This window comes from Accipiter gentilis, chromosome 11 (genome assembly GCF_929443795.1).
Source record: "Accipiter gentilis chromosome 11, bAccGen1.1, whole genome shotgun sequence".
Lineage (NCBI taxonomy): Eukaryota > Metazoa > Chordata > Aves > Accipitriformes > Accipitridae > Astur > Astur gentilis.
In genome coordinates, this window is record NC_064890.1 from 187,746 (window position 1) to 248,693 (window position 60,948).

Sequence of the window (60,948 nt, forward strand, 5' to 3'; positions counted from 1 at the left end):
GTGCCCAGGTGGCCAGGAAGGCCAGTGGCATCCTGGCCTGTATCAGAAATAGTGTGGCCGGCGGGAGCAGGGAGGTAATTGTTCCCCTGTATTTGGCACTGGTGAGGCCACACCTCGAGTACTGCATTGAGTTTTGGGCCCCTTGCTACGGGAAAGACGTTGAGTTGCTGGGACGCATCCGGAGAAGGGCAACCGAGTTGGTGAGGGGCCTGGAGCGTAAGTCTGATGAGGAACGGCTGAGGGAACTGGGGTGGTTTAGTGTAGAGAAAAGGAGGCTGAGGGGAGACCTTATCGCTCTCTACACCTACCTGAAAGGAGAGTGTAGCAAGGTGGGTACTGGTCTCTTCTATCGAGTAACTAGAAATAGGACGAGAGAAAATGGCCTGAGGTTGCGCTAGAGAAGGTTTAGATTGGATATCAGAAAAAAAATCATTTACTGAGAGGGTTATCAGGCATTGGAACAGGCTGCCCAGGGTAGTGATGGAGTCACCATCCCTGGAGGTGTTCAGAACACACGTGGATGTGGCACTCTGGGACATGATTTAGCGGTCACGGTGCTGTTGGGTTGATGGTTGGACTTAATGATCTTAGAGGTCCTTTCCAAATTTCACCATTTGATTCAATGTGATTTGGTTCCATTCTAGGGAGCAGAACAGAGATGTAGCAAGAAAGGAAAAACAGGAAGGGAGGGAGAACAAAGGGAGAGAGACACAAAGACTGGAAGAAGGACAAAGGGATGGCAGAGAAAAAAATAGTGATAGGCTACAGGAGAGAGATGGAGGCGTTCAAAAAAGATACAGGGAGCATGACAGAATGAGATTGAGAAAAAAGGGACAGAGCAGGACAGCACTGGAGGAAAAAACAACTGTGATTGATAGGCTGATGAAGAGACATGGAGGAAGAGAGAAAAGAGAAGGGACAGCTAGCTCAAGAGGGGAATACAGTTAGAAAGGATGGAAGAGGGAAGGGAACAGAGAGAAATACAGAAAAGATGGCAAGAGGAAGCAGGGCAGAGGGACAGCAATAGAAGAAAAAAGGGACAGGGATCTGGAAAGATGGAGAAAAAAGCAGGAGGAACAGATACAACATGATACGATGGGACAGGAAGTAACACAGAGCGACAGATGAGAATAATGACAAGAGAGAGAGAGACGATGAAAAGCACAGGAGGTTGAAGAGAGAGAAAAGACATGAATAAAAAGACTACGGAGCACCACAAAGGGTCAGGGAAAGAGAAGAACAGGAAGGACAACAGGGACAGTGAAATACAGAATAACACACACACACACACCCATAATATCCACTTATCAAGCCCATTTCAGAGTTACACAGTACCTCCGCCCCTTTAAGAAAATTAACACATGCGCCCGAGCCCATTTCGGCGCCGCACCGCGCCCGAGCCCATTTCGGCGCCGCACCGCGCCCGAGCCCATTTCGGCGCCGCACCGCGCCCGAGCCCATTTCGGCGCCGCACCGCGCCCGAGCCCATTTCGGCGCCGCACCGCGCCCGAGCCCATTTCGGCGCCGCACCGCGCCCGAGCCCATTTCGGCGCCGCACCGCGCCCGAGCCCATTTCGGCGCCGCACCGCGCCCGAGCCCATTTCGGCGCCGCACCGCGCCCGAGCCCATTTCGGCGCCGCACCGCGCCCGAGCCCATTTCGGCGCCGCACCGCGCCCGAGCCCATTTCGGCGCCGCACCGCGCCCGAGCCCATTTCGGCGCCGCACCGCGCCCGAGCCCATTTCGGCGCCGCACCGCGCCCGAGCCCATTTCGGCGCCGCACCGCGCCCGAGCCCATTTCGGCGCCGCACCGCGCCCGAGCCCATTTCGGCGCCGCACCGCGCCCGAGCCCATTTCGGCGCCGCACCGCGCCCGAGCCCATTTCGGCGCCGCACCGCGCCCGAGCCCATTTCGGCGCCGCACCGCGCCCGAGCCCATTTCGGCGCCGCACCGCGCCCGAGCCCATTTCGGCGCCGCACCGCGCCCGAGCCCATTTCGGCGCCGCACCGCGCCCGAGCCCATTTCGGCGCCGCACCGCGCCCGAGCCCATTTCGGCGCCGCACCGCGCCCGAGCCCATTTCGGCGCCGCACCGCGCCCGAGCCCATTTCGGCGCCGCACCGCGCCCGAGCCCATTTCGGCGCCGCACCGCGCCCGAGCCCATTTCACGGTTCTCTAGCTACAGCTCCAATTTCAAAATTGTGCAATTACTAGAGCCAAGAAGGCACCCCCTTTCCATTAACCCAGCAGCAGCTACATTTACCTCAAGGTATCTACAACTCGCCCTTGGATGCCTAATTCCAACAGACACTTTCACTTACTTCAACAGCCAAGTTAACCTATGGGCACTAAACGCCCATGCTTCCCTCTATGCTTCCCTTTGTGATTGCCATTAGTACTGCGATTCCCACAAGGACACCTGTCTTTTTGTCTTTTTTTATTTAGTGCTTCAATTGGTCCATTACACATTCCACATTGATTCAGCTACGTCAGTGTTTCAATCCAATTCTACAATGTACTTTTTCTACAATACATAGAAAAGACTTATGACCTCACTCGTTAAATGTTTGACACTCTTAGTTCTAGTCCTCTTTTAATCATTATTTTTACAAATACATGTAAGCTCCAAAAATCTAGCATTACCTAAAGAAGAAATGCCACTATTTAGTACTTGCAATGCTCTACAGAGTGGTCTTTTCCACATTCCTCGCTCCCATTACCTCCATCGCTGCACAGCCAGAAGTTTTACTCCCTCAGGTGACATTACCTGCACAATCCCTGCTCCCAGGAACCAAACGAGGGAGCTCCACTCATCTTGACAGACCATCCACTTCCACACCTCGACACAAAACCAGAAATTGAAAAATATCATTACATCACAAGCTACAAAGAGCACCCAATTATTTTACAAACCCACCACAGACAAATAGAGTTACACTCACGCACTTCACAACCCTGGCCTACTCCATGCTGGCCATCTAGTCCAACTCCCCCCACAAAATCCTCAACTGTCTTCCAAAGACCATCCACCGGACAACATATTTCCCTGCGCTGACTGGCAATTACCAGGTTCCAGGGGAGCGCTCCACAGGAACACCGTTCCCAGGAGCCTTGAAAAAAAAAAAAAAAAAAAAAAAAAAATCATCGCCCGGCCTTTGAAAACCCGGGCCCGAGGCAGACCCCAGTCCAAACATTGGCAATAAACATTGCCTCATGGAGCAGCTGGGACCAGGGAAAAGAAAAAAAATGGGGCAGGGGAGGACACACCAAAAACCAACCCAGATCCCAGCTAGGGTTTTTTATTCTAAGTTTTTGGGGTTTTTTCCTAATTCCCTGAAAAAATTCTTAACTCTACATCCAACCTGAAAGGAAAAAAACCCACAAAAAGTCTAAACCACATAACCCTACAAGGTTAGACACATTCACAACACACCACTCGTTCAGATCACATGCACGCCAGCCCCCACTCTCAACTCATCCATCCTACCACCCACAGGCCTCGAGAGGCCGTCACCCCATGCCTGCAGCAGCAGGGGCCTCAAAAAAATCACCCTACCTGCAAAAACTCAGGCCCCAGCCCAACCTCCTTCCAACCAACCTCCCCACAAACTGCCCTTCCGTTTCACCGACATTTCAACACGCACCATCATCTCCACCATCCATGCATTTTCAACCTGATACTTAGCTTTCACAGTGCCACGTGTCACAGTCCAACCTCCGTAGCAGCCATGTCACCTAAAGGCAAGGTTCCTTCAAGCACCTCTCGTGCCCTATCATCACCTGCAAACACTACACACAAAGCTTGTCAACAGACACTTCATCCTTGAGAGAGAAGTCAAGTCCTCCACCGCTCCCCTACCCTGCTTCCCACCTATTCCAAAAATAACACATCCTCACAGCCAGTGTCCTCCATGGCACTTGAAAAAAAACAGAGCATCACAAACACAGAGCTCTCCCAAAGTTACCGATCGCTCCAAGACCCATCATGCTGCTACTCAGACCTCAAGGCCTTGACCATTTCTAGACACTTGCCACAAAGCATCCACATAAACAAGATGAACACCATTGCCCAGTTCCTGCCTTACTCAATGCTAGTTCACAGTCCAATTGCTATCCCCTCAACTCTTTGCATGCAAAGAGCCCAAAGTCATTAAACCTTCTACGCTGCCTCTACAATGCCATACAAGACACACACGAACGTAGAGCCATGTAATTCACATGCAAATGTAATGCCATACAAGGCAGTACTCTTACCTCGGTCAAGGCAAAACAACTCAGAGCACTGCCATACCAGACAAAATGGAACAGGGCCAATGCAAGAGACTCTCACGTGACAGTCAATACAAGTACAGACCAAAACAATACAAAACCAATACAGAACCGTAGAAGGCAAGGCAGTCTCAGGTGGCAATCCATACAAGTACAGAGCACTGCAATACAAAACACAATGCAGGGCCAGGCAACGCGAGACAGTCTCACATGACAGTCGATACAAATACACAACAAAACAGCACAAGGCAAAGGCAAATACAGACCAATACAATGCAAGAAAACTGCAAAACACAGCAAAGCAAAGCAGTCTCATAGAGCCACCGGACGCATCTTCCTTCAGAGTCCACTCATGGGCCCACCTCCTTACAGCGCTCTGCTGCCTTCCCCCATCGCTCTGTGGGACACATCCTGTCCCTCCACATCTGAAAAAAAAAAACCCAAACATATTGAATGAGTCACCTGGATGCAGAGCAAGAGCTTCACAACTCCAGAGGTCTTGATTCCATCTACAAAGTCCATCTGGAGTCCAGCTACAACCTGTCATTTAAAAAAAAAAAACAAACAAACAAACAAAAAACCCAACAAAAAACCCAACACCCCACCCCCCACCCCCCCACCCCCCACTGTAGGGTTCAATTATATGGAACTTAGTTACTGGGCCTGAAAGTAGCTCATGGTCACAAGAGTGACCAGACACCTTTGAAGGTCCTGAACAGAACAAACAAGACAACAGAAGAAAGATCCCAATTAGAAAAACACAGGTGCACATTCCACAATAAAGGGAACTTGGCACAACCGACCTCAATTCAGGGGCTTATCTCAACCGATTGGACTAAGACAAGTTTTGCATGCTCTAACATCGCCAATTATATCCTGTGTGTATGCGCATGTACAGAGCGAGTATAACTAACTGTATCTTATGTTTATACGCGTGGACAGTATCGATGTAACCAATCACCGCTTACGCTTGTGCGCATGGACACCGAATGCTTGCGTGCAGCAGCCAATCAAAGCTTCTAAACAACTTAGAGAATTGTATAGGAATGATCAGCTAAGCTCAATAAAGGGGCAACTTTAATCATCATACTGGTGTTCTATCGTCCGGGCCCCGCAAGGAGTAACCCTAAACCCTACACCCCACCAACCAAAAAAACCAGGGCCAAACTTGGAGCCCATCACATGCAAGTCTTAACACCTTAGAGAGTCAAATCCGCTTCACTGCCCCTCAACAACCCCTGCCACACAGCTCCAATCGTCTCCGTGAAACACTATGGGCACAGCTGTCCGCGCAGCCTGCTGATGGCTACTCGAGCCGAGATGACTGTACAACCCTCACCTAAACGGTCTAGGCACATCAACGTTTCACCAGTAGACTCTTATCGCTGTTCCACCTACCCCTGACTCTACATCCCCAGGCAGAGCAGCTCCAAGCCAAGCACACCGTGTGCAGAACGTCACCACGTGGAACGCTAACAACGAGGTGATTCAAAGAGAGAGAAAACTCTCAGCAAGAAGAATGACCCCCGGGCGGGAGGCACCGTCGGGCAAGATGACCTACGGGGCCGCAACCGCGAGGCCAGGAGGCTCCACGGCAGACCCAGAGGAGTCAAACGGAACAGCCCGTTACAAGACAGCACTGTCAAAACCCAGACGACAGATGCGCCAGAAGCCTGGCGTCGAGACTTAAGGATGTCAGGATGCGGGGAAGAAGTCCCAGTCCAAGAAAACGGACGGCCAGAGAGCAGAGCTGCCGATGCAGCCCATAAAAACACTGCCAAAGAGCACCAACCGGAACCCGCCGAGACCGATCCATGCTTTAGAGCTCCAAGCACAAGAAAAGAAGCACCCGATTGGCACCAGGCCGATAAGTAAGAACATTCAAAACCCTAGAGATGGCACCCGAAGCGCATGCCTCGCTCTTCCGGCGCAAAGCGCGACAAGGACATCGAGACCCGAGGAAGGTCTAAGCGCACAAGACAGACTACACAAACTACACGCCATGCGGACACAGGCTGGAAATGCCCTGCCCGGCACACACGGGTCTCGGGCTGAAAAGCAACCCGCTCCCTTTGCCTGCGCAAAGGCAACTTCCTTGGGACAGCCCTCTCTCCTGCGCTAACTTTTAAACTCCTCCCTGCAATTCCCAGCTTTGTCCCTTCCTCCCAGCCTGGTCCCTCAACTTAGCTTTCAGAAGGCCGAGGGTCCAAATCCACCCTCCACAAAACTACACGGGCTAACTGGGATGTTCCTCAAGGGGACACATTGCTCTTCAACATCTGCAATGAAAAAACAAACACAAACAAATCAGAAAAGGGAGTAAGCATCCTGCTGGCCAACTACTTCCCCAACCCCCACCCTCCTCACGAGTCCCACCGTGTTCACTTCCCCACTCATTCCAGACTCAGACCCTGCAGCCATTGTCACTCATGCTACATAAGGTACCAAGAGACACCAAGTTAGCATGGCACTCATGAGAAGCCATTGGCCCCACGTGCCTCCTCACTAATCCACAGCTCACCTCAAACGCTCATCCAATTCAAAGATAACCCACACAGCACCTCCACAACAGAAGGTAAACGCTGAACCGAGCAGCCCCATAATACTTCGCTATTCAACACCGACCCGGCCGACAACCGCCTCACCTGCTCAGACTGCTCACTGGCATGCAGCTTTGCAGGAGACCCTATAGCAGACTTTACGGTACATAAAAGGTGCCTATAAGAAACCTGCAGAGGGACTTTTTACAAGGGTGTACAGCCATAGGACAAGGCGGTAACGACTTTAGTCCTAAGGAGGGTACATTTCATTTAGGCGTTCAGAAGACATTTCTCACTAGGGGTGGCAAGGCACTAGAACGCGTTGCCCAGAGAACCTGCGGATGCTCCCTCCCTGAAAGCATTCAAGGCCAGGTCAGATGGGGCCGTGAGCAACCTGATCTCACAGAAGGTGTCCCTGGGGGCTTGGAACTAGAGGATCTTTATGGTGCCTTCCAACCCAAACCATTCTATGATTCTACGACATCCAAATCCAACCGCAAAACTCATCTGAGAAAGGCTGGTGAACCCTCCTCCCTTTCCCCAGCAGTCCCAAAGGTTAAGAAACCCCTTTTCTTCTCCTCAGCTGTGAGGAAAGGAACCCCACTGCTTCCTGACACCTCCTGCCCTCAATTTGCACTCCTGAACCCCCTTCAGTGGCTACTCCTCAGGAGCCACTCTTCGGAGACACATCCCAAATTCTGGGGGCACCTCCTAACCTACAGCTCCCCAGAGACTCTGAGCTCTGCTACATGCCCACATAATAAAGTCAAGTACCAAGGCATGTAATCTACAAGGGGCCTGCCACAAGCTGCAAAGATTCTTGGGACAACGTGGCATTCTGTGGGCAAGGAGGAAAGGCACCCCAAACCCTGAAGGGCGCTGTGCCTCACAGACCTTCTGCTTTCTTCAGAAATACTAAAACTCCATATACAAATACATACAAGACGCTAACCCTAACCCCTGCTAAACAATGTCACCATCAGTCCTGTTAAGAGAGATATCATCAACTTATACAGCAGAACTGGTGAAAAAAAACAAGGTTCCATTTTCAATAAAGTTGGGAAATCCAGGAAAACACAATGCATGAAGAATTAAAAAAAACCCAAACAAACAATGCATACTATTAAACCATCTTTCTACCCCTGAACACTCAAAACAAAACTACTGACCTGAAAAAAAAAGAAAGGAAAAAAAAAAGCTGCATACAAGTGTTACTTTCTACCACACATGCTGCTGAACCTTGACTGGTCCTGAAGCTCTTACCTCAGGCAGACACCTCTTCCCAAAGGGCTGAGCCAGCTCAAAAGCTGCAAAGCACTCAAGGAAGAGCTGAGCACCAACACCAGAGAAACCCAGGAGCACAATGAGCTCCCTCAGCAGAGCCTGTGGCTCAAATAGCCCGAGCCCCCGCCCACCACCCTTAGCGCAATCACCTGGGAAAGGGGAAGGGCAAACCACCAGCAGTTATAAAGTCAGCTGGAGGGGCAGCAGCACTATTCTCACCTGCCTTAAATTTACAGCAAATGAGACCCTGAACAGAAAAAGCCTTACTGATAATGACGATACCTGCTCCTGTACTACAGCTACACCTATTGCATCAGCAATGGGACCAGGTAGGGAATTCAACTTCATTTGTCTGGGATGTAGATAGAAAACAATAGATGCCCTTCCAAACTAGGTAGGAAACTAGCTCATTAAATGCAATGACAATGTTGTTATCAAAATTGACGTGCTTTAGTTTCCTATAAAAAACCCAAAACACTCTGGGGTTATGCTTCATTTCTAGCAAGACTGTGCATACCATCTTACTTCTACCAGAATTACCTTCTGGATCGGAATGAATCAAAAAGCAGAATTAGATCCCTTAAGAATTCCATCTCCAAAATATCTCTGGTTGCAAAACAAATTCTTTACTGTGAATAGCCAATGATGCAGAGTCCCCCTGAGCATGTCTCCAGCTGACTCCCTTAACAGAGGTACAAGAGCCCCAAAGCACAAAAGACACCACAAAAAAACCATGGAAATACATGGGGGGGACCAGGCAGCAGCCATGCCCCACAAGGACAGGCCAGGGCAGGGCAGGGGTGCAACAACACCCCCTGCAGTCATGCAGGAAAGGGTCAGCAGAAGCCACACCCCCGCGGTTTGGGAGGGAGGGGGCTGCAGCCACAAATGACACCAAGAAAACATGGAACTTCAGGGATACACAGCAGGTGGGGGGAAGGGGGTGATGCCCCCACTGTTGGAGCGGCGGAGGAATGCACATAAGTCGACTCAATATGAGTGATAGAAGTGATTCAACTTTATTTGCACGGATAGCTCATATTTATACAGTTTGCGATAATTATGCCTAGTAGTCCTAATATGAGTGGTACATTGCTAATGTTTATTCATTACTAAAACACACCCACTTGTGATTTGCAGCTATGCGTGTTCCATAACTTTCTCATGGGAACTTCTTCAAAAGTTACTTATGAAGTTATGCCAAGGTCACACCGTCCCTGTCTTTCTCCTGATAACAGCGAGACCAGCTGTTATTTTTCTCCCAATATCAGTAAAGCCAGCTATTTTCAGCCAAGGCCTAGTCTTGCTGCTCAAACTGACATTCTTTCACACAGAACTCTGCTCGCACAACTTTTCCATAGACCCATGTCCTTTTTCATCAAGCCAATTCCCAACAATTCCCCCTTTTTCTTTTTGTGCGAGTAGAGCTTGGTGTGTCAGCTTTGAGACTCCTTTTATCATGTACCCATACGCAATTCTAACTATTACACAGATTAATATCAATAAACCCAGCCATCGTAAGGCTTCCTTAATCAATGACATTAGCCATGGTGTTATCCCGCCGAATATTGACTGTAACACCCCATCAAACCAATTAGTTTCTTGCTGGATCTTTGTGTATGTTTCTTCAGCCAATTTATCTGTTTGTGTATAGACTGAGGTAAAATTTTAACACCTGCTGTATTGCCCTTTGCAAAGATCTGTGAACACAATTAATTAGGCACAGTAAAAACAACATTATACCTAATAAAATACATAAGCACAGAAAAAGAGGTTTGATTAATAGGTTTAGCTAGTGACACCCAAACATTCTTACTGTCCCATGGCGTTAACCGATGTGGATCCATCACCGGTGTCACTGTCATGCTGCTTACTACAGTCAGTGTGTTCCATATCAATCTCAGCATAAGGTTTCAAATTTATGGGTAAATCAGGAACGTATCTGCCAGACATGGATGATGTGATTTTTTTGTCCAATTGCTGTCAAGGCTTGCCATCCCGGTGCACTTATTTGTCTTGTAGAAGTTAAGCTATCGCTGCCCCGCAATAAATCCAGCAGCGGCTGTAAGTCTGTATTTGTAATACCACAACAAGGTCGAATCCACTGTAGGTCTCCGTTTAAATCTTTCTCCCTCTTTTTGTTTTTGAGCAATCCAGGCTTGCTTAATCCAATGTCTTTGCCTTTCTTCTGCAGCAGCTATTACAAGCGACTCCACATCTATCACGGGCGCGGTTGGTTTCCCCGTCTCTTTTCCGCATTTCCTTTAACAATTCTAACGTTGTCTCTTTTTGTTCTATTATTAGAGTAACCAAATCCTTGTTTGCATTATTTGAATCAGGGTATATGCTAGGTATAATTTGTTCATGTTGAACGGTGGTATCTGGGGGCTGTTTTTTCGTAGGCAGATTTTTACTCACTCCCTGATTCTGTACGGTTTCCTTTAATCGTACGGATAGGGAGGCTTGGGAACTGTCAGATGGCTGATTAATATCGGCAGTCCCAGGGAGTGGAGCAGAACTCAAGGGCACAAGAGCAGGCGAACAAGCTCCAAAAAGTCTCTCTCGCTGCATTATGTTTTTCTCCCCGCTTTTCCCTTTCGCCTGCGGTTGGAGAGAGAGAGCAGCAAAAGCAGACGCAGACGCTTTACGATCTGCTTTCATTTCTTACAGAGTTGTCTTAATCAATTTCCATAAACTTGCAAGACCTTTAACTTCTTTAGACCCGTCACTAATTTCATCCCATAGGGAGGTTCCGATAGCATTCCAGGTACTAAGCTCAAAAGCTGTACCCACACTAATTGAAAGGTTTCTGTCCTTGCTTCATTAGGTTTTTAGCTGATTTATCATCGTCAATTACCATATCCCATAATACGTCTCCTAATCTACGCCATTCACTCTCCTTAAATAATAAATCCGGATTCTTAAAGCATCCCTTAACACGACCTAAAGCAACTAATCCCAAAACTTGCTTAACGCAATTTACCCCCCGCTTTTCTAAAAAGCACTGTAATAATTTTAGGGCTACCTCTTGATCCATTGCCGGCCGGCTTCTCGATACTCCTTGGTGCTACCTTGATTAAGGCACCTCGTTTAAAAAGTCTTTGCAGCCTTTTTCCAGTAGCCCTCACTGACGGCAAACCCCTTTTGGACGGTCCAGGCACGAGAGTTAACACACCAACCAAGACGATCAGCGTTCGGTTAATCTTTTGCCCCCTGGTCGCTGCTACAGGTGCTTCTCAGTGTCCGTCGCTCCAATTCCCCTTTCTTCGGTCCCCATTCGGGCACCATTTGTTGGAGCGGCGGAGGAATGCACATAAGTCGACTCAATATGAGTGATAGAAGTGATTCAACTTTATTTGCACGGATAGCTCATATTTATACAGTTTGCGATAATTATGCCTAGTAGTCCTAATATGAGTGGTACATTGCTAATGTTTATTCATTACTAAAACACACCCACTTGTGATTTGCAGCTATGCGTGTTCCATAACTTTCTCATGGGAACTTCTTCAAAAGTTACTTATGAAGTTATGCCAAGGTCACACCGTCCCTGTCTTCCTCCTGATAACAGCGAGACCAGCTGTTATTTTTCTCCCAATATCAGTAAAGCCAGCTATTTTCAGCCAAGGCCTAGTCTTGCTGCTCAAACTGACATTCTTTCACACAGAACTCTGCTCGCACAACTTTTCCATAGACCCATGTCCTTTTTCATCAAGCCAATTCCCAACACCCCCACCAATCGGCATGAGAAAAAACTCACAGGGAAGGTGGGTTAGATGGATAGTTTGCGGTGGTAAGATATGTGTGCAAGAACATGCACAGGCTGGGGGGGGTCATGCATGAGGTTTACCTTCACCAGGGGCTCCAACTAGGTAATCCACAGCAGGTAACCTCATCTGGGATAATCTGCAACAGCAATTCCACTCTGGGTTCTTGATCCAACACCACATAATCCACACTGCCTGCCCCATGGAGGCCATGCTTCCCACAGGATGGGGCATCTGCTGAGCATCACCACACCCTTAAGACAACACATCTGAAAAATTAAAGTCACAAACTGTATTTCAGCATATTAAAAAAAATAACACCAAATGAGTAGAGGAATTCCAGCAAAGGGAGAGGCTAGCAGGTGCCCTAATTAGGACTCAAGCTAAACAGGTCAGCTCACAATACAACACATCCTTTAGAATGTAGACCGATGAAAACTGGTTTGCTGTTAGATAACTGTATAAGTGAGATTTGATAAATGATCATATATTAACATTATGGTTGAAACAGTAGACAAAGGGTACCTGGGGACATAATTACAAAAGTGTAGTCAAGTGATTAACTAGTAATTATTCATAAGTTTTGCAGTTCTTTGCTCTTATGACTAGATGTTCCTGTACGCTAAATGGGAACAATGCTGAAACTGACCATATGTGATTAGCTTCAAGATCAAAGAACAAGGACAAGAATAAAGACTTCGAGGACAGCCAGCAAGAACTTCAAATGGGTCGGTGGTCGCAAAAGCACCCCTTCGTCTCAGATGGATCCTTCATTGCGCGTGATCGGATGTAGGCAGTACTATGATAATCGGTTGCCTTCATTTTTATGTATATGTATACTAATCTGATTAATAAGCAATTAGTTATTCTGTATAACCTGTTTGTGCTAAAGCTGTGGCATGCACGCTAGGTGGAACTATCCCCCATGCATCCAGTGCTGCAATGAAGAATACCTGCTTTCTAAAACTCCAAAATGAGTCTTAGGGAGTTTCTTCGACCGGCTTTTCAGTATCAGAGGCACAAGGGAGGAAAGAAAAAAAAAAAAAAGGCAGGGGTGTGGGAAAGAGAGGGGACCAGGGGAGGGAGGGGCAGGGAGGGACCAGAAGGCCCAAGAGGAGAGACAGGGCTCCGAGGGCCCGGGGCTCACCACAGCTCTTGTTCTTGGTGCTGCCAGGAGAATTTGCCAGTTCAGACGCTTCTTTCTGCTCCTCTCCCCCTCCCCACCTCTTCCGTAACTCCAGCGGCACGGCCGTCCTCCCCCTAGGAGAACACATGTCTCGTAGGTCTTGCAAGACGAGGCTTCCTAGGCACGGAGCCTCGCTCGCTCGCTCGCACGCTATGTGGCCGTGCTGCATACGGACCCTGAGGTGCACCTCAGCAAGATCCAGGGTCTGCTGTAGCTGTCTGCATGTGGCAGCAGGGTTGCCGGAGTGATAGCAGCCAGTCAACAGATGCTGGCGAGAGATTTACAACAAAAAATAATGCCTGGTTCAGCTGACAGCCTGAAGGCAGGCCACAAGAGACCCAAAGCTGCTTCGGGCCAGAGGGGCAGCTCTGTTCGGCAGGAAAGGCCGCGGCCCAGCGCACCAGATGCGAGCGGCCCACCTGCAAGCGAGCGATACCTTGGCGACCCTGGGGCTCAGTTGGGGTGGGCACCTCTGTGCTATCAGAACTCTCCTAATCCTGCACGCACGCAAGGCTTCTTGCACGGGGCTTGTCTCTTATCGAAAAGATGCTGCACTGTGTTATTTAACCGCCCTGCCCTCCGGCATGCAAAGTAATTAGATGTTGAGGCAGGGAAAGCAAAGAGGCATGTCGGGATATTAGATGTCCTCAGCAGAGGACCACAGAGCCCTCGAGGTTCCATCTTTGCTCCCTACAGGAGCATGGCTCTGCACTCCTTGCCGCTCCTGCCAGCAAGTGTCACAATTGCCCTTTGCCGCCTGCAACACGCAGTACCTGCACGGCCCCAGTACTGCCGCTTACAGAGCGAGAGGCGCTCGCTATAAAGCGGCGATGAAGAACAAGCACGGCCCGTCGAGATGGCAGGAGGAACATAGAGAGCCTCCAGCATTAGCCAGGCAGGGCTTGCAACTCACCTCGTGTTGTGGTTTAATGCCAGCCGGCAACGAAGGCCCACGCGACCGCTCACTCGCTCCCCCGCCCCCAGCAGGACGGGGAGACAATCGGAAGGGCAAAAGTGAGAAAACTCGTGGCTTGAAACGAAAACAGTTTAATCATTAAAAAGGAACAACAACAACAACTTGTAAGGAAAGGAAGGAAAAAAAATGACAGAGAACAGGGTGCAGGCAGCACACCAGGGGTCTGGAGCCTGATGGATGATGGGGGGTGGTGGTGTGGAATATGGAGGAGGGAAAGGAGGGAGGCAGGGCAGGAGATAGGAGAGCAGGGGGCGCAGGGCGAAACAACTCGCGTGGGTTAAAAACTCATGTGGGTGAAGGGGGTGGGCTGGAGCAGGAGATGGGGGTGGCATATAGAGGACACACGGACACAGGGGGTAGGGTATGTGTGGGTACAAAGGTGCACAGGGTGTACTAAAACAAGTTGTGCTGCTTCACAAAAACATGGTCCCACCAGAATTCAGTACGGTTTCTTCTGCTCTTAAACATTAATCAGGCACTTAAAGCCTTCAGTAGACTTGTAAGTCCAAACCTCCGACAATTTACGTAGTCTTATCATTTCTGATATCCATGATATGTGAGAATAAATCTTTCAGTTTAATAGTTGTCACTGAGAAAGATACATGTTAATCTAAACCACACAACGGGAATAATATCATGTTCGCCATGTAGACTTTACTAAGAGCTTGAAATTAACTTCTCAGGATCTTTTAAGCTTCTAAGCATAAAATAGTTAGTGTAGCTTACAGATGTGGAAGAGAAATATTTTGGTATCATAACCAAAGTAGTCTTTTCTTCTGTGAACTGCAATACAATATGTAATATTGCATCAACACTTCAAAACCCACTCTGTCTCTTCTCTTTTCCCATCCAATGTTTTGTTTATTTCAAGAAATTCTTTCATTATCTATCCCGTAAAATGAGAAATAGATTATTATGGAAGAGCTCCTAAGATAAAAGGTTAATGCACTAGACAAGCTGTGATATAAAAATTATTTGAGATATATTTATCTGTGATGTTCTGATAAATTATCTAGTTTACAATTGCTAGGACTTCTCTCAGTAGTAAATCACTGGCAATGTGCATGAACAAAAGAAACTATTCGTGGGGCACATATTTCTTGCATAGCATTCATTTTTATTTTAATTTTAAAAGGGGCAACTAATAAATAAGATTTTTGCAGCTACTCACAAAAATCAATAAGCAAAGACATTTGTTCCAAGATTTAAATTACTTGTATAATTTAAAAAACTAGCAAAGCTCTGTAAAGTAAAATAGATACATTTACCTACTAAGGTAGGAAACTACAGACAAACTTCAGGAAATGACCAAAGGTGCAGAGGAGAGGCTAATAGGCTAAAGGCAGAAAAACAACAACAACAAAAAAACCCCACAGGAGTTCTACAGAAAAATGAGTGAGCAGCCCACAGCACTGGCAGACAACAGATTTTTTTATCCCCACTTCCTCCACCCCTTCTTCTTCTCCCACCCACCCCCCCTTTTTTTTTTAAAGGGGTTCATTTTTCTATTGTGAAACACATTGTCAGTGATGCAGTTGAAGCCAAAAGCTTAAATGAGTTCAGGAGAGGATTAACCGAATTCTAAGACATGTGCCAACACAACTGCTATAAAAAGCATCTGCATCACGGTGAAATGCAAACAGCTACTCTGATAACGACACATTATTATTCACTAAATTTGCCTTTTACCCCATTGTATAGTTACTAATGTTGAAAAGAGTCACTGCTGTGCAAGAAACTAAAACTTACAGCGCTTTATGCTCGGAGAGAACTGTGACCCATCAGCTCGTGGCTGTGAAGTCTTACAACTTAACACGTTTCAGTTGCACACCAACAAGTTCTGAGGTGGACTGCTGGCTGTATTCAATAGTCACAGCTTATGTAGGAGAATATGATAAACTTTACTTATTTGCCTTTAACCGATGCACCAAATATTTTAAAGTCATTCTTAAAGTAGGTTACTGGTTTGATTACCCTTCATACAAAATCCTCCTTCAAAGGGAGGTTTCTCTTCTCAGATTTAAGGCATGAACAGAAACCACACCTGCATAATCACTGAAATCAGTGCCTATTTTTCAATAACCTTTAGCAGCATCAGAATTCGTCCTCAAGTACCGTTCATAAAGCAAATGCTTCATTCTTCAAAACTTTTTTTAGCAAAGGTTAGTAATGCTGTACCACAGACTCTCACGCCCAGTCACACATGTTCTTCCCGAGACTGTTACGCAGCTTCGTATTTTAAAAATCACCATCCTAACTGTGTAGCTGATACTACTGGTTCTCCCCTTTTTAAAGTCTGATGTTAAGGGAAAACTGCAAGTACTACAAAACCAGGCAGACTTGCTTGTTCTTGCCAAAGAGAAAAAGGTTAAGCATTATTAAAAAATAAGACTATTGCCTACCTCTAAGTATCCATAAAGCTATCATCGTGAACCGTATGGTGGCTTGTTAGCGTCAATATTTGAACACGGGCATGCAAAATGTCCTTCAGTTAAATTCCAAACTCTATGAATTAATTGGTGGGCAATTCCCCAAGGATAAAACATCTATCAAAAGCCAACAGTAAGCCAGAAATCTCTTTCCATTTCATAGGGTAAAAAAAAAAAAAATACAGTGAATCATGAAAAAAGAAATAGATATTCGACAGGGAACGCCTATATAGTTATAGGGCAAGTAATAAAACATTTAGTGTTTTGATTTTTTTTTTTAATTTATGTCATCACAATAGTTAGACAAACATGGAAACATTTGCAACAGCAATACTTGGGCCACTTTAAAATCTTGGTAACACTGAAATACAGGTCAGCAAAAACTAATGATGTGGGGAGGGGACTTTAAGTCTTATTATTTTCACACACACACACACATATCTATATACACACGCACACTCCACAACTCCAAAGAGCTATCTTAACTATGTCTGCAAGTAAACGGAAATAGTAGGCAGAAAGGAACCATATCCATACTAAGACAGTTAGCTGTGTCATAAAACTGAAGATCACTGCAACCAGTGCCATCTTAAAGAAGAAAAAAAACAAACAAACAAAAAAAAAAAACAACCAAAAAACCTGAAAGGAACCATCACTGTGCATGTCATAAGCATGAAGGTATTTCAACCTGGTGACTACTCTGCTCTATACTTTAAGCATCATTAAGTTTTTATGTATTTTTAAAGTCTAAGGTTATTATTTTAAATGACCTACTTGTAGTGGCAGCCCAAGTAGCATTCTGGAGAACACCACAGTGTCCACAACTTCTACAGGTCAGTGCAGTATGATTAAGCACTACATTTCTAGGGGAGGAAAACAAAAAACCACTACCACTCATTTACTCAATTGAAAAGCTTATTACCTGCACTTCCAAAGCAACAGGCTACAGGAACACTGAATGCAAAGTAAACCAGACCCATCTGGAATACTCTGACCTCTCAGCTCCAAGGTACACATCTTTCATTTCGTATTTTAACGGATTAACAGCATTTGGATGCACAGAAACTGTCTTTACAGTGATGTCTGCAGACCTCCGAGTCAAGAGTTAAAATGTGTTCCTAAAATATAACAGTTTTACCACTTCCTCTGAAAGGAGTAAAAAAAACCACAACCAGGGAAGGAGGAAGTGACACAACACCAAGGGTTTTTTTCCAGAGATAACAAAATCCTGAGAGAACAAGATGCTTGTGCTATCAGAATAAAAATCCCCAAAGAAACAAAAGAGTTTACCTTTCCCTTGGAAAAGTTACCTTTGAGTCAAGATCTGCTCTTTTTCTCTCCCAAGCACAAAATCTCTCTTCAGCTTAAGACTGTCTTCTACTGCAGCAGAAATTTAGTGCACACGCACACGCTGGAACCTGGATAGAAACTTATTTAAAAAAACAAACAATACAATAGTACTACAGTGGCTAGAAATCTTATTCTGATGAAAAGACTCAACTTATTTCTAGGAAATGAAGTGTTGGGGGCCAAAGCCAACAGATGATGATCATGTAAGGTTAAAATTTTTTTTTTTTTTTTTTTTTTAAATTGATGTATTGAAAACAGCTGGAGAAGGAAGCTGGGACAGAAATGAAAAACCATTCAGGGAGTCAGTGGTATAGATTGTCACCATGCAATCTAAATATTGTAATTGCAGATCACATAGTCAGAACAAGCCAGTCAAAAGTAGCACACTCCCTGGGAGAGGGGCGGGAGTCTCTCTCCCCTTGTATTTCAAGCCAAGACCCAACTAGCAGAAGGCAGCTTTTCTGTCAGATAAAGCAAGGCAAAAGGATCATGTACAGCAACTTCCTTGTGGCCTCTTGCTCCTGAGCACCCTTCTTCAACTCTTTCTTTCTTTCTTCTGGTGATGGGAAGGCAAAGCATGTTCTGTTCCTGTGAGCCCATACTGCTTGTCCCTATAGTCACAGCAGGCACCTGTGATTCCTCTCCAAAGCCATTTACACATAGAAATCAGTTGAGTGGTGTGTTACGGAAGCATAAGCTGCAGTGGACGTGATTTTGAATCAGTTATTTTCTTGCCCATCACGACAAAATAAAACCAGCAATTTCTTACTTTATAGAAATTCTCCTAAAGTAGTAGTTGCCCCCAATAGCTGTCAAGTTTTTGTATCACAGGAGAACAAATGCAGCCAAAAGAACATTTTCTCTAAAATGACCACTCCGAACTGCACAAGCAGGCAGGCACAGGCAGCTCCCAATTTAATTAAGCGTATGTACACAGCACCACTTAGTGGTGCAAGCAGAGTCACCGCTGACAGGAATGAGAAGCTTGAACACCAACCTTCCCGCCCCAGCCCCCTGGACACTGCAGCCTGATCTTGATAAATTGACCGCCTGGATAAAGAAAGCTATCTGGCAACTAAAAAGATCCATTGTACTTTTCTGCTCAGTACACCTAAAGATACAGATTCACCCTCTAAATCTTGGCAATTTCTTGAATACCACCAATACTCAGAACAGGTTTCAAATGGCAACGTGGCAGGAGAAAGTAATAAATACTTATCCTTAAGTCTGCTAACTTTCTAAACCTTTGCCTAGACCTTAAGGAAATGTAAAAACAAACAAACTACTGGAAAGTTCAACACACAATCCACGCAAAGTTAAGGCTATCAAGTAGGAACCTGATTACAAGTATAAATCATGCAACAGCTACTCTATGACATGGATGTCCTGAACAGATCATCCTCTACAGTTTAAGTCCAAGGTACAAACCCATCAGCACCTCCTTCCCTCTCTGTATCGCTGTGATTATCTGCTCCATGCCCAGAGCCAAAAAGAATCCAGACGTTGGAGTTACTGTTCCTTTTATGCCCACCCCCATACTTCTTTCCCGACGGAGAGGTGATGCACCTGATTTGAGGTGGAGTGCAGACAACCTTCTCATCTAGTGCTGGGCAGTTTATTTGTCCCATAAACAAACCCCAGGAAAGAGAATGCACGGTTGGACGGGTGCACCTGAGATTTTGACCACGCGGTAGCACCGTTAACTGCTGAAAGAGCAGGACTCTCTGCCGCTCTGTGTCCATGTCACGACTGCCCTCAGGTCCCCAGTCTGCACCCAGCTCCTCCAGAGTGTGCAGAGGGGCTTCCAGCCCTGGCTCAGCAGGCGTCCACATAACATCACCCAGCCAAGAGGGGGATGTATGCTCACCTGCCACATCAATACCGTGGGTACATTAAAAGCCACCCCCCAACCCTTTCCCCAGAAGTGCTTGTGGGAGGCTTTTCATTCATCTGGCTGTAAACCCCCTCCCCCTCAGGGAGACCAACATCTAGGCATGCCTTGCTCTAACTCCCCAAATCCACTGCCCTCCGAGGAATAAAAGGTGTCTGGGCCACTACCCTGGCTCTAATCTGCAGATATGCCTGGCTTCCCAGAAGTAGGCTGAGAAAGCCAGCATTAAGGCAGTCCTTCCCACTCCCAGATCCACAAAATCCTCAGAGAAAAGAAGAAAAATAGCCACTTCACTGCAGCATGAAGTAAACAAACTTGGGGGACACAGGAGGCCAGTTCTCCTGGGGTCAATGGAAAGGAGGGGTAGATGCAACCTATCTGAGGATTTTCCATGTGCACAGCTGAAACAGCCATGGCTCAAGCAGGGATGCGTCCCATTTATGGCAGTTCCTCCCCACTTCTCATCCCCAAAAGACAAACTCAGGCCTCCGCCTTCTCCGTGTGTAGCTCCCCACTCCCTTCAGCATGGAGCTGCGAGGCTCTGGGTTTGTGGAGAACCACAGGTGGGAAACCGAGGCTACTAATGGTGACCACAGAGAACAGACCAGCTCGGAGGGGGCGAGGAGGGCTGATGCACAATTTCTACCTTTGAATTTGTTGGGAACTTGGTGGGAGTCACAAGCTTGCAAACCACAACCCCAGCTATCCAGGACATGGGCTTACCAACATCACAAAACTCCGGGGACGGCGCCTGCGCCGGCGAGCGAACGCCGGGCTGCCCCACGCGAAGCACGGCGCATGCGCCCGGGAAGCGCGTCCGCACGGCTGGTCGGGGAGCGGGCGCAGCGGGAAGCCCGCGGAAAACCACGCGAAACCGGCAACGCTCCTGAGTCTGACCTGGTCGGACTCCGGCGTCCGCAAGGACTACGCCCCGCCCGAGAGCCACGCTGCTGCCCGGCCGCCGGGTCCGCGAAAACTACAGCTCCCGGCATGCCCCGGGAGGCAGCCTGCCCTGCTGCCTGACCCCGAGGGGACGCCGCTTCCGTTCCCCCCCACCTCCCCACGCCGGCGCAGCGGCAGTCCCCGCCGAGCCCCCAGCGCCGCTCCGGGTAGCTCCGGCGCGCTCCCGCCGCCGCCGCTCCAGCACGGCGCGGCCCCGCTGCCGCTCCGTGCGTCTGACAGGGACCCCACCGTCCTCCTCGGGGCTTTCCCCGGGACCCGCCGGCCGACTGCGCAGCCCCGCCACGGGGCCCGGTGAGCCCCCCCGCGCGCCCGTTCTCTCAGCCGCCCTGTCAGCGCCCCCCCCCACCCCCGCGCGCCCGTTCTCTCAGCCGCCCTGTCAGCGCCCCCCCCCCCCCCCCGCGCGCCCGTTCTCTCAGCCGCCCTGTCAGCGCCCCCCCCACCCCCGCGCGCCCGTTCTCTCAGCCGCCCTGTGAGCCCCCAGGGCTCCCCCCCGGCCTCGGCACAGGCGGCCCCCACCTCCCCCGGGCCACCCCCGCCTCCGACGTTCGCGCTCCGAGGGGCGCCCGGCTCCGCTCACCTTCTCCCTCGGGGCAGCCGCAGCCCGGTCACCCCTCTGCTCCGCTCCTGCCTGGGCTCCCGGCGGCCCCTCCCCCGGCAGCCCCTCCCCTTGCCAGAGAGGAGGCGTCACCATCAGCCTCACTGCCCGCACCTGCGGCTCCCCCAGCCCCGGCCCGCAGCTGTGGTACCGAAACGCGGAACAAAACCCCTCAACACCAAGGTGAAGTGAAGCAGCAGGCACTGCCTTGATTGAGTGAAAGATGTCAAGAGTCATCTGATGTGGAAGAGGTGTTAACTGGGGTCAAAATACAGATTTTAATACCCATCTTATTTTAGTTCTAAGACTTGGCGATTGCCAGGTATCATCTTTTCGATTTCCCCAGGTCCACCAGAGAGCGAGGCCACAAGGGAGATTTCTTCCAGAGAGACGATAGAGTTATTAAGTCTAAAGACCACAATTTGCTTTTCTCCTTCATGAAAAGGTGAGTGGATCATATAGCATCACTAGTCACCCAAACAGTTAACCCTGAACTTTTCACCTGTCCTTTAATGAAGTCAACTCCAAGCTAAATTTTTCCCGTTATTAAGAGGGGACCAAAGATCATGTGAAATATTATTATCCTTTCTACAAATACACCCCCATCTTAGAGCTTTACCTACTAGAGAAAGTCTTTGGAGTTTGGGGTCAGAGGAGCTGCAAGTATAAACTTTCATACAGCTCTGTTTAGGATGTGTGATGTTCCTCTGGTTGTCTAAACTAGTCTAAATTTCCACAGATGGTCCCGACTCTGGGTGGCTCTACCAAGGATCCTGGAACTCCAGTAAGTTCTAAACATCGTTTTATATTGTAAACATGATCCCAAGTTCCTTTTTGCACTTGTCTCTACGGTTTTGGCAGCTGACAGCCCCAAGGGGTGCTTGTACAAGTTTCTCCCGAAGGGCGAGTAAATTAATTCTTTTGTCCGTGAGGTGGATGGTTTGGTAACGTTATAATTCACAACGCTATAATTCCTTCTTTCAAATTTAAAAAAAATAATTGCCTTTTAAATCCATCCAATTTAATCTGCTAAAATGATTCTCATTGTTCTACCTCTTTTCTCAAGTTTTTGGTTAAATTCAATGTCAGTATTCTCCACGGAACTAGATTTTCATCTGACTTTGGAATCGGAAGGCAGGCTGTTACTGAGGTTAAATTTTGTGTCTTTACAAAACTTTGAATCAGTTACAAAACTAGATTATTTTTTTTAATCCAAATTACAAAAACGGTTAATATCAAGATTAATAGCTCAAACAATAATTGTTTCATTTTGTTTATCTCATGTTTAGAACCCCTCAAAAAAAATACATACACCCTCTAAACACACAAAAAGATTATTGCCCTCGACAATATTCCTAATAGCAACCCCAACATTATAAACTTTATACAACTGTTTTCCCAAATAGATAACGTGAAACTTAACTTAGAGATTTTCCGTTTTAAAGGGCCAGTTTCTTTAGACTTCCAGTTTCTTGTTGGGTGCTTTCTTTATTCTCGAATAATGAAGCCAAGGTTCTTCTCCCAGACCTTTACTGCTACAAGTGTTGTTAAAATACTCGATACGGTCCTTTCCACTTCTCGGTGATTTTATATACATTCAATCTCCTGGTCGGAAGGGATGCGCTGCTATGTCCAATTCTAAGGGTCCAGCTGTGGAGACATACTGACAAAGTTCTTGAAAAGAATTGCTTAAAGAAATCATAACACCTTTTAAAAACATATCTCCAAAGGCACTCAAGATACTCAGAACATAGGACTCTTGATATGGTCTTTCATACAACATTTCATAAAGACTTGACTTTTCTTTCTCTTCTGGCTATACTCTGATTCTTAATAGAGCCACGGGTAACGCTTTAACCCATGTGAGGAGTGAGGTTTCCTGACAAATTTTACTCGACTGTTGCTTAAGGATATAGTTCATTCCCTCTCTCTCTCTCTCTCTCTCTCCCCCCACACACACACTTGCTTGTGGTCTATGTGGGGTGTGATAGTCTCAATCCATAGATAATACTTTGCTCAACTTGTCTCATGATCTTTGCTATAAAATGAGGGCCATTGTCAGATGACATTCTTACAGGCACCCCATATTTTGGTATTATCTCTCTGAGCAAGACTACTTCCCTTGCTTTGTTGGTGCGACAAGGGAAAGCCTTGGGGAAAGCCCAGTAAAGATATCAACTAAAACTAGGATATATCCTTATTTTCAAGGCAATTCTATAAAATCAATTTGCTAATATTCTTCTAAAAAATTTCCTTATTTAATAATCCCAAAGATTATCTTATTACTGATTCGGGGATAATTTTACATATACATTTCACGTCTGCTTATAATTGTTTAAACAATCTTTGTCATATTTCACTTTCTGTTTCCCAATATACTTTGTGATGTTCAATGGGGCAATTTCTCTTATTATTGTGGGTGGGACTATTATTCGACCTGTCAGTGTTACAGCCTATCCCGTTTCATTTTGTTAGCCTGCAATCTAATAATTAATTCTTCATCTTTTTCATTACAATTTGGAGTTTCTTTAGGCAATTTTATACCTTCCTCTGGAACTAGTGCTAGGATGCCTTTTTCTGCAGCCTCTTTAGCAGCTTTATCAGCCAGTCGGTTACCTGCGTTAGGACCGGTCTTACCTAACTGGTGTGCTTTACAGTGCATTATCGTGACTGCTGTTGGTTTTTGAATGGTTTCTAACAATTTCAGTATTTGTTCTGCATGCTGAACAGTGGTTCCTGGTGCAGGTAACAGTCCTCTTTCTCCCCGTATCGCTCCATGCGCACGTACTACTCCAAAAGCATACTTTGAGTCTGTCCAAGTGTTGACTCGCTTTCCTTGACTTAGTTCCAGAGCTCGAGTAAGAGCTATCAATTCAGCCTTTTGGGCAGATATCATCAAAGGCAAAGTTGGCAACGCAATTACCTCCTCAGTAGTTATTGTCTATCTCGATAGACGTTTTCCTTCACAGATGGAACCGCTTCCGTCGGCATATAGTTCCCAATCTGTTTCTTCTAGTGGCACATCTCAGAGATCCAGTCAGCTGGAGTAAACTCTTTCGATTGCCTGCAAGCAGTCACGTTCCAGTTCTCCTTTAACTTGGTCAGTTGTTGAAAACGCAACAGGGTTAACGGCGGTAGTAGTTTTTAGGTAAACATCATCTTGTTCCAGCAACAACACCACTTGGTATTTCAGCATTCTGCTAGGGGAGAACCAGTGCCCCCCTTTCCGTTTTAGCACAACAGTTATCATATGGGAAACGTACAGTAATCCTTTGTCCTCAGGTGAACTTACGAGCTTCCTGGATCAGTAGCACAGTTGCAGCGACGGCTCTCGGACGACCAGAGCATCCCAGACTCACATTATCTAATCGCTTCGAGAAGTAGGCCACAGCTCGCCCACTTGGCCCTAAATATTGGGCCAGGATAGCCAGAGCTCTACCTCTTCTTTCACGAGCAAAAAGTTCAAGTGTCTCTTGTGAGATCTGGCAGACGCTAGGGCTGGCACCCCTATTACAGCCTGTTTCAATTCTTGGAAGGTAGCTTTCTCGGCATCGGTCCAATCCATTGTTTGAGGTTTTGAGCTGCTCCTATAAAGGTCAGGCCAGCAAGCCACAATTTATAATCTACAGGTGACGCCACTCGACCATTCCTGGAAATGCTTGTCATTAATTTTTTTAGTCTTAGGTTCGGGGAGACGACACATTGCCTCTTTTCCCTCGGGTCCCAATTGTCTCTGTCCTTTTAGGATTTTAAAACTCAAATAAGTTTCTTCTTTCTGGGTTATTTGGGCTTTTTCTTTTGACACTCGATATCCACTGATTCCCCAAAAGTTCAAAAAGTTAACAGTTAACTTTGTGCATTGTTCTTCCTTCTCAGCTACAATTAACAGATCATCCGTATATTTCAGCAAGATTTCTTGAGTATTTTCTTTCTTCCAAATCTCTAATTCTTGTGCCAGTTGATTTCCAAAAATGGTAAGACTATTCTTAAAGCCTTGAGGCAAGACTGTCCACGTATATTGTGTTTTTCTCCCAGTCTCAGGATTTTCCCATTCCAAAGCAAAAACCTCGTGACTATTGGGATCCAAGGGAATACAGAAAAAGGCATCTTTTCGGTCTAACACTGTGAACCATTCTCGTTTCTCCGTTAGGGTTGTTAACAAAGTATAAGGATTTGCCACGACCGGATGAATATCTTGTACCATTTGATTTATTGCTCTGAGGAGGTCTTGAACTAATCTGTCATCTTTTTCATCAGCCTTTTAACAGGCAAGATCGGGGTGTTATATCTGGATTCACATTCTATTAACAATTTGTATCTTAAAAATTTTTGTATTACCATTACTAACCCTTTCCAACTTTCTGGTTTGGGGGGGGGTATTGTTTAATTCTTACCGGATTCGATCCTGGCTTTAATCAACTCTCACAGGTTCTGCTTTTTGGATTTACCAGGAACTTCACAGTCCAGACGATTGGAATGACAGCATTATACTTGGACTGGTATAATCTTCTGCTTTCGGTAAACATCCTGTTAACAACAAAGCCACTGCTTCGATACATTTAGTTTCTGGAATTAAAATTTTAATCTCTCCATTTTTAAATTTAATTTCTGCCTCTAAGTTCTCAAATAGATCTCTCCTTAACAGGAGTTTAGGAGAATTTGGCACATACAAAAACTGCTGAGTGACCCATTGCTTTCCTAATTTCATTGTTAAAGATTTAAAGAAGGGTCTAGTTTCTCGTTCGCTTGTTGCACCACCACCACCACCAATTTCTTCAAAACTTAACTCTCCCTCTAAGGTATTTAAAACTGAAAAGGTGACTCTAGTGTCAACTCAAATTCAATTTTCTGTTCTCCCAGTTCAGCTTGTTGCCGAAATCCGGAATAAAACTCCTTAACAGCAATGAGAAGTTAAGAAGCACGTACTTTATTGCAGCGCTGGGCATACAGGGGATCACTCCCCCTAGTGTGTGCACCTGTCTAGTTTAATCATGCAGGTTAAATACACACCTGTTATGCATATTCACTAAATTTCTGGGAAATGTCATACATAATCATCAACTGTCCGATAAATCATTAGCATATGTAAATGTCCTTCTACGCAGGCGTGGTGAAGCCTCTGGTGGTCTTCAGAAGCCCGCTGGTGGTCTTCCATAGTCTTCTTCACTTTGTCCGATAGCTGACCTCTCTTATGTGATTCTGCGCAGTATGATTTTCGCCATCATGTATTAGATTTACATAAAAGTACATTCAATGTTAATTCTTGAATTTAACGTTTCTAGTGATTGGCCCTCAGTCACACCACCTTCTCAATATTCTTATACTAAAACATTCATTAGTTAATCTTACTTAATTCCACTAACTGGAATCTTGATCAAAGTGGTGTTTCTAAGCAACAGAACTAAGATCCATAACGATCTCTCTTAGTTTCTTAGGACGAAACACTACAAACTAACAAATCGGTCAAAGTTTCTATGGTTAACTTATTTTAGACAATACTTATTTTCTTATGACTGTATACAGCACATTTTGTATGTTCCTAAGTTTCGATGACTACATTGCGAGCTTCAAACCCCTATATATTCTACAATCTTTACTTTTTCATCAAACCCAGCTTATATAAAATTTCAACTTATCAGAATATTTGTAACAAGCTGTAACCAGAGGTTCTGCTGCGAGACTTCCCTCCGGTCCCTGTCAGATACGTTCACTTAAAAAGAACAAATCTACACGTGGTACTTTATTCCATTTACTCTCTCTCCTACAAAACAACAGTAATTGCAATATAGTATTGTAACTCAAAGTTCTGTTTGTTTACCATTTTTCCTGCAATTCACCCCAATGTGCCAATAAACATCCCAACGGTGATGTTTCTGGTAACTTTTCATCAGCAGTTCTATTTCCTGCACTCTTATTCTTAAACAATTTTGCTAATGCCTTAATACACTTATATACATTCAAATACTAAATACCAAACAAATGCAAATGACAGCTGTCCCAAATAATACACAAAGTCCAACCCAGCAATAGCTTCCGCTTATGACTTACGGGCAGACGCCTAGGCTTCCACTGCAGACGGGTACCCTCCAAGCCCCAACCCTGCGAAGCTTTCGCCGCGCTTCACAGGCAGGCTTTCCAAACAAATTCCAAAGAAGCAGCGCCTTACCTTTTTTCCAGGGAACGCTGCGAGGAGCTTTGCGTGTCAAGGGTGACGGTTCTCCCCGACAATACCTCGGTGCCGGCCGGAGTTCAGTAGACACTCGATCTCGTCCAGTCTCACTCGCAAGGTCCCATCTGGGTCGCCAAAACCGTTACCGAAATCCAGAATAAAACTCCTTAACACCAACGTGAAGTTAAGAAGCAGGCACTTTGTTTATCCCAGCGATGGGGACACAGGGGATCGCTCCTCCAAAGGCGTGTCCCACTTAGTATCAAAATCCATCAGCTTTTACAGACTTTTCCTGTCAGGTCATTGTTACCTAAGCTCCTTCCGTAAAAATGCATACTATGCTCGTTCTTAAATTTAACCTTTGTAATGATCGGTCCTGTGATTATATAACCTTATCAATATTCTTATTTAAAAACAATCATTGGTCAGTGACACTTGGCTCTGCTGACTGGCATCTTCGATACTCAAATCAAGATGGGAAGGGTAAGGGGGTTTCCAAGCAGCAAACTGGTGTCCACGACGGTTTCCTTAGTTTCCTGAAACAGCATGCAGAAAAAACAGTAACTTCCTGGTGAGGTCTCTAGGGTTAGCTGTTTCAAACTTTAACAATATTACGGTTCCTAGCGTCACGCATAACACAGCTCCTAAAGTTTCTATGGCTACGTTTCAAACTTAACAATCCTATACGTTATGCTTCACAATTTTACTTCTTAATCAAACCTAACTCTTCTATGTGATTAAATGTTGATTTCTTTACCAGAATATTTGCAACAGCCGGAGCCCAGCAGGAACACGGGGGGCACGGCCCGCCCCCCCCAGTGCCTCACCTCCTCCTCCCCTGGGCTCCCTCACAGCCCCTCGCCCCGTGCAGAGGGAGCACAAATGCAGCCCGGAGGGCAAAGGGGCCGGCCGGCCAGCGTCTATTCAGTCAGTCGCGCGCCTATCGAGTCCTGCCAGCGAGTCTGCTCCGGGGCTCGGGGCGCCCCCCGGCGCTCCCCCTGCCCCTCCGACACCTCTGATAGCACATTTCCATACATTCTGTATGGCACGTCTAAATATTTGGGTGGTTTTAATACTTTGTACCAGCTGTGGTTTGCTGCTAGGTGACTGTAAAAGTGAGATTTGGTAAATAATTGTTAGAAATCTTATACTAATGCTACGACTGAAACAATAGACAAAAGTATAGCCGAGCAATTAACTAGCAGAGGTAGGTACTCCTAAGTTTTGCAGTTCTTTGCTCTTATGACTAGATGTTCCCCTGTAAGCTAAATGGGAACAATGCTGAAACTGATCACATGTGATTGAAACTGCGTTAAGCTTCAAGATCAAAGAACAAGGACAAGAATAAAGACTTCGAGGACAGCCAGCAAGAACTTCAAATGGGTCGGTGGTTGCAAAAGCACCCCTTCGTCTCAAATGGATCCTTCATTGCGCGTGATCGGATGTAGGCAGTGCTATGATAATTGGTTGCCGTCGTTTTTATGTATATGTATACTAATCTGATTAATAAGCAATTACTTATTCTATATAACCTATTTGTGCTAAAGCTGTGGCATGCACACTAGGTGGAACTATCCCCCGTGCATCCAGCGCTGCAATGAAGAACGCCTGCTTTCTAAAACTCCAAAACGAGTCTTAGGGAGTTTCTTCGACCGGCTTTTCAGTATCAGAGGTACAAGGGAGGAAAGAAAAAAAAAAAAGGCAGGGGTGTGGGAAAGAGAGGGGACCAGGGGAGGGAGGGGCAGGGGGGGACCAGAACACCGAGGAGGGGAGACAGGGCCCCGAGGGCCTGGGGCTCACCGCAGCTCTTGTTCTTGGCGCTGCCAGGAGACTTTGCCAGTTCAGCCGCTTCTTTCTCCTTCTCTCCTCCCTTCCTCTTCTGTAAGTCCAGTCGCTTGGCTGTCCTCCGCATAACGGAACACGCGAGCCCCTCGCAGCTCTTACGAGATGAGGCCTCCTAGACACGTAGCCTCGCTTGCTCGCTCACTATGTAGCCGTACTGCGCTGCTGGTCGTGCACACAGACCCTGGCGGTCTGACCTGCTGTGGACTATGAGGAGGGATCCTCCCACACCCACGGAGGCAGGGTCTCTCTGGCCTGCAGTGGGAGGCAGCTGCCAGCCAGATGGCCTTCCGTTTCTTCTTCTTTACCTTTCTGTGGCCTCTCCAGCTTCAGCAGCTCCCGTCCACAGCCAGTAAGCGCTCCGCCTGTCCCTCTGTGCTCCCGTGCCGCAAGGAGAGGGAGGCTGGGCAGAGACAGCCCACGCGAGCCTGAGGCTGCTGCAGTCAGCGGCATCCCCGGGGACAAACGGACAACCGCGCTCACGGCGTGGCCTCTGGCAGAGGGAAAGAGGCAGCAGCGACCGTTATTACCGCAGCTCCGCCCTGGACGGAGCCCCTCCGTCCGCAGGGGCTTCCGCGGACGGACGCCGCTCCTTCCCCGCGCCGCTGCTAACGGCACCTGCCTTAAGGGAGACTCGAGAACACCGGAGGGCCAGCTTGCCGCCCTCACGACAGGGCTCGGGGGCTGCCTGCGGCTGCAGCACAGGCTTCAGGGGAGGGGCTGCAGCTGGGGGCAGCCGCACGGGCCGAGCGGGGCCGGGGGAGCTCCGGCGACTCGGGGAGGCGCCCGCTGGCCGCGCCTGGGGGGTGCCCGCCTCCGTCCCCTCTTCCCTTCTGTCGGCTCTCAGGGACCTGCCCGGCACTGCCCTGGCCCGGCTCGCCTCCGGCGGACCGGGAGCCTGCCGCGGCGGCCGCTTCGCAGCTTCCCGTCCCGCCAGCCCCGGGCAGCCAGTGGGCAAGAGGCACCCCCCGCCCCCGCCGGAGGGGATCGCTCGCCTCACCCGCGGTCCCAGCGCTCGCCCGCTGCCGCCGAGACCCGCGCCCTGCGCGCCGCCACGCTGTTCCCGGGGACCGCGCATGCGCGCCGGCCGTACGACGGCGCGCCGGAGGGCTCAGAGCCAGCGCGCGAACGCCGGGCTGCAGTACCGCACTTTGCCCACAAGGCGGCACCAGCGGCGGCGGCGCTGCGCTGCTGCGCCCCTGTGCGGTGCCGGCGCTGCTGTTCCGCGCTTTGCGCGCGGAACGCCAGCCGACACCGCGCCCGCGGGGCGGCAGCGGCGTTTCCTTACCGGGAGGGAGGAAGCAACGAGCGCGGCGGCACTTTCCCCCGGGGACGCTCTGCCGGTACCGTCGGACGGCACGTGCAGCACCGGGGCAGCCCCGCGCACTCGCAGCCTCCGAGCTGCAGTGCCGAACATTGGCCGCGGGGTGGCAGCGGCGAGGGCTTAGCAGAACGCGCCAGCGCGCATGCGCCGCACCCCAGCTGCAGTATCGGACTTTGGTCGTTAGGTGGCGAAAGAGAGCGCTGGCGCAATGGGCCGCGACCGCGCATGCGCGGATTCCGAGCTGCTCTACCGTGGTTTGGTAGCCAGGCAACAGCAGGACTGCCGTAAACCGCGCCGCCGCTCATGCGCAGTTTCCGAGGCGCCGTGTCGCGCTTTGGTTGCTAGGCAACAGCTGCGAGCGCCGTACAAGGCGCAGCGCGCATGCGCGGATGCCCAGCTGCCGTAATGCGTTGTGGTTGCTAGGCGACAGCAGGAGTGCCGCCACGCATGCGCAGTTATCGGGGCGTCGTGTCTCGCTTTGGTTGCCAGGCAACAGCGGCGAGTGCCGTAGGCGCAGCGCGCATGCGCAGCTGCCGTAACGCGTTCTGGTTGCTAGGCGACAGCAGGGGCGCCGCCGCGCAGGCGTAGGTACCGAGGCGTCATGTCGCGCTTTGGTTGCCAGGCAACAGCGGCGAGCGCCCTACAAGGCGCAGCGCGCATGCGCGGTTGCCCAGCTGCCGTAATGCGTTCCGGTTGCTAGGTAACAGCAGCGAGCGCCGTACAAGGCGCAGCGTGCATGCGCGGTTGCCGAGTGACGTCACTCGTTCTGGTTGCTAGGCGACAACAGAAGCACCGTAAACTGCGACGCTGCGCATGCGTACTTACCAAGGAGTCGTGTCGCGCTTTGGTTGCCAGGCAACAGCGGCGAGCGCCGTACAAGGCGCAGCGCGCATGCGCGGTTGCCCAGCTGCCGTAACGCGTTCCGGTTGCTAGGTAACAGCAGCGAGCGCCGTACAGGGCGCAGCGCGCATGCACGGTTGCCGAGTGACGTCACTCGTTCTGGTTGCTAGGCGACAACAGAAGCACCGTAAACTGCGACGCTGCGCATGCGTACTTACCAAGGAGTCGTGTCGCGCTTTGGTTGCCAGGCAACAGCGGCGAGCGCCGTACAAGGCGCAGCGCGCATGCGCGGTTGCCCAGCTGCCGTAACGCGTTCTGGTTGCTACGTAACAGCAGCGAGCGCCGTACAGGGCGCAGCGCGCATGCACGGTTGCCGAGTGACGTCACTCGTTCTGGTTGCTAGGCGACAACAGAAGCACCGTAAACTGCGACGCTGCGCATGCGTACTTACCAAGGAGTCGTGTCGCGCTTTGGTTGCCAGGCAACAGCGGCGAGCGCCGTACAAGGCGCAGCGCGCATGCGCGGTTGCCCAGCTGCCGTAACGCGTTCTGGTTGCTACGTAACAGCAGCGAGCGCCGTACAAGGCGCAGCGCGCTTGCGCGGTTGCCGAGCTGACGTGACTCGTTCTGGTTGCTAGGCGACAACAGAAGCACCGTAAACTGCGACTCTGCGCATGCGTAGTTACCAAGGAGTCTTGTCGCGCTTTGGTTGCCAGGCAACAGCGGCGAGCGACGTACAGGGCGCAACGCGCATGCGCAGTTGCCCAGTTGCCGTAACGCGTTCTGGTTGCTAGGCAACAGCAGCGAGCGCAGTACCAGGCGCAGCGCGCATGCGCGGTTGCCGAGCTGACATAACCCGTTCTTGTTGCTAGGCGACAACAGATGCGCCGTAAACCGCGACGCTGCGCATGCGCGTTTACCGAGGCGCCGTGTCGCGCTTTAGTCGCCCGGCAACAGCGGCGATCGCTGTACAGGGCGCAGCGCGCATGCGCAGATCCCGAGCTGCCGTAACGCGTTCTGGTTGCCAGGCAACAGCGGCGAGCGCCGTACACGGCGCAGCGCGCATGCAGAACTGCCGTAACGCGTTCTGGTTGCTACGCAACAGCAGGGAGCGCCGTACAGGGCGCAGCGCGCATGTGCGGTTGCCGAGCTGACGTAACTCGTTCTGGTTGCTAGGCGACAACTGGAGCGCCGTAAACCGCGACTCCGCGTCTGCGTGGTTATCAAGGCGTCGTGTCGAGCTTTGGTTGCCAGGCAACAGTGCCGTGCAACGTACGAGGCGCAGCGCGCATGACGAGCTGCCATAATGTGCTTTAGTTGCCAGGCAACAGCGGCGAGCGCCGTACGTCCGCCACTGCGCATGCGCGCCTATCGAGATGCCTTACCGCGTCTCGGTTATCCGTCACCAGGAGCCCACCGACACACGCCACCGCGCATGCGCGCCTCCCCAACGTCCGTACCCACCTTCGGTCACGGGGCAGCAGAATCCGCACCCCCGCAAAGATCCTCTTCTGAGCGTCAGCTGCGTGAGGGATGACTGACAGCTCAGCCCAGTAGAGACCAGCCGCAGGCGGCAACTCCTTACTGGGGGCAGAGGGCTGACGTCGCCCTGCCCTTTCCCCACTCGCAGCCCGGGCAGGCCTCTTCATCGCCTCCCTTCCAAAAAGCACCCGAGGGGCTGGAGCGTTTACAGCAGTCAAGTGCAAAGAACAGACAATTCGGGTGGCCCGCTTCTGTCCCTGCCCCCCCACCCCATTATCTAGAGAGGAGAAGCAGCACAGGGAACCTGCAACTTGGGGGCGGGGGGGGGACGACAAGGGGGGTGTCCCCTGGAGCAAGACCCAGGGACTGCTGTATCCCTCTGCATGTGGCATCAGGGTTGCGGGAGCGACAGCAGCCAGTCAGCAGACACTGGCAAGAGATTTACAACAAAAAATAACGCCTGGTTCAGCTGACAGCCTGAAGGCAGGCCACAAGAGACCCAAAGCTGCTTCGTGCCAGAGGGGCAGCTCTGTTCGGCAGGAAAGGCTGCGGCCCAGCGCACCAGATGCGAGCGGCCCACCTGCAAGCGAGCGATACCCCGGCGACCCTGGGGCTCGGTCGGGGTGGGCACCTCCATGCTATCAGAACACTGCTCTCCTAATCCTGCACACACGCAAGGCTTCTTGCGCAGGGCTTGTCTCTTATCGAAGAGACGCTGCACGGTGTTACTTACCGCCCTGCCCTCCAGCGTGCAAAGTAATCAGACATGAAGCAGGGAAAGCAAAGAGGCCTGTCAGGATATTAGATGTCCTCAGCAGAGGACCATAGAGCCCTCGAGGTTCCATCTTTGCTCCCTACAGGAGCGTAGCTCTGCACTCCTTGCCGCTCCTGCCAGCAAGCGTCACAATTGCCCTTTGCCGCCTGCAACACGGCCCCAGTACTGCTGCTTACAGAGCGAGAGGCACTCACTATAAAGCGGCGATGAAGAACAAGGACGGCCCGTCGAGATGGCAGGAGGAACATAGAGAGCCTCCAGCATTAGCCAGGCAGGGCTTGCAACTCACCTCGTGTCGTGGTTTAACGCCAGCCAGCAACGAAGGCCCATGAGACTGCTCACTCGCTCCCCTGCCCCCAGCGGGACAGGGAGACAATCGGAAGGGCAAAAGTGAGAAAACTCGTGGCTTGAAACGAAAACAGTTTAATCATCATTAAAAAGAAACAACAACAACTTGTAAGGAAAAGGAAAATAAAGAATGACAGAGAACAGGGTGCAGGCAGCACACCAGGGGTCTGGAGGCTGACAGATGATGGGGGCGTGGAGGGGGTGGTGTGGAATATGGAGGAGGGAAAGGAAGCGGTGGGGAGCAGGAGATAGGAGAGCAGGGGGTGCAGGGGGAAACAACTCGCGTGGGTTAGAAACTCAAATGGGTGAAGGGGGTGGGCTGGAGCAGCGGGGGGCATATGGGGGAGAAACACACGCTGGGGAGAGGGTAGGTGAGGGTACAAAGGTGCATGGTGGGACACAGGTGGGGATGACCTACCCCAGGGAGTCCACCCAGGATGATCCACAGCAGGTAACTCACCTGGGATAACCCGCAACAGAGCATCCACACCAGATCATCCACGCTGGGAGGACCCCCAGCAACGCCCCTCAAACTGCCTGTGCTTCACCCCCCGTCTTCCCCAAACTGGGGAGTTTTTTTGCTCTTTCAAAATACTCAGTTTGGGGTGTGTTTCAGTGCTTTTCCACAACATAAAAAGGGGTGATCTTTTGGTTGTGGTTTGTGCACGCAAATGGGGTGGGGTTTTTGCTTTCCAGCTGCGCAAATCCAGGCGGATTTGGCTTTCCCAGGAGTCCCAAATTTGTTTGGTATTTTTCCTTTGCAGACCCAGAATCAGGGGGTTTGGGGTTGTCCTGGTTTTGGCTGGAATAAAGTTAATTTTCTTCTGAGTAGCTGGTACAGGGCCATTTTGGATTTAGGATGAGAATAATGTTGACAACACACTGATGCTGTAGTTGTTGCTAAGCAGTGTTTATACTAAGTCAAGGACCTTCCAGCTTCTCATACCGCCCTGCCAGCAGAGGCTGGGGGTGCACAAGAAGAGTCGCTGAGCTAAAGGAGGATTCCAGGTAAAAAAGGTCAGCTCGAAATACATCACCTCCTCTAAAAGTTAAGAGCAATTTGAACACTTAAAATCAGCATTTAGGCTAATCGATACCATTTTGAACACCTTCTTAGCATACAAGTAAACACTCTTGCCGGTGTTGGAAAACTGTCTCCTTCCTTCCTTACAGCACTGCTGCAGGGAGATAACCCTGGGAGGCTGCAGGACGAGGTCGTACGCAATCAGAATCTACACTTATGGATCCACCACAACAGCTACAGCCCTTGCACTGCTGCTGCTGCTTTGCATCTTGCTTGTTTGGTGAATAAAGCTGAAAGTGAAGTGGAAAACTTCAAAGAGCAAAATGAAAAATAAAGAATAAATCTCAGTAATTCACTTTACACTAAAAAGGTGTGCCCATGTTTATATACATCCAATGAAAACACTTATACTGTAAAAGTATTTGATTTCCCTTTCCCATTACCTTAACTTGCACAGCTCTGAATTCGTACCGTTAAATTATCCCTCTCCAAAGTACACAGTTATAATGGGACTAGGGGGTTTTGTGCGTGTTGCATAATGTGGAGGGACACCTGGCCAGCTGAGCTGCCCAAGAGAGGCGCTACTGAACTGCCAGGGAAATGCACCATTGAAAGCCAGACAGAAAGTACTTCAGAGCACTCCGTCAAAACATCAGGAAAAAAAACCCATAACATTCAGTTGCCTCTCTTTTTAAACGTTTAGAAAAATACCTAACTGCTTACATACACCTAACACATCATATACTACAGCTATTTGGCAGTTACAGTTTAAACAATGCAAGTCAGTTTGTAAAATCCCCAGTGCTGCAATACCTCAGACTACTAAAAAGCACTGGTGGATTTCCTAATGCTTTTGGCAGTACTGAAGCAGGCAGAGTAACACGTTTTCATGTTATCTCGACTGTTACAACTGAGAAACCAAACACCAGTGATGCCATCAACTTTAGGAAGATGGGCTGTGCTTGGGTCTTTGGACTTTTTTTTTTTTACTTTTTTTTTTTTTTTTAAAGAGAGTGAAAAGTCTTGTTACTGATGACTTCTACTGTCAAGTCAATCACCTCTGAAGATCCACTCTGATGGGAAGTTCCTAAAACAAAATTTCTTTGAGTGAGAAAGACTTCCATTTTGGAAAATCTCTTTCCAACTGAAGTCAAAATTACACACTGTAGGTTAAAGGAAAAAATACATTCCTGAAGCAGTAACTCATCAAAAACACCTCAGGGCTCACTGTCACTAGTTACAAGGCTGCTAATGCTTCCTGGGAAAGCCTGGGAAACACACAGATGCGATGCCCGTTTGTCCTGTTTTGTCCCCCGTCTCTTCTTTGACCTTGATTGCTTTTAGTACAGATGCTAATTATCTCCGTAACGTTTTTGAGTACTACTATAAGATATTTTAAAAAACTCATTGACTGTAAAAGCATAAAGCTTTTATCATGAAAACAAAGTCTGTTTCTTCTGAACACCTGAACTCTTACGAACAGTTTCTTCCCTCTTTTAGTACAAAATTATTTTCACAGTATCATGTACTAGCAAGCACACAGAAACAGATGATTATGCTTTCAGGAAGAGAAAATAAACTGAGGGAAGTAAGCTTTGTATAGGTGTAACATGCTCCAGAACAGAACTTATTTTTAGTATTTCTGTTAAAATATTTCACGTTAAAAAAAGTAGAAGGAGAGTTGGCACACTCTCAATGTTAAAGTCCATACCGCAAGTACCTTTGCAAAAACGCAGACACACATCGTAGGCGTACCTTGTACTTGCAGGCCACTACGGAATCTTTCCCTCTGTCTCGTACTGTCACGGCAGAAGAAAGGGCAACCACAACGAAACGGTGCCAGCTGACATCCAGCTGAGAGAAGAAAAAACCCAACACATTAGCGCAAAGCTGCCTTTTTTTTGTGAAGGTTTGTGAAGACAGTATGACTGAGCGGAGGAAAAAGTATTTTTGCATCATCTTCAGTACAGTTGTTGACACAGGCCACTAGAGCTTTTGCATCTTTCAGACAACTATGCCTTTTTTTTTTTTTTCTCCTTTCTTTTTTGACTCATTGGCAACTTTACTTTCACAAGAACTCACTTTCCTAGATACACGCAGGTGACACACCCAGAGACCTACATACATTTTCTTAAGCTTTAGTACAGCCAAGGCTCCATCAAACCTATACGTCCCAAGTTGAGTATTTTTGCTAAAGAGCACAGCAACACATCTGTCCTTGTGAACTGCCTTGTTGCAAAAAAGGAATCATTTTTTTCCAGTCCATTGCTCCAAACGGGCAAGATCTTTTAAAACCACAGTTGTGCCACCAAACCCGCTCAGGGTCCCTCCTAGCTTTTGACTGCCCTGAGATTTAACAGGCACACGCTCCATTCCACCTTCCAACTGCAAAAATACGTTAACGCTCTCAGACCCAGAGTGCAACCCTACGGATGTCCACGCACACAGCCCTCTGTTTTGATGAGGAGCCACCAAGCATCCCTGCAAGCACAGCTGCACGCGCCAGATCAGTTTCACCTGCGCTGCGAGTTACCGGTTTGTAGTGAACGTAGTTTCTGATGCTTTACACCGAAAACCGTACCTCGACGCTTCGCCACAGCAGAAATGACCCATCACTAGGACACTACAAAAACGCAGTAACACCAACTGCAAACCCACAGCAGCAACAGCTCCAGAAATATTTAGACCAGGAACAAGGGAGAAAAATAAAACAACTTCATCTCACGCACAGGGGAGCGGCAGGCAGAGAAGAGGGTTGGCATTCTGAGCCCTTACAGAAAACAGGCATTCTCCTTCCATTCCTCAGCCCGTCCGTTAAGGTCCAAATGCTGCAACACTACTAAGACAACGTCGAGAGTAGGGAACAGCAGCCCTGCCACTGGACTTGCCATTGACCCATGCTATTTACGTAGCAGGACGCAGACGCAGAGGGACACGTTTTGCCACACGCAACCCTGAACTTCCTGAAAATTTATGTTTACCAAAAAAAGCCATTGGGAACGTATTGCCAAACAACATTCGGCAATAAAGCTTTGATACGTTTGACACACGCAAGTTTTTGGTCACTTGCTATTTGCTTCCTGTTGCTGCTGCTGTTCTTCCTTTAGAAATTCTACCTGTAGCCAAGTTATTCACTACTGGTTCAAGCATTTGCCTTCCTGGTATTACCAGCACATTCACAGAGGCAAGTAACTTAACTGCTCTTCTACAATTATCCAAACGACAATTACAGCCATGAAAGAGAAGGAGAGGTCAGGCAGCAGAAGAGCTCTGCAGGCTGGCACCAGTCAATATTGCACTCTCTAAAAACAAACAACACCACAACAAAACCATGACCCTGTATCCTCCTTTTTTTTTTTTTCTTTCAGAGCTCATCCCTGCCTCAGCATTTTGTCTTGTCAGAGCATGAAGCGCAGGTGATCCGTACCCTGACGACTTCTGTGTGTGATGAACGCCTGTCCAGAAATAGTCCAGATCTGCAAGACTGGCGTCATTTTTATGGTTTTAATCATCATAACTCAAATTTTATGTACTCACGCATTTGTGAGGAAACTAATTAACTTTTAGACGCTGCCTCTCCTTTTTTTGGGAGGTGGGGGTGGAAATGTGTTAGAGACTGAAAAACGTTACGATTCAGAGCTCCCAACCACGAGGGAGTGGTGGAGAAATCAATGAAAGCAAAGACCAACAGCAGCAACTTCAACTGAAAGTTGGCTTTAATTCCGATCACATACTTAAGCGACTCTCCAAGTCTATGCCTCGGTCCTAGGAATGACTAGCCCCTTTTTGGAAGGACAAACTTTTTTACTTAAAAGTCCTAGACTGAAGACTCCACTGAACGAAATGGGGATTGTGCCACGGGACAACATGCCATCAACACTCTTAATGGAGAAGAAAAAAAAAACCCCAACAAATAAAAATCAAGTTTAAGTACCAGTTCCCATCATGTTTCACTCATTACATTTCTACTGGCATCTAGGTGCTCAAAAATGAACTACAGGGACACCACATATTCCTAAAAATTCAGTTATACATAAAAAAGTAAAAGGCTATTTCCAACTTGCCCATAAAATCAACATGAACAGAGAGAAGAGAAACACTCGACCCTGAAGAAGCTAACAGGCAGCTCTGAATTTACCAGACAGGAAATTTCATTCCTTCACCTGAAACAAAAACACATCAAGGGACCAGTTCAGGAACAGGGCATGATCTGTTAACAGCAATTTTTCCATCAGCTTTTCTGCACTAGCAGCAAATTTGCCTTCTCTGTGGGTTTAACGTGGAGCATCTGTAGTGCCCTCGAACTCACAAGCGTTTCTCTCCGCTCCCCCAGCCCGATACGTGCGATTACCTGAGCAGCAAGCGGAATTGACCACGCAGGATTTTCTTCGTGTGACGCGGAAGGTGACACTGGGAGAAGAGGAGACAAAGAAACGAACCTACTTGTCACACCCAGCCAATGGTGAAAAGACAGGGGAGATTCTGCCGGAAGGGCTCTGCACCCCAGGAGCTCCTGCTGGCCGGTTTCTCTCCCCTTTGCCTGGTACTGAGGGGACGACGACACCTCGCCCGCGCCCCCTTGCGGGGGGGCTGCCCCAGGAGAGCCGGGGGACCCCCACCTCGCTTCTGCCTGCGGGAACGGACCGGGCAAGACCCTCCACGCAGAGAGGGGAGCATGGCGTGGATTGCATCCCCGAGGGAAGAGGCTGGGCTCCCTGCTGGCAGAAGGACAACTCACCTCCCCGCTGCTCGGAGCTGCTTGCTGCGGACAGCCCTGCCTGCGCCCGGCCGCTCTTCGGCCGTGCTGGGAGCGCAGTCCGGCCGACAGACGCTCCAGCGAAAAGATGCTCCAGCTAATCGCACCTTCTGCTCGTTACAGCCGCAGGTACTTTTGCCTCTGGCTAATGCACGCTCCAGACAGTGGACACCCCACCTCTTTCCAGCTCCCGCTTGCTACAGTTCTGGCTTGTTGAAGCCCCAGCTCCGCACTGAAGCTCCGGCTGATTTCAGCTGCTTCTCCTTACAAGCTCCAGCTACGTGCAACGGTCTGGGCTTTCCACAAGGCTGTATATCAACTGCTGTCAAAACTGGAGCATTAGGATTAAACATCAGAGTTACATGCCAAGTAAATATCCGTTAGTTTGGGCAATTAATTACTTAACAACTATTCTGAGCAGTGCAGAAAGAAGAGCTGGAGTCCAAGAGGGCACATGGGGTCTGAAAAGCGCCTTTCCCCCCACAGACCACTGCAGATGTTGAGTTCGGCCCACTGCGTGCCGGCCTCCCGAACTTTGGCGTCCGACACAACCAGACCCCCATCTCCGGGGAGGGTCCACGCACCCTGCCCACCCCCCGCTTCCCCCCGCAGCCCCCAACACCCTCCCACCCGCCTGCAAAACCAGCCAAGCCGGCTCCCGCTTTTGGCCCCCACACCAGCTGACTGGGGGCCCATTTGGGAGCCAAAACACCCGGCTGCTGAGCCTGTTCTCAAGGCCCAAACACGCAGGGCCGGACCTCTGTTTCTGGGCCCAAAGCTGGGCAGCTCGGTCTGTTTCCAAGCACCCACATCAGCCACGCGAGCCTGTCCTCAAGCCCCAGGAACAGAAAACTTGTTCTCCATTTCTGACCCTACAGCACCCATGGGCGACGCCAAGCGTCGCCACCCCACAGCCCTGCACCGCCGGGGCCCCACACATAGTTTCGGGGAGCGCTTGGGACCTGTGGAGGGCCCGGCCCCACGCCTCTGCGGGGCAGCCCCAGCACAGGCAGGGCGCCACTTCTCGATTGCCGTTTCAGGCTTTATTTCCCCGCCATCAGCGGCACGGCCAGGCCCCCACCCCAAACCCCCCAGACGAAGCACCCCCGTGGGTAGCCGGGCCCAGCCACCCGGAAAACAAGAAAACCAAAGAGGGAACAAGAGAGAACCGCGCTCACGGCGTGGCCTCTGGCAGAGGGAAAGAGGCAGCAGCGACCGTTATTACCGCAGCTCCGCCCTGGACGGAGCCCCTCCGTCCGCAGGGGCTTCCGCGGACGGACGCCGCTCCTTCCCCGCGCCGCTGCTAACGGCACCCGCCTTAAGGGAGACTCGAGAACACCGGAGGGCCAGCTTGCCGCCCTCACGACAGGGCTCGGGGGCTGCCTGCGGCTGCAGCACAGGCTTCAGGGGAGGGGCTGCAGCTGGGGGCAGCCGCACGGGCCGAGCGGGGCCGGGGGAGCTCCGGCGACTCGGGGAGGCGCCCGCTGGCCGCGCCTGGGGGGTGCCCGCCTCCGTCCCCTCTTCCCTTCTGTCGGCTCTCGGGGACCTGCCCGGCGCTGCCCTGGCCCGGCTCGCCTCCGGCGGACCGGGAGCCTGCCGCGGCGGCCGCTTCGCAGCTTCCCGTCCCGCCAGCCCCGGGCGGCCAGTGGACAGGAGGCACCCACCGCCCCCGCCGCCGCCCCCGCCGGAGGGGATCGCTCGCCTCACCCGCGGTCCCGGCGCTCGCCCGCTGCCGCCGCCACCCGCGCCCTGCGCGTCGCCACGCTGCTCCCGAGGACCGCGCCTGCGCCGGAGGGGCCGGAGCCGGCGAGCGAACGTCGGGCTGCCCCACGCGAAGCACGGCGCATGCGCCCGGGAAGCGCGTCCGCACGGCTGGTCGGGGAGCGGGCGCAGCGGGAAGCCCGCGGAAAACCACGCGAAACCGGCAACGCTCCTGAGTCTGACCTGGTCGGACTACGCCGCGCCCGAGAGCCGCGCTGCTGCCCGGCCGCCGAGTCCGCGAAAACTACAGCTCCCGGCATGCCCCGGGAGGCAGCCTGCCCTGCTGCCTGACCCCGAGGGGACGCCGCTTCCGTTCCCCCCCACCCCCACGCTAGTGCAGCCGCAATCCCCGCCGAGCCCCCAGCGCCGGTCTGGGCCGCTCCGGCGCGCTCCCGCCGCCCAGCTCCGGACAGTCGCCGCCGCTGGCGCGCTACGGCACGGCACGGCGCGGCCCCGCTGCCGCTCCGCGCGTCCGACACGGACCCCGCCATCCTCCTCGGGGCTTTCCCCGGGACCCACCGGGCGACTGCGCAGCCCCGCCGCGGGGCCCGGTGCTCCCAGCCCCCCGTAAGCCCCCAGGACCCCCCCCCCCCGGCCTGGGCACAGGCGGCCCCCACCTCCCCTGGGCCACCCCCACCTCCCCTGGGCCACCCCCGCCTGGGAGGATTCGCGGTCCGAGGGACGCCCGGCCCGGCTCACCTTCTCCCTCGTGGCAGCCGCAGCCCGGCCGCCGCTCAGCTCCTGCCCGGACTCCCACTAGCCTCGCCGCGGCCCCTCCCCCGGCAGCCCCCCCTTTCCAGGGAGGGGCCGTCGCCATCAGCTTCACTGCCCGCACCTGCGGCTCCTCCAGCCCCGGCCCGCAGCCGGAGCCCAGCAGGAACGGGGGGGGCACGGCCCGCCCCCCCCAGTGCCTCACCTCCTCCTCCCCTGGGCTCCCTCACAGCCCCTCGCCCCGTGCAGAGGGAGCGCAAACGCAGCCCGGAGGGCAAAGGGGCCGGCCGGCCAGCGTCTATTCAGTCAGTCGCGCGCCTATCGAGTCCTGCCAGCGAGTCTGCTCCGGGGCTCGGGGCGCCCCCCGGCGCTCCCCCTGCCCCTCGGACACCTCTGATAGCACATTTCCATACGTTCTGTATGGCACGTCTAAATATTTGGGTGGTTTTAATACTTTGTACCAGCTGTGGTTTGCTGCTAGGTGACTGTAAAAGTGAGATTTGGTAAATAATTGTTAGAAATCTTATACTAACGCTACAACTGAAACAACAGACAAAAGTATAGCCGAGCAATTAACTAGCAGAGGTAGGTACTCCTAAGTTTTGCAGTTCTTTGCTCTTATGACAAGATGTTCCCCTGTAAGCTAAATGGGAACAATGCTGAAACTGATCACATGTGATTGAAACTGCGTTAAGCTTCAAGATCAAAGAACAAGGACAAGAATAAAGACTTCGAGGACAGCCAGCAAGAACTTCAAATGGGTCGGTGGTCACAAAAGCACCCCTTTGTCTCAGATGGATCCTTCATTGCGCGTGATCGGATGTAGGCAGTGCTATGATAATTGGTTGCCGTCGTTTTTATGTATATGTATACTAATCTGATTAATAAGCAATTACTTATTCTATATAACCTGTTTGTGCTAAAGCTGTGGCATGCACGCTAGGTGGAACTATCCCCCGTGCATCCAGCGCTGCAATGAAGAACGCCTGCTTTCTAAAACTCCAATACGAGTCTTAGGGAGTTTCTTTGACTGGCTTTTCGGTATCAAGTGGAAACCCTTCTTGGGAACAAAGGCAAGTTTGGCCATCACAGTGCTCTTTTCCTTGCCCCTTGGGTAGGGTGAGATCCAGGGCTACATCAACTTTAAAAGATCCCATAGCTCATGTCCCTTCTGCCTTGACTGATTAGAGTTGGTGTTTCTTTTCTGCGAATTGCCCTGTTGGGAACAGGAATGGACACACTTTTGCTGTGTGGGACATGGGGGACAGCCTACGTAGAAAAGATGTCTTATATTGCACTCACATGCTGTTAAACCACCCCACCTTTCCCATCTGGAAGTCAACAGGAACCAAAGTCCTCTTGGGCACAGGATAAAACATTCCCTCAGACACTGCCAGTTTGCTCCTTGGTATTTCTTGCATGTAGACACACCATGCTGAGCCAAATTAAGCTAGTAACATGTAAAAGGCTGAAGCAGAGAGGCAAAAGTTTGGAAGGAAGCAGCTTGGATAATGCTGGTTTCACTGCAGAAGCTTCACATAATTTGCTGGAAAGAGGCCTACTTTGCCCCGGCACTGCCCCCGCCACCAGCCTTCATCAACCATCTCAATGTGTGTGATTGTGTCGTCAGGATCAAAAGAAATCTCATCATCTCCATCTGCAAAAATTGTTCAGAAAAGATAGTCAGAATGCAAAGATAACCCCAGAGACAGCTGGTTTTACATCCCTCCTCCCACCCCCCCCCAGGAGGAGCATATTGAACAAGCATTCTGATAACCCTCCCCTCAGAGTTTCATCTCATCCAACCCCCATCAAACAACACAGATAAAGCAGAGAAAGAGCAAGATTTCACAGATGAAATATGAAGCTTCTCTGTTCACAAGTCAGGTCTCATTCTGCTTTCCAAGAGCAAGAAATTTAAACCACCAAGTCGAAACCTTTTCACCACTGCTGATGGTATAAGCCACCACCTCCCTGTCGCACCACCCCAGACAGCTCCCAGTGCCTCTCCCCACAGCCTGGATGGCAGACCCACCTCCTTGGTAATCATAGAGAGCCACTGCACAGGTCCCAGGGCTCTCCACCTCATAAACATTGCCCGGTTCCCCTGCAGAAGACACGACAAGCAGATGAGAAAGAGGCTGAAAGCAGTCATATAGATCTGGTCAGTGCCACGTACCACCCAGCTGTCAGCTTTGGGGTGAATCACATCCAAACCCTATCAACAGGGAGAGGTGTACCATGGCTCAAAGCAAGGCATGACTTCTCTCCCGTTCTGCAAAGAGGGAGGTGGTGTCCTGATTCTTCATACTCCTCTCCCAACATAACTCCAGCCTCTCCACTTACCATCTCCAGTACCAGTGAAGCTGTGCCAGAAACATCAACAGCAGCCCGTGTAGTTTGCTTATGTGCTTGGAGGAAGACTACCCTGCACTCCTCACACCCATTAGACACCACCAGATCAGGTCTTGTGAGCACCAGCTGTTTGAGCAACAGGCTGAATTAAGAGGGCACTCCCAGGCCACAGTGCAGCACTGGCAGTTGCTTGCCCAGAAGCAGTGCACCGAGAACATCAGTCCAGGTCCAGCTTCCTCAGAGCCCAGGGCAGCCCTCTGGTCCTCCTGCCTCAGTCCTGCTCCAGCAGAATACTTGCTGCCTGGCCCAGCATCCCATGCAGCTGATCTCACACCTTAGAGCCAGGCAAGGGAGTGGGAGACAACCAAGTCTCTGTCATCATGGGCTGCTACTGTGAACACAGTAGCCTTCAGGATACAAGTTCCCTCTGGAGTTGGTCCCCATACATCCAGTGAGGTGAGTGGACAGATACGAGCTCCCCAAGACATAGGCTTTTCCAACAGTACTCACCCAGGTGGGGCTGGCTCTGGCTGGGCTCCTCAGGAAGGATCTCCTCATAGTCCTCACCTCCATCTCCTCCATGGTCATAGTTGGTATCCAGCTTTCCCAAGGGTGCTGGCAGCTCCTCATAGTCAGCACCTCCATTGGTACTGTCACAGTAATCAGAGGGCTCTGGCAGCTCCTCATAGTCTCCACCAACATCCAAACTTTCACTGTAGGTGGGCTGATCCTGGCTGGGGATCTTGCCCAGCTCTTCACCCAGATCTGCCGGCCTTGGTGGCAAAGTGGGTGGCGTTTCCTCATCCTCCCTTTTTGCTTCCTGCCATGAAGTGAGAAAGTGACAGGAAAGTCACTTGCAAAGCATCCACTGCAGGGAGCATTCCCATGACTGCACAGCACCCAACACAAAGGAGCCCCCTCCACTGCAGGGTGCCTTTAGTGCTACCATGACACAAATGGAGCACCATCCTCTGCACAATGGGGAAACAGCTTAGCCTTTAGGTCTGTGCTGAACTGGTACCTGGGACTGCTGTGAAGACCCTCGTGGCTCATGTATTTGAACCTCTCTCACATACTTAGCTACAGCTCACTGTACTGCCACTGAATTGACCCACTCCAAGAGCCCATCTCATGGTGTAAGGTGCTGTGCAGCGCATCACTGCTCCCATCATTGCTGGAAAAAAAGTCATCAGATCCCCTCAATCCCTTTGAATGTGATCCAGAGCAATGTCCATTCCCATTCCCAACAGAGCAACTCAGAAAATTTTCTTTCAGCTGAAATCTGTGCCAGCTCACAGAGCAACTCTGTTTTCCTCCAGCTGAAATCTATTCCAGCTCCCATAAACCTGCCCTAGGGACTGGACACTACCAGGCCTGTAATGACTACAGGCTCTGCAGAAAGTAGCCTCAAGGAGGGAACGTTTCAGGGAGTGCTTTATTGGTGAAACGTTATCTGCACACTGAATGCAGAAACAGCACAATGTAGAAGGATGTCTTGTAAACATGAGGGTTTGGGTGCAATCACCCATTTGGAAAACCCTGAATGCAGACTGCTGGAATGGCAATACTGAGGAGCTGTGATTGCACTGTGTTTGCCAGGGTCTAAAGGCAAGAAGGAGCCTAGGCCAAACCACAGGGGGCCATGGCTGGGTGCAGGCACGTCCTGATCAGTGTGCTGAAAGGGAAAATCCAGTGATAGCTGTGAAGTTCAATGGCAATCCCTGGTAGTGGCAGGGAAGCAGTTTAGGCAAGATGTTACTGTAAAGAGATCAGGTAGAAGGACACGGAGCTGCACGGCCCTGAGGAAAAGTCTGCTTCGCAAGCCTTGGAGGACATGGCAAGATGGCCATGGCTCACCTTCCACCGAGCCGCCTGGCACTCCCGAGCCTGCTGCCTCACCCGGTCCTCCTCTGCCTGCCTTCTGCTCTCCTCCTCTGCTGACTTAGCCATGTTTTCAAATCGTGACCGCAGGCTGCTGGTGCCACTGGAAGCTCCTGCAGAGAAGAGAGCTGATCAAGCCTGCCCAATGGCTCCCTTCTACCACCCCAAGAATCCAGGAGAAACCCAGACCTCTGCCTCTCCCAGAGGAACTTGCAGTTCAGCCACCTTCTCCTGCCCCTCAACACAGGTTAAATCCACATCCCACCACAGCACATGCCTGCCAGTGTGCTGCCACAGAGGAACCACATGTCCTACAGCTTCCCACCAAGCCCAGGGCTGGTACTCACTTGTCTCACCTGCCTCCAGTGGTCTTGTTTTTTCATACGAGGAGGTGGGAGCTGTCATCTCATCAAAGCCAGCAGCACTCTGCAAGAGAAAGTGAATAAAGTGTCCAGCTTGTTAGGCAAGGCCAGTGCTGAGATACCCTGCTGGGTTTGGCTACTGGTGACTGCAGGCTTTGTTCCCAGCTGTGTCTGTCCTCATCTGTACAACTGCCACAGCCCTGTGGAGGCTGCTTGCTGCAGCCCTGTTCTCCTGATGCCTCCCTGTGCTGTGGAAGTGCCTGCTGCCCTCCAGCCAACGGCAAGGGCTGCTGCTGCTAGAGGAGTGGTGCTCCAAGGGCTGAAAAGGCTACATGGAGCCAAGCGGAGGAGGCTGCACAGTGGCAAGGCAACTTCTGCATGGGACAGCAAGGCTGGGCATTCAAGGCAGAAGCGCTCACTGGTAACACAGCAAATAGCTGAGTGGATGCCCAGCAGTCTATCACTTCCTGAGGTGCAGGGGCCCAATACATCCGTCCCCTGCACTCCCAGTGGTATGAGGCATGGAAGCACTTCGCTATTGGATGCACAGCTGCAGCTGCCTAACCACTAACAATGTGTGTCCCTTCAGCAGGTTGTTGCCTGCAGTATGTGTATACAGTAGCCTAGACTAGAAAGCATCAAAGTGAAAACATGTGTGAACATGTGAGATACCGCTAGCTTTATGAAGTGTGAAGAGATGGCTGAACTGGTAATAGTATCGATGGGATGTTTGCAGCAGAAAGAAAGTGAGATAGAGTGGGTTCATCTACTTTCATGAGAAAACTATTTCATACCAAGAGGAAACTGCTGGTAGGATCCAGGTTTCAGACTAATACAGCTACTTTTAGGGTTCTACCTGCAGGTGTCACCAATGGGCTGGGTGCCCGAGCTCCTACTACAGTCAGTGGAGCCCAGAGAGCAGCTCTGCTGTCCTTAAAGAAAACACAGCTGAGCAGGCAAACAGCACTACAGGCTCAGAACCAGGTCTACACAGACCACAGCAGAGACTTGGACATGTTGTTTATACGACAGCATTTAAATTTAGGAGTCTTAGTGTGAGAGCTGAATCCTACACTTCGTATTCAAAACTTTATCAAAGAGGAGTTAAGATTGCCTGGTGGTATATTGCGCTCTACTCAGCAGCAATGAATTCAGCACTACTCCAGTGTCTAAAAACCAGGCAATCAAGAACTTAGGTACTTGCCCAAATAACCTTATTTTTACCATCTTTGATTATGCTCCAATATTCTCAAAATGCACAAATTCGTGTTCCACTTTGAGCTAATAAGAACTGCTTATCCCCTCTCTGCACACTGCTCCTCCAATGACCCACAGCCCTGACTTTTGTACAGCTGCTCATCTGATTTTGCATGCTTTTTCTGCCACATACATGATACCTTGCCTTTTGACCATGCACCTCCATTTGCTGTTGTTAAATTCATAGACCATGCTAATCTCTTCCATGGGCAGAATGCCATTCCCACTCTGCTACTGGCCCAGCCTACACATGCAGCATAGAAAGGAACATGCTTGGTGGTTACAGGTATGTGTTTATGTCCTTCCTTGGCTCAGGGCCCTGCAGAAAGGTCCTTATCTGCTTCCTCCAGCTTCAGAGTATGGCGATGTTGGTATTGTACCAGGCACAACACTGTGACCCTAGCAGAAAAAGTGTGGTTCAGGGAAGGCACCCTCGCTTCCTCCTCCAAATGCCGCAAAGCCCCACCACCATCCAGGATTCTCATCTTTTAGGTTTTCCCCATCCATGCAGACCATCATCCACTGGCAAGATCCCCTTTCCTGATCAAGCTTGCAGGGTGGCCTGCCAAAGCACAATGTTGATTCAAGTGTCTGAGACGCTTTGCATTTTGACTGTATATGAGCCTTTGCCTGGTTTCAGCCCACACAGAAAACTTGAACCAGCGAACTGGATGACCTCTTCTCATGCAAGGTTGATCCCTGCCAATCCCATCCCTGCTGGGTTTTGTTAAGGTTTGCAAGCAGATGACTAGGCTTTGGCCTGAGATTTAGCTAAGTGAACAGACCATAAGAAACTCCTGGACAAGACAGATAAACCTCCAGAAGGTTAACAAACAAGGTTACAGACAGTGCCATGAGGAATGGCCCGATTTCACCAGTAGTTAAGGGGGAATGATATGGGGCCAGTCACTCATATACAAAGCCATACCAGCTGGTGAGTAGTATAAAAGGACAAGGAGCCAGCTACCAGAGAGGCCATAGATCTGCATCAGATACTGGAGAGACCAGGGAGGTCTTCAAGTTGGCTACTTGAGGGACCAAAGATTTAAGCCAGCTTCTGGGAAGCCTTGTTTGTGTGTGGGTGTGACAGCTAACAAACCTTATCCCTTTAGTAAGAACAGCTAGAGGAATGGCAGCCACAGTGGTATCACCTTCCTGCTGGAGGCAGTCCGAGGCAACAACCACTCTGTATGCATACTGCTTTCTGCACTATTATCACCTACCAGTCAGTGCCGGGGACCTCACACCAGATGGGCCTTCAGTCTGATCCAGCACCTGTCCTGTCTAAGAGACAGTTCCTGCATGGTGCAATAGCCTGTGGCCTCTCAGACTTCTCACAAGGCTGCACTCTCACAAAATTTAATCTCCAAGGAGCTATCACTGCTCGTCCTGACGGTACTAGTACACACAGGGCCTGTAGGAGTGATGGCAAGCAGCCAGACAGAACACGCCACTATCTCAAATGGTACTAGATATCCACGAGGCCACAGTGTGACGTCCTTAGAAAGCTCTTCACTGGCTCTGCTATTAAATTCTGCCCTAAAAGAAAGCAGGTGTATGACTGTTCAGTCCAAGAGTGGAATGATTCAAAAGCAGCTGAGAACAGAAAAAACTTTTTCTTCCTTCATTATGGTCACGCCAGGCTGCATTCCTCTGCACCCTCTGGTATTTACACTGGGCCAGTTCTCTCACCCTTGCAATAGTTATGCACTGAGCAGTGGGACCTCATCTCCATCTGGCAAGTCTCTTTTGCAGCAGTGCAGAGCAGTGATTAGCAAGAAGCAATTGCAGGCTGTAGCATGCAGTCTCACCTTATCTACTCTGTCCTTCTGGACTCCGTAACGGCCTCCAAACCCCTTGGCATAGTCTGTATGGAAAAAAAATGAAACTATTTTACGATGTTTTATATTCTGCGTGTACCTCCAACTTCAGTATGCTATGACCAGTGAAATGAGTTAGCTTTGTCTGCCTCTCATCACATATGGAACTAAATAGAGAAAAATACATGCAGAATGCTCTGGACAGTAGCTTTTAAGACTAATCCTTCATTCCTTTCAGCAAAGTGCACAGGTGTTCAGTGCTATATGCTGGCAAATCTGCTTCCAAGGCACTGGGGTGAGAAGTCAGTCATGCCATTTGAGTGCAATGGGGCCTTGTTCACTGAAGTAAAACATACAGTAGTCAAGCCATTCCTGGAATTTGTTTTGCCTCATCCCCATGTGCTCACCTTTTGAATGAGCTTATGATCAGGAATGTACCTCACAGAGAAAGTGCAGTATAATCTGGGAAGCCTGATTCAGGGACTTGCAGTCAATGTACCCCACTGATCCAAGCATGCACCTACTCTGGCAGAGTTTACCCTTGCACTTTGTGGGTTCACAATGTCCCAGCTGCTCCATAACATGCTATACACATTCAGTTTTCAGCAGCTGGATCTCTGTCAAGTGTGAACCACTAGCTCTAGGTCCACATGTGCTCCATGGAAATTGTGCTGCCATGTCTGGCAGCATTGCTGTACCTCTTTGGGATGCATGGGGTTGCATTTCCTCCTGATGGTCCCAGCCAAGGGCACTCTTGTCTTGACGATCCCTCTGCACTCCAAACTTCCCACCAAAGCCCACAGAATAGTCTTCAGCCACAGGGATCCAGATCATGGCATGGAAGAGAACAGACAAGGGAGGGAAAGAGAAAAGTGGCAGCGCCGTGAGCTCAGGTTGTCCTCACAGGGGCAACAGATTTCCCTTCCCAGGACTTGGAGAAAGACATGGAGCAAGGTCAGATTTCCCCACTGGTGGCAGCAGCAATAGCCCTCCCTCCTCCCTGGGACAGTCCACCTGCTATTAGCACCTGCCTGGGCTTCCCCTGTACCCTTCCTTTGGTGCCATGCGCCCAGGAGATCCCTGTGCCCATAGAAATCTGCTGCTCCTCTTCATTTAGCCTGAACTTTCTCCAGCAGTCATGCATCGTGCAATGGCTTTCCTCACCTGACCCATTCCGTTGCTGCAAGCAGTGGGCACCCAACAGCTCCCCACAGCTTTTCCACCATTCATGCAGCAGGTTGCAAAAAACCAAGCACAGTGCCCCACAGCCCCAGTGGGCATAGTCCCAAGCTCCAGTCCTGACACTGCCTGCTGCATTGCCCCCCCCCCCCAGCTCACCTTTCTGAGAGTCGTGCTTCTCTGCCTGGCTCTTGTAGTCAAATCCCACTGCCGCTTTGTCCACCTTATCCTTCTCCACACCGTAACGGCCACCAAAGCCCTTGGAGTAATCTGAGATGATGGATGGAGTGAAATGTTGCCCTGAGCATGGGGCTGGTGAGGGGAGGGGGTAAAAATGTGGAGCAGCACTGGGGAGGAGCACCAGGGAGGAGGAAGAGCAGCAGCAACAATCGAAAACACTAGAAAAAGCAAGGGGTTTGGAGGGGACAGAGTGGATGGCAGGGAGCACCATGAGGGCCACTGAGGATGAGGGCCCATGGGAATGGGTGCACATGGCAAGCATGGGTCATGGCAACAAGAGAACCTGAAGGCCATGGGCTGCAGGAGACACAGCAGGCTGAGAGGGCAAGTGTCTTGGGTTTGCATGGCAAGGTTTTGGTGGCCGGGGGGGCAACAGAGGTGGCTTCTGTGAGAAGCTGCTAGAAGCTTCCCCTATGTCCGACAGAGCCAATGCCAGCCAGCTGCAAGACAGACCCACTGCTGGCCAAGGCTGAGCCCATCAGTGACAGTGGTAGCACCTCTGGGATAATGTATTTAAGAAGGGAAAAAAAATGTTGCTGGGGCACAGAAACTGCAGCTGCAGAGAGAAGTGAGAACATGTGAGAAAAACAACCCTGCAGACCCCAAGGTCAGCAAGGAAGGAGGGTGAGGAGGTGCTCCAGGCGCTGGAGCAGGGATTCCCCTGCAGCCCCTGGTGAAGACCATGGTGAGGCAGGCTGTCCCCCTGCAGCCCATGGAGGTCCATGGTGGAGCAGATCTCCACCTGCAGCCCGTGGAGGACCCCACGCTGGAGCAGATGGATGCCCGAAGGAGGCTGTGACCCCATGGGAAGCCCATGCTGGAGCAGGCTCCTAGCAGGACCTGCAGATCTGTGGAGAAAGGAGTCCATGGAGCCCGTTTGCTGGCAGGACTTGTGACCCTGCGGGGGACCCATGCTGGAGCAGTCTGTGCCTGAAGGACTGCAGCCTGTGGGAAGGACTCACGTTGGAGAAGTTAATGGAGGACTGTCTCCTGTGGGAGGGACCCCACGGTGGAGCAGGGGAAGAGTGTGAGGAGTCCTGCCCCCTGAAAAGGAAGGAGCAGCAGAGACAACATGTGATGAACTGACCACAACCCCTATTCCCTGTCCCCCTGCACTGCTGGGTGTAATGGGTAGAGAATTCAGGAGTGCTTTTTCAGAAATCACTTCTTACGTCCTACAGTGCTTGGGTTCCCTCTGGAGCAGTTGCTCAGGACTTTTAGAGGATATACATGGGGGTGCGTGGTGGGGGGGTGTCTTCTCTGTTCAGCCATGACGTGGTTTCCGTCAAAGCAAAACACAGAGACAAGAGGAATGCACAACAGAAGGGTGGTGATAGGACAGCACAGAATGGGGCCGCAAGGGTGACTGACTGGGAACAGGAATCTGAAACAAGTGACAGGGGGGGGATAATAAAGGAGACTGTGCCACAGCAGACAGCACAGGATATTGGGAGCAGAAGAGAAGCTGGACAAAGTGTCAAGGGGCCATGCGTACACATGGACTTGCCTTTCTGGGACGAGTGTTTCTCCACCTCACCCTTGTATTCAAAGCCCAGTGCTGACTGGAAAAAGAAGGGGAGGAATGTCAGTTGTCCTGAGGGCCAAGCCAGGTCTCACCCACCCTCCCTCCCCCAGGGTCTGGGCTGGGACCCTGCTCCCTGCCTCGTGCTGCAACATGCAGGTGCCTGGCCCCTCCTCAGCTGGTAGAGGCCTCCTTAGCCTCTCACACCACCCCTGCTGTCCATCTGGCAGTGTGCACAGGAATGGGCCCTCAAGCCCATGCACTCCAGGTAAGAGGGCCACAATCCTGAGCCCACACCCCGTCATGATGCAAGGCAGCTGGGCAGCATCTCACGCCAGGATGTGCATGGGAGGGACGGCTGTCCCCATCCAGTCCTGCCAGGGCCAGTCACTGTGCATAGCACAGCTTGGGGGTTTGGAGATGTAAAACACCACAGCCCCCAAAACACAGAACAGTGCAAGCATGCAGAGAGTTAACCTTCACAAGTGCCCTGCAATTTGTCATCAGTCATCATCCTGCACACAGGAGGTGAGCTGCATGCTTCAGTGGAGAGTGTGGTGCATGGCATACCTAGACCTGCACCCATCAGCACTTTGAAAACTGCAGCCACAATCCTAAGATAGCACAGTATTTTACAGGCAGCACTGAGCACAGGCCGCAAGCACATATTTTAGCTGCCCTGTCCAACACACCTTGTCAGCTCGGTCCCGCTGGACTCCGTACTTCCCCCCAAAGCCCTGGGCTGCATCCGTCTGCGAGGAGTGCTTCCCAACATCAGCAATATACTCGTGGCCCACTGCGCACTGAAAAGAGAGACAGCATGACATGAGCACCCGCGGTCAGACTGGCAGCGGGGACAGAGACATAGGCACCACACAGCTGCTCTGCCCCACGGCCGAGATGCTTGCGGCCGTGAGGTGACAGGTCCAAACTGTCTGTCCTGGTGGTGGTGATGCCTTCCGCAGAGCCTTTGCCAGTACCAGCTCTGCTCTGAGACCTGTGATGCAGCTTCAAGGGCAGCTACCCGACACAACCGGCCCCACTGCCAGCTCATCATGCAAACTGTGGGATGCTGAATACCTGCTGCTCCTGAATGCCAGTGGAGTGGTGGATACTCACATGAGGAAACTGAGGAGAAAAGGATGGATAGGCATGCACAACTGAAAACCCACAGGCAGCAGGTCTGGCACCTGCTCCCTATTTTCTGTGTCTGAGAGTGAGGGTCAGCAGACCTGGCTGGGATCACCCTTTATGCCTACTACAGGCCAGGCCAGGGTCCCGCTGCTCCCTGCTGGAGGCGGTATGGCCAGCTATTGCACACATTCCTCAGGAGAAGAGCCAGAGGCTGAGTGCTTGCAACATCCTGGTAAGACCAGATGAAGGCCGAAGAGTTGCTCAACAAAAACATCCTCACTCTGCTCCAGCAGAAGGGTCTGAGTGTGGCTGCTCCATTTTGGCCTGCTGGAAATGTCTGTTTCTCCCCCTGCCATCCTGGTATCAGGCACACCCACAGTGACCCCATATATTGAATACTACTGCAATCTTACCATCTCACTTCTGAAAAAAAAGAAGTATCAAATGCTGAAAGGTACAGGAAGAAGCGTGATGATGATTACCAGAAAACACAAACCAGGTTTGACGTGAGAACAGAGAATATGAACTAGGGCTTCATCCTGGGGAGATGTGACAGAGGTCTGTGATGGAGAATGTGAGGAGGGAGTTATTATTCATTAGTTCTCCAAGCACAAGCAGGGAGGCACCTAATTTAATTCTTATGCAGCAGGTTTGAAATAAGCCACAGAAAGTCCTTCTTCACAGCAAAGGGGAGTATTGCAAGGAAGTTGCAGAGGCAAGTTATACAAATGGGTTCAAACAGATCCTGGAGACAGATTATGGGCTGGCTAGGTATGTGTGAATCTGTGCAGCCCTGCCAGCTCTCCATTCTCTCCCTCTAGGGTCAGGCCAGGAAACAGGGACGTTCCTTCCTTTATGAGAAAAAGCCTTTTCCACTGAGGCCCAAGGAAGCCCTCTACAAGTGTTACCTTATCCATTCGGTCCCGCTCTGTTCCAAATTTGCCCCCATAGCCATAGGAGGCCTTGGGGCCAGTCTCCAGCTCCTTCTTCTTGATGACGTCATGCTCCTCCGACACCTTGGTCCTCAGCTGATGGATGCTGGTGAGACAGAGAGAGTCAGGGCAAGTCCCCGTGGGATCGCACAGGCCCCCACTCAAGGCTATACCCCGTCCTCAATGGGAGCCCACACTTTCCCTTTTGTGTGCGCTGCACCAGCCCCACTGTGCAGGGCGGTACTGGGATGTACCGAGGGAGCTGCTGGATAGGGTCAGCTTCGGACAGGGAAGGAGCAGAAAGTCTTTGCCACAGGGACAGCCGCCGTCTGGAGGTACTTGAAAGCTAACCCCTCGCAGCATCGAAGGCGGCCTGCGAATGTTGCCTCTGGTGCAACACCCACAGCTCAAGCCCAGAGCCTGCACGCAGCCGGCAGAGCCCCGCCGGGCAGCCCGCAGCCCCCCGGGGCGGGGGAAGGCAGCGCGGCCCCGAGGCGCTCCTCGCCCGGGGCGAGGTCTCCACTCCCCTGCCGGGGCCGGAGGTGCACCCCACGCCGGGAGCCCCAGAAGAGGGGCCGCGGGGGACGAGCCCGAGGGCAGCCGCCAGGCCGCCCGCGCCGCCCGCAAAGCTGTCTCCCCGCGCCCCACGGGAGGGTGGCCCAGCCCCCGCCCCCCCACGCCCCCGGGCCGCTCCGCCCCCGCCGCGGCCCCGCTGCGCAGCGAGCCCCTTATTTGGCTGGCTTCGGCCAGCGCTGCCGCTTCCCCCTCACGGGACGGGGACCCGGCCGCGGTAACGGCCCGCCCGCAGGTCCCGGTCCCCAGATGCCCGTCGGAGCCGCAGCGCGGCCCGGGCCGCCCGCCCACCGCCCCTCGCGCCCCGCCGGGCCGCACTCACTCGATGTGCTCGGCGCGCCCGGAGCCCTCGACGGTTTTGGCTCCCCAGCGCTGCTCCTTCTCGGAGATGTCGTTCTGCAGAGCGAACCGCAGCCGTCAGCGGTCGGCGGGGCCCGCCCGCCCCCGCCCCGCAAAAACGGGGCTCTGCCCCCCGCCCCGGGCGCCGCGCTCCCGGAGGACGGCGCTCGGCGCAGCTCCGCCGGGCCAGGCCGGGCCCCGAGCGAGCCCGGACGTCCCGGGCCGAGCGAAGAGACGAGGACGGCTCCCGGGCGCGGGCGGGAAGCGGGCGGCGGGCAAGGCCCAGCGGGGACGGCCGGGGCCCGGGCGCCCCATCCCGACCGGCCGCGGCCTGCAGGGCCGGGCGCCCGGGGCCGGCGGGCCCGCGGGGACAGGGCGCGGGGCTGCGGGGAGCCCCGTCCCTCCTCCTCGGGGAGCAGCTAGCGAACAGAAATGCTGCGGAAACCCGTCGTTTGGGAAAAGGCTGGAAGAGCGCTGCAGTGAGCTCTTCGCTCAAGGTCCGCTGCTCTGCCTCAGCTTTGTTCCAACAGCACTTGTTTTGTCTTCTTTGTATTTGATAAATTGAAGGATCGATAAACACTTACCTAGTAGAAGGTAAAGCTAAAAATATGTACATACAAAACAGAATTTAAAAAATTAATACAAAGCCTTATTCTGTTGAGGGTTATTTTAAATGCTTCCACAAAGAGAAGAAATGAAGTAAAAAAAAAAAAAAAAAAAATTAACAGCCTAGGATTTTCTTTAAGTATTAACAATTTGGAACTTTGAGGAGGGGACTTGCTTTTCTGTCCCAAACTAGAATTTCTTACTGGAAATAACTAGGCAAGAGTGAACCTCAAAAACATAGGACTCTTGTGTAACGGAAGAGGCTGTCCAGCAAGAAATGTATCTTGCAAAGGAAACCAGAATCTCGGCAGAGCTCAGAGAGACCTGTGGCTGTAAAGCATGGCTGCCGCTCTTTGGCACCAGAAGGAGCAGGACTTCTGCTTTTCTAAGAAGTTTAGGAAAAGGGTATGAAGAATGACATGTCAAAGTCTTGAGATAGTAAAGGACTGTCTAGGTTAACCAAATACAGGAGACAAAGCAGTGCAGGAAAGTCTTGTGATGCCAAGTCAGTGGGTGATAAAACTGTAAATGAAGGTTAGTGTTAATAAGTACAAAAGGAAGGCATATGGAAAAAAAAAAACACTGAATTATATCTGCACAACAATGGTTCCAAAATATTTACCATTCAGGAAGAAGTACGAAATACGGAATTATGTGCGATTATGTAGAAGAGTAGCAAACACAGAATTGGCCGAAAAGCCGAAGTGTGAGTGACTTACTAGGAAAGGAATAGAGAATCAAATAGAAAATGAAAATCGTGACACTGTGTGAATGCATGGGGTTCCCACACCTCACCTAGAGAACTGGACTGCATAGAAAACAAGACTATTCAGAGGCATGGAGGTGCATCTGCACAGGGTGACCATAAATAGAGTGGGATTCTTCTGTCTGGAAAAAATGAGGGCAATGCTGGAATCCTGTAAATTCCAAACAGTGTGGGAAAGAGAAAATGCAAGTCTTTGCTATTTTTTGTAACGTAAGTTGTGGGGAGGACTCAGTGAAGTTACCAGGGAGCAGGTTTAAAAGAAACTGAATATTCTATACTCCTTAAGCGCTACTACTTGTAGTCAGATGTGGGGTACACTGATGTAGGAAGTTCTGGAGACATAGGTATGGGTCAGAAATGGCTTAGACAGATGACCTGGCAGTACCTGTGAGGGGTTGGTGAGACTTGGCTGATCCTGCACAGCCAGCGGTGCTGCATGCCATGCCTCACCCCAAGTCCTGGTCGAGTTGACCAGCATATGTCTAGGGCCAGTGAACCCTTTACAGCACCACCACCGATATTACGGATTACCACACCAGACACTCACCACGAAATCAGGGTCAGTGTCCCAGTCGTCTCCCTGAGCCTCAACCTTCATGGACACGTCATGTCCCACGACTGCTTTCCACATCTGCACAAGGAGGACACAGTATCACCCAGAGCTTGGCATGTGGGCATATCAGACCACAGCAGTCATAAGCGTAACTTGGGCTGGAAGGGACCCTTGCAGGCTATCTGCCCTGCTGAACTCTCTGTCCCTCATACAGCACAGGGCACCCCAGAATAGCTGCTCTTGAGCCCCAGCACCTCTTTCAGCAAAACACATAGGGATTTTAAGTGTAAACCACAGTTTTCATGCACATAGATTCTACAGTTAAAATGCACACCTTATTTTAATGTAAATTAGTGCTAGCATCCAACTACCAGATTCTGCTTTTCCAACATAGATTAATTTTCTGTGCTGTGGGAGACTGTTCCCTGCTTTAAGCTCCCTTCTGTTAAGCACAGTCACGGCACACCACCAGAGGCTGTGGCTTGTTCTGCCACCATGATACAATGCTTATCTACCTGAGGTCGGACTCCTCGATTCTCTTGTCTGTTTTCCAACCTTTTAATCACTGCCTAGTGTGGTAGAGAAGGTTCACAGAAAAGCTGTACGCTGGTCTGACAGTGCTGGTACAGTACACTGTGTGGTGTTTAGGTCTGTTATATGGTAAAAACAGGAAATGGAGCTAAAATAATTAAGTGTTCAGGGCTGAAAAGGCTGAAGCTGCGGTAGTTCGGCTTGTACAGGCTGTCCAAAGAGGCCTGGAGGAAGTGATGGGCCCAGGAAGAGGAAGTTAAAGTAATGTGAAATCTAAAACTCCTGCATTTCATTTTCAAGGTGACTGTGAAAAAAGGTGACAAAAAAGCGCCTCCCAAACAACAGTTTCTACAAAATAAGAGGCAGAAGAAAGATTACATGGCTTGACTGCCCCCATACAACAGAGCAATCATTCTCAGCAGAGTTCTCACGTCCCACCACCTATTACTGCCTGTGGTGTTGAGGAGCCCCAAATTGTTCTTACTGTCGCCCAGAGCAGCTTTTCACTGGGGCAGAAAGACTGAACAGAATGTGCAGCAAAGACTGGGCTGCTGGGCCATGTTTCACACCACTGCAAACATCACATAAACCTGTGAACAAACCAACAGGAGGGAAGAGAACAGCTTTGTGGTGGATCCTCATTTGACAGCACACTTTTATTATGTACTTCTCAACAGCACTAATTCCACAGTCCCACAACCATACAGTAGCCTACAAACTCGCCCCAAGAGCCCAGGAGAGTTGCTTTCTGTGCAAGCAAAATGTTTATGCTGAATGAGTAATTAATTGTACAACACAAAAAGCTGTTAAGTGAATAATAACCTTCCAGTTCAGCAGAGTGCAGTGTTCAGTTCAGCCTCACGCTGCCCTTACCAATTGTCTAGAGAATCAGCACTCTAAGACCAGGGAGCAAAGACAGCAGAAACTAAAAGAGCACAGAAGGGATGAGTCTTTCTTTTGTTAAACAAAAGCCAGTTAGTTAGCTAAGGGAGAGGATTTAGGACCAAGGCAGATTTACTGTGAAGATCTGGCTTTAGGCCTTCCCCAGGATGTCTCAGGGGGAAGGAAAAAAAAATAAAATTGTCTTACTCCGGAACGCAGCAGCTCTGTGACATACTCTGCTGTGCTTGTATGCACTGACGGTAATCTTATGACAAACTCAATATAGCTAACTGCAAATAGAAGCAGGGGAAGCAGGAAGGCACATGTGGAACAACATAGCACAATCTAACAATACCTTTCATCTCCTTTTCCCCTCCCTAATTTATTAGCATCTCTCACTCCAAAGATTTTTAAAGTTTGTGCCTCATTTTTGTTAATGATAAGGCAGCAGCAATAACCAGCTATCACAGGGTTGTTCAACAGGGCAGCTGATTTGAGCAGCTAGCTCAAATGCAAGTTGTTCAGGGTTTTAAATACTGCTGTAAATGGTTGTCAACCACCTACTCTCCAAAGCCACCCACCATGCAACTTGGGAACCATGACAAAGCACAGACTGTATTCACACCACAAGGCTCCAGACACCCTCTATAAAGACGAGTATCAGCCAGAGTAGGATCTCAACCCTTTAGTTTGTCCCATTTTTTCTCCCTTGAAAACATTCACTACAGCACAAATAGGGGCCTACTACACTTAGCGCAGTCATGCTAGTTGATTTGGAGACATTGTTCTTCAGAGCCTCAAATACAAAAGCAACAACAATGACCAAAGAACAGACCGAGAAGCAAATGCCCAGCGCTATCAGCTCACACAAACTGGGTCAGGAAGGAGTTGTCTGCCTACCAAAACCCGACATTTTGTTGTTGTTTCTCACTTTCCACTCCCAAAACCCACTCAGTTTTCTTACCTTAAAGGGCTCACCAGCTCCTGCTGGCAAACTGGCTGCTTTTTGCTCAGGCACCTGTTGCTAGCGGCAGCTTTTGGACTGCTGTGTGTTCCGAGTTCCTGTTTTAACTTCAGCTATCTTCACTTCCTCTGTCCCAGCCCCCAACTCACTCACTGCTCAAGTCCTTAGTCCCAGAACGTGCCCTTGTGCGCTGCAGTTCCCTTGCATGCTGCCAGTGCTCTGGGACACAGACAAGGCGTGTACCCAGGATACAAATTGCGGACTCTGTGAATAGCGCTTGATGCGGCGCAGTTAAATTTCTTCATGTGCAAAACCAGATTGTGATCTCCATTTTCATCTCTTCTGAAAAACCATTATGCCACAAAAGGACAAAAAAGTTAAAAGGCTGAAGCCCCTGGGCTTGACAATTACAATGAGATCTGAAGAAGGCAAGCTACTGCTTACAGAAATTGCTATGAAATTTGACTCAGTACTTTACAGCAGAATTAGAAATGTTTATAAACACACAAGGCATACACACACACACATATATACACATACATATATGAAAACTCTTCCATTAAAAAAAAAAAAAAGCAAATAGCTTGAACTAGGAAGATGGAAAGCATGTAGTTAAAGAATCCTAAGCACTTACAGATCAAACTCTTTGCTGCAAGAGTACATTGGTACACTGCTTACTGGTGGGAAGTGCACAATTTTGGAATGAGTAGTATGACTCACACTAGTTTGACACTAGATAGACATCTCAAACCAAAAAAACTTCCTTTCTGAATG

General features: G+C 50.3%; 1 protein-coding gene and 1 long non-coding RNA gene across 7 annotated transcripts; both read right to left on the reverse strand.

The window, feature by feature from the left end:
- Positions 1 to 9,084: 9,084 nt before the first annotated feature.
- On the reverse strand, positions 9,085 to 13,146 carry LOC126044514 (uncharacterized). Its single transcript, XR_007507692.1, has 4 exons — positions 13,005 to 13,146; positions 11,941 to 12,126; positions 11,116 to 11,651; positions 9,085 to 10,691 (listed from the first exon to the last, which is right to left on the reverse strand). It is a non-coding gene; the product is annotated as an uncharacterized LOC126044514 (long non-coding RNA).
- Positions 13,147 to 34,249: 21,103 nt separating this feature from the next.
- On the reverse strand, positions 34,250 to 60,324 carry LOC126044511 (hematopoietic lineage cell-specific protein-like). 6 transcript variants are annotated; one of them, XR_007507690.1, is made up of 17 exons: positions 60,175 to 60,323; positions 57,792 to 57,875; positions 55,856 to 55,929; positions 54,937 to 55,066; positions 53,587 to 53,697; positions 52,880 to 52,934; positions 51,292 to 51,402; positions 50,652 to 50,762; positions 49,945 to 50,000; positions 46,862 to 46,940; positions 46,491 to 46,627; positions 45,144 to 45,453; positions 44,314 to 44,385; positions 43,841 to 43,935; positions 39,789 to 40,137; positions 39,402 to 39,460; positions 36,820 to 36,904 (listed from the first exon to the last, which is right to left on the reverse strand). XR_007507690.1 is itself a non-coding variant. In XM_049814267.1 (16 exons), the coding sequence occupies exons 2-16, from the start codon at positions 57,873 to 57,875 to the stop codon at positions 35,194 to 35,196; spliced, it is 1,662 nt and encodes a 553-aa protein (XP_049670224.1). In that variant the 5' UTR covers positions 60,175 to 60,302; the 3' UTR covers positions 34,250 to 35,193. The 6 variants fall into 6 exon arrangements, 4 of the variants coding, with proteins under 4 accessions (XP_049670224.1, XP_049670223.1, XP_049670225.1 ...); XM_049814267.1 differs by lacking the exons at positions 39,402 to 39,460; positions 39,789 to 40,137 and adding an exon at positions 34,250 to 35,340 and having other exon boundaries at positions 36,806 to 36,904; positions 46,871 to 46,940; positions 60,175 to 60,302; XM_049814266.1 differs by lacking the exons at positions 39,402 to 39,460; positions 39,789 to 40,137 and adding an exon at positions 34,251 to 35,340 and having other exon boundaries at positions 36,806 to 36,904; positions 60,175 to 60,302.
- Positions 60,325 to 60,948: the final 624 nt, after the last annotated feature.

Bases quoted from the DNA above. Each gene is read 5' to 3' on its own strand.
- LOC126044511 (XM_049814266.1), bottom strand. From the start codon at position 57,875: ATGTGGAAAGCAGTCGTGGGACATGACGTGTCCATGAAGGTTGAGGCT. The intron at 55,067-55,855 runs GTGAGTGCGGCC...CTGTCTCACCAG, and splicing joins GGGCGCGCCGAGCACATCGA to CATCCATCAGCTGAGGACCA. The intron at 53,698-54,936 runs GTAACACTTGTA...CTCTCTTTTCAG, and splicing joins AGCGGGACCGAATGGATAAG to TGCGCAGTGGGCCACGAGTA.